We start from the raw sequence: 55,495 nt of genomic DNA, 5'->3' as shown, positions 1-55,495 counted from the left end.
TACGACCTTCCCGAGCTAAACACGCCAACCCTGTGACTAAGCCTGTCGTACCACCCTTAGTGATTTCAACCCAATCATCAGAAGTAGGCCTTGGCCGTGGCAAAGGCTTAAGGCAGTTAAAGTTGATTGGTTAAACTCACCCCTACACCAAAATAAAAAGGCCCTTTTCAGGGCCACCCACATTTCTCGAAAAGAAATACAATTTCAATTTGAAAATAACTAAAAAATAAACCACACCCATTTTACCCTTATAGTACGTGTCTGTGTATGAGTGCGTGAGTGTAGCTTCTTATTTTAAAATCAAAACTCAAAGACACTTACCTTATATCATTCATGTATTCTTTTATCCATTTTTTTACAATCCAATTCACAATTCACCACAGAACACTTTAATTAAAAGTTCATTGACTTCTTCTTTCTCCTTGTTTAGTCTCTCTGTTTTTTTAATTTCTTCACCTTTTTTTCCTCATTTTCTTCCCTTCTTCTTTTCTTCTCCTGTTTCTTTGCTTCTTTTAAATAGAATTGTCTTCTTTCTTCCTCTTCTTCCTCTGAAGAATCCCTCTCTTCTTCCGAAGAATCCCTCTCTTCTTCTGAAGAATCCTTCTTTTCTTCTGACTCCTCTTGTTTCTTTTTTGGGCAATCTGGAGACCAATGTCCTTTTTCTTTACAATAATAACAGGTATCTTGACTTTTGTCTCTTTTAGTCCCTGTTTTTGTTCTTTTTTGACCGTCTGGACACTCTGAAGACCAATGTCCTTTCTTCTGACAGATATAGCAAGTATCTTCACTTTTATCTCGAAAGGAAGGAGAGTAGTCCGTCGGCTGGTCTGAAGAGAATTTTCTAATGACCCCTCGCAAAGCTCTGACGAAACGTTCCATCTGGGTAGTCTCTTCCATCGTTGTGCTCGGCTTGAGAGTGAAATGAATAGTGAAAGGACAAGACACACACCCTTTTTATATACGCTGGTTTGCCAAGACTATAAATTAGTCTATGGTGTTTAAACTTGAGTCATTTGACGTTTTGCACTCAAGATGAAACGATCCCATTCATTCGAGAAGAAAGAAGAAGAAGAAGAAAGTAAGAGGCAGAAACGTGATCTATCGCCTCGTACCAGGGCTGAAATCTTGGCACAAATTCATGCCAGTGATTTTGAAGAGGACATGAGTGAACCAGAATTTGAAACCTCTAAACCAAGTTCGTCACCCTTAGTCAACCCTGAAAAATACTATTCCATTCGAGAGACGGAAAAGCGCTCCTCTAGAAAATTTAGAACCACGGCTTACACCTACACGGTGAAGTTTAAAGATTTCAAGGCCGACGTACCCTTGGAAAAAGCAGAAGGGTTCATCACCGAGATGTGGGATTCTTTGCTCACCGCACTCAAGCGACAATGTCAACCCAAAGAAGACGATCGCTTGACACTATCCATAGATCACGACGGTTTGAAATCCCCTGTTTGGATCGAGTTTAGCAGACCTGCAGAACTAACCCCTTCCAAAATCATGGACAAGATTCAACACGTACAACAATCTAATGACCAGTTTGACATCACCGATGGTAAAGCCACACTGAAAATGGCCCACGTCTCTCTTCCTCAAGGGACAGGACGCAAAAAGATGTTATTGGTGAACGAGCTTCGCAACATTAAGCGTAGTCTTGTCCAAATTCACAATCCTCATGACCAGATGTGTTTAGCCCGTGCCATTGTGGTGGGACGAACCTATGCCAACAAGAACGACACGACAGAATGGAAAAGAACCTGGAACACTATTCAACGATCCGATCGAGCCAAACAACGAAACGAAGCAGAACTCCTGTTGCAACAAGCTGGTCTGTCCAAAGACACACCCTGTGGCATTCCTGAGATGCAAAAATTGCAAGATGCCCTAGCTCCACGATACACCTTGAAAGTGCACCCTCAAGAAATGCGCGGGTCTCTGTTGTTTCGAGGCCAGGATTTTAAGGACGGAAAATACATTCACCTTTATTATCACGATGACCATTTCGATACCATTACCAGTATCACCGGATTCCTGGGATACAGTTATTATTGTGAGAAATGTGATTATGGTTATAACAATCGAGAGCAACACAAGCATTGTGGATGGAAATGCCCAGGATGTTTGGCCTCTCCACCCTGTCTGAGCGAAGAACCAGTGCCTTGTTCAACTTGTCTGCGCACGTTTGTCAGCCCTGCCTGTTACCAGCAACATTTGAAAACACAAGGTTCACAGAAGAAATGTGCTTGTCAACTCCTGAGATTGTGCCCTACGTGTGGACAAGGCATACTTACCAACAATGCCAAGGCACACGTATGTCGAGGAAAGAAAAAATGTCACATTTGTCACCACATCGTGGAGTTGGAACACGAATGTTACGTGCAAAAATACCAACCCCCACCAGAGAAAGAGGACGGTCACAAGAAGAAAGGCAATTTCATCTTTCTCGATTTCGAATGCATGCAAGAGACTGGCATTCACATTCCTAATTTCTGCGTGGCTCATCGAGCGTGCGAGAAGTGCATTCAAGAACCTATCTTCAGTCATTGCCCTCACTGCAGCAAGATTCCTGGAGGACGTGAAAAAATCTTTCGGGGACCAAACACGTTAGCCGATTTTGCCCAATGGGTCTTAGACCCCATCGACAAGACGTGGAGCCAAGAGGACATCGAACGTTACGGAGATTGTCATCGTCATGCCACGGTGATGGCTCACAATTTCTCCGGATACGATGGAGAGTTTCTTCTCAGATACTATACGGAACAAGGCACCGAACGTCCTAAAGTCACTTTGAACGGAGCCAAAATCATTTTCATGCAAGTGGGACAAGTACAGTTTAAAGATTCGATGAGTTACTTGGCCATGCCTTTGAGTCGAATGCCTAAAACGTTTGGAATGACAGAAATGGCTAAAGGGTACTTTCCACACTTTTTCAATACGGAAGCCAATCAACATGCCGTTCTACCCCATTTACCTGAGGCTCACTATTACGACCCCGTCAACATGCGTACCGAACAACGAGAAGCTTTCTACGCTTGGTACCAGGCTCATGCCTCTGACCCCTTCGACTTTCAGGAAGAAATGTTAAAGTATTGTCGTTCCGACGTGGACATTTTATGACGTTGCTGTGGAAAATTTCGAGAACTGTTCATGGAACACGGAGGGGTCGATCCTTTGAAAGAAGCTTGCACCATTGCCAAAGCGTGTTCCTTAGTGTACCGCCAACGATTCATGCCTGAAAACACCGTGGCTGTCATCAGTCCTCAAACGACCCACTATGTCAAGCGTCAATACTCGGTCAAAGCCCTACGTTGGTTACATTACTTGTGCGACAAGGAAGACAAATGGATTCAGCATGCCCGCAACGGAGGAGGCGAAAAGACCATCGGAACGTATTCGGTAGATGGCTGGGACTTAGAAAACCCCAAGATCGTGTACGAGTTTAACGGTTGCTTATTTCACGGATGTCCCGTCTGTTACCCTGACCGTGACACTAAAAATCAGTTTTTACAACGAACCATGGAAGACTTGTACCAGGACACTTGTCAGCGACGCCTAAAGTTAGAACAGCAAGGATACCAAGTGGTGGAAATGTGGGAACACGAGTACGATCACCGTATGAAAACCGATCCCGAGTTTAAACGCCTCGTGGAAAGTTACCAGTTCATGGACCCGCTGAACCCGAGGGATAGTTTGTACGGAGGAAGGACCAATGCCACCTGTTTGCTGTACCAAGCCGACGAAGAGAAAGGAGAAGAAATCAAATACTTGGACGTGTGTTCGCTGTATCCCTACGTGTGCAAATATCGTCGCTTTCCTGTAGGGCACCCGCAATTGTTGACGGAACACATCGACCTGAAAAACATTCGACAATACGAAGGCTTGATCAAGTGTAAAGTTTTGCCTCCCACGAACCTATACCATCCCGTCTTACCTCACCATTGTCAAGGCAAACTGATGTTTCCCTTGTGCCGTACTTGTGCCGAAACGTGCAACCAGGACCAACCTTGCCATCACAGCCAGGAAGAACGTGCCTTGACGGGAACCTGGGTCAGCGTGGAATTGTTCAAAGCTCTGGACATGGGATACCAACTGTTAGAAGTGTACGAAATTTGCCACTTTCCCAAGATGCAACAGTACCACAAGGGTGACCCTACTCAGAAAGGCATTTTCGCAGACTACGTGGATGCCTTTTTGAAACTGAAACAAGAAGCCAGCGGCTATCCTTCCTGGTGTCACACTCCCGAAGACCAAATACAATTCAAAGAGAAATACTACGCACAAGAAGGCATCTCTTTAGACCACATCGAAAAAAACGAAGGCAGGCGATCGTTTGCCAAAGTGATGTTAAATTGCTTGTGGGGTAAAATGGCACAATGACCGTGTTTACCCAAGACGGAATATTTGACAAAACCTTCCCGCTACTTCCAGATGATTCACGACAAAACCAAATACATGAAACACGTGGACGTCGTTCGAGAGGATTTGATCTTGGTCAATTACGAAGAAGATCTGGACTTTGTACAAGACGACCCTTTTGGAAATGTCATCATTGCGGCTTACGTGACAGCTCATGCTCGCTTAAAATTGTACGAAGCTTTAGAACTGTTAGGGGATCGCGTCCTGTACTTTGACACGGACAGTTGCATTTACATCCATCACCAGAGTCAACAGCACCCTGACATCGAAGGAGACCGTTTAGGAGCCTGGACAGACGAGCATCCAGACGACAAGATTCTAAGTTTCGTCAGTGGTGGTCCCAAAAATTACGGCTACGAATACCGGGACAAACAAGGAGAAGTGCACACGACGTGCAAAGTGAAAGGACTGACTCTGAATCATCGTACCAGTCGAGTGGTCAACTTTGGGGTATTGAAAGAAGCCTTGCAATCGGGAGAGGATGGAAACTTTAAAGTGACCACCTATCAACCGAACAAGATTGTATGTTTACCCACTCACCACATCGTCAGTCGACCCTTGGAAAAAGTCTATCAAATTGTATACCAGAAGCGAGTGCGACTTCCCAATCACTTCACCTTACCGTACGGTCACGTCGGTATTGGTCTGTATATAGAAAGGAACCCTAGGCAAGATCGATAGTTCATTGTTCATTGAAGTAACTTACCATGTCGTTGACGAAGAAGAAACCAGATTGGTTAGGAGTCAAATGTTGAACATCACCGAGACCAGGGTTTTGAGGCTTGGACACAAGAGGTGGCCCAGTATGCACGAGAGTTATTCAAGGAAAAAAGTTACTTTTCAACCTGTGTTAGTGACGGTGCCAGAAGAACCCGTCATCCAGGACAGGACTGTCGTGGACAGGCCTGAAAGACCCTTTCGGGAGGACACTTGTGTGACCTTACCCCTACTATAGAACTGGTTAGAACTTTACCCAAAACATGTTATACAGACACTTGTGTTTATTCCACGTTCATGGTTATCATGTGCCTTTTATTCTTGTACTTAAACCTTTGGCTTTTATGTATTTTTGTCTTTCGTATTCATGTTTGAAACATTCAATAAAAGTGTTCTGAAAAAGTATATAAACTCTTGTCTTGTTTGTTTTTCGTGTCACAAGTGACATTTCTCACACCATGGCTACCTCTGCTGTCTCTGCTCCCTCTTCCTCTACTGTCAAAGTCATCGACGAACACTTAGATCGTGCCAGTTGGGAGGCTTTGTATCTTCGCCATCCCTTTAACATGCTCATTGCTGGACCTAGCGGTTCAGGCAAAACCGAATTCGTCAAACGATTGATCGAACATAAACATCATTTGATCGATCGACCCCCTCAACGAATCGTGTGGTGTTACAAAGAGTGGCAATCGGCGTACAGCCTCTTGCGAGAAAGTCAAGGCGATTCCATCGTGTTTGTGGAAGGCATTCCTAAAGAAGACGATGGCATCGTCTCTGACTCCCGTCTAACCCATTTGGTCATTTTCGACGACATGTTAGGAGAAGACGAAGAAGAAATTAAACTGTGGTTCACGCGCAAAGGGCATCACCGTAATGCCAGTGTCGTTTACATCACCCAAAATTTGTTTCAACAAAGTAAAGCCCATCGCACCATCAGTCTCAATGCGCATTACGTGGTCTTGTTTAAAAGCCCTCGAGATAAATCGCAAGTGCAAGTCTTAGCCAAACAGTTAGGAACGCCTTGGCTGACTCAGGCGTACGACGATGCCACTCAAACTCCACACGCCTATTTACTCGTTGATTTGAAACCTACTACTCCCGAGGATTTGCGATTTCGTACCCACTTGTTTCACCACTGGTGCCAAGACGGAGGGCCTGTCCTGTACACGTCTCCGTCCTCGACTTCATTTCACTCCCCATAAAAAAAAATCTATAAAACCTCAGACCCTTTTTCGTCTGTCTCACTCTCAGTGCGAACATGACGTCCCTTCAGTCGCATCTTCCCGTCAAATTGATTCGTGCCTTGTATGGCATCAGTCGAGAAAAAGATCCACAAACACGAGCTCGTGTCTTAGAAGCTAGTCTCAAAGAAGTCTTACGATGGTTCACGGTGACGGCACGTCAATTACTCCAAGGAATCATTCAGATTCCTCATCAAACCAAACGTTTTTTCGATCGAAACAAAGTCGCTTTGGTCCAACTGGCCGATCCCCGCATCGACACTCAAACCAAAAAACAAATCATTTTGAAACCTGGAGGGAGCGGTACTCTAGGAGGGGTCATCATTCGCTCACTCTTAAGATGGGATCCTAATGCCCCCAAAGTTATACCCAAGACAAAAGTCCAACGAAGCCCCAAGAAGAAAAAGACCAGGTCCCCAAGGAGAACTTCTCCAGTGGCAGGACCCTCCTCTGACCAGACACCACCACCACCCCGGAAAAAGAAAAGAAGCCCCCAGAAAAAGAAAAGTCCACAGAAAACTAGTCGCAAGAGAGGCACTTCGGCCAGGACGCAACCTTACACTCGCAAACCACGACCTGCCACGGCGGTGACTGCGTCTCCGGCAGCTTCACGTTTGTCCACTTCTCCGTTAATGACACCCAGAACTGAAGAGTACTTGGAGACGTTGATCACACCAAGAACTTCTCCGATGATGACCCCCAAAAGAACTTCCCCAGTGGCAGGACCTTCCAATTTAGTGGCAGTGGCTGCTGCTCACAAAGTACCTTCTCCCAAAATCAAAGTTCAAGAAAGATCGGGCATGTTACAAAGTTTACTGGATTTGTCCAAGCAAGAACTAGCTCGATTTAGTCCGTTACGTACCCCTGCACGACGTGTCATGCCTGTCCTCAAACTAATACGACGTAAAGACAATCAGTGGCGACGCGTTCCAGTATAAAAAAGGCCTGTGACCAAGTCGGGTATCAGTGTTTTTTGGTGCTCCTGAAGACTCAAAGATGTCACCCTCCAGAAAACCCCAAGGAAAGAAAAGGAAAGGACTGCCACCACGTTTAGCCAAACATGGGGACATGTTATCTCTCCTGTCCAAAGCTTCTCCACCCCTACGAAAAAAACTCATTCAAACAGCCTCCAAAGAGGTCATCGATACCGTGTGCGAATGTTGTTTGAACGTTTTGAAAGGCACGATCCCTTTGTCCAAACACCAGAAACAATGCTTAGGCAAACATCGTCACGTTCTTCGCCAAATGGTTCAAAAGAAAATTCCCATTCGTCAAAAAAAGAAGATGTTAGTGCAACGTGGAGGTATTTTACCTCTCTTGTTAGGCCCCATACTGAAAGGAGTCTTGGGAACCATGTTGGGAGGACTGGTGGGAGCAAGATAAAAAGGCCTCGGAAGTTCCAAGATCTCAGAATCGACCCCTGACAACCCATGGAAGGACGAAAACTAGCTTTAGTGCCTTACAAACGATGGATGGAATACCATCGGTGGCAAGAACAACACACCCCGCATTTACCTCCCAATCCCCATTTGAGCGAAATGTCCCAGTTACAACACGAATTGCAGTCCTTGATGGATCGCCAAGATTTGTCCGAAACAGAAAAATCGCAAAAGTACGGTCAACTCCTGCAACGACTGCAACTCTTTCACCAGAAAGCTTTAGACGAAACAGCTCTACCCACTCTGAAAGATTTTAAGACCTTGATGAAAAGTCCAGCACCATCACCAGTACCAGTACCAGTACCAGTGACCAAGACAGAAAAAGGAAAAGAAGAAGAAGAAGAAGGGTTTCAAACTCCACCCGAAAAAGTACGCAAGTTAACAACACCACCTACCTCCAGAATTGGATGGATTAAAAAAATGATGACCATCCCTTCTACATCACAAGAGAAAAAGAAAGTGAAGACAGAAGTGAAGACAGAAGTGAAACAAGAACCGATATCCCCCGCTCAGACATCCTCCTCCTCTTCAACACCTATTGCCGGTCGCACACGCAAAGCATTGCAATCCAAGAAAATACCCCAAGAGAAAAAGAGTAGCATCCTCCAAGAGTGGGTGCCTTATTAACACACCAACCAACACAAAAAAATGGAAAAAGTCTTAGCCAGCATTTACTACGATCCCTCCCATCCTGCAGGTTACGCAGGAGTTCAAAAATTGTATCGTGCTGCCAGAACGCGACTGAAAAGTATCCGTTTACCTCAAGTGCAACGATGGTTACAAGAACAAGCTACCTACACTGTACACAAACCCATTCGACGCAAGTTTGCCAGAAGTTGCACCTGAGTGGAAGGCATCGATCATCAATGGCAAGCCGATTTAGCCGATGTCTCTCATTTGGCCAGCTACAATCGTGGCTACAAATATTTGTTTTGTGTCATCGACGTCTTTTCCAAATTTGCTTGGGTCGTACCCTTGACTTCCAAATCGAGCAGCGAGTTAGTGCGAGCCCTGCAACGAGTGCTGAAACAAAGCGGTCGTCACCCTCTTCGATGGCAACGGGACAAAGGCACCGAATTTCTGAACCAAGCTTTCCAAAAAGAATTAAAGAAACGTGACATTCATTTTTTTACCACCGAGAATCCCGAAACCAAAGCCGTCATCGTGGAACGTTTTCAACGCACTTTGAAAGAACGCATGTGGAAATATTTTACGCATCACCACACTCTGAAGTACATCGACATCTTACCGCACCTGGTGCAAGCGTACAACCAATCTTACCATCGAAGCATCGGACATGCCCCGCAAGACGTGACTCCCGACAACGAAGTGTTGGTGTTTGAGCGCCTGTTTGGTACGTCCCCGACGAGGGCTGTCCCCAAGAAAAATGGAGAGTTGGCCGTAGGAGATTGGGTGCGCATTGGAAAAACCAAACGCACTTTCGACAAAGGTTACTTACCTAACTGGACGACCGAATTGTTTCGCGTCACTGGACGAGTGCATGGCCGTCATCCTGCCGTCTATAAATTGGAAGACATGAACGGAGAAGTGCTCAAAGGAACGTTTTATTTGCCCGAGTTACAACGTGTCACCAAAAAAGAAGACGACGTGTACGACATCGAATGCATTCTCGAACGCAGAACCCGTAAAGTGGGCAAACGACGTGTCAAAGAAGTCAAAGTACGTTGGAAAGGATATCCACCCAGTTTTGATTCTTGGATCGACGCTTCGCAAGTCATCGACTATAAAAAGAAGTGACCATCATGCCTCTTCACACAGACGTAGCTACGTCGACCACTCCTCCTTCCCCTAGTTCTTCTGTGGAAGATTTACAAAAACAACCCTTGTGGGTGTGGTGTGGAGAACGTGTGCCTAAAACGCAAATCGTCTTTTTCTGCCAAATCTTCGTGGTGTATTGTGTCATCGGGGCAGCCATCGCCAATTTGAGTTTGCAACAAGGAGACAAACAATTGTGGACCATTTTATTGAGCAGTTGCATCGGTTACCTGCTTCCTAATCCCTCCCTGAAATTCACCTCGAACGGGAACCACGGGAACCTTGTGTCCAGTGCCAGTGCCAGTCACCACTCCAACCACAACCAGAACCCCATTTTGGGCGGAGACACGCCTCTGACGTCCACTAACCCCTCGGACAGCCACAGAACTCTGGAATTATGAGTCACCAAAACCAATTTTACTTAACCTTACCCAGTGACAGTTCCATGGAGGTGTTTCCCAAGAACACGTTGTGCTGTTACACGGCCAAATTACCTCAAGCCATCCCCTTAGATCACGAAGCCCATTGGGAAGTGGCTTTAGTAGAAATGATTCACCCGACCCAAGTCCTCAATGTCCTTCCCAATCAAAATTTTTTTGATGTGGAAGTTCATGACGAACAATTGCAACAGTGGATGGATAGCAATGTCAAATATGACAAGAAAACCCGTACACAACAGTACACCACCTATCACTTGTTCATTTCCCCAGGCTATTATTTTAGTGGTCAACATTTGGTCAGCACCATAGCCTCCAGGTTTAATGCCGTTTTTCTGAAAGCTTTGGAGCATGTTAACAAAAGTGTCACCATGGAGTACCACAAAACAGCTCGTCGCTTCTTGATGAAATTTGAACGGAGTAAAATCCTGTCCATTTTATTTTGTCCTGAATTGTATGACATGTTGGGCGAAGACATGAACCTGAGAATGAGCATGATGAAGAAAAGCGAATTACCCATCGTTTACGACAACGAGTCTTTCATCAAGTTATTTCGTGCCCCGGTAGAACTGAACCAAGGACTGAATTTGATGTTCGTGTACTCCGATGTGGTGGAGTATAACGTGGTGGGACACACCTCCGTACCGTTACTGCGTGTCATTCCTTTCAAAGTGGATTCTGCCACGAACACTGACGAGGAAGGTGGAAACACTTACCACGTCCACCGCGAATTTGTACATCCTCACTATTTGCCTGTCAGTAAGTCGTATTTGGACACGGTCAACATTACTATAAAAGGAGATTTGGGACAAAATATTCCATTCACCAAAGGAAAAGTCACGGTGAAACTCCATTTTCGAAAACGGTTTTCTCACGATTCGTAAGTCATGTATCTAGTGTACCGAGGGTTGCTCGACAGCGAGGACACGGCTTAGGAGATATGTTAAAATCGGCCTTTCGTTCGGTGGCCCCGGTGTTGAAACCGATGGTGACACGCGGATTGCACGCCTTGAAAGATGCGGCACTGACGCAAGGCAAAGAATTTCTCCAAAATGTCATCATCGACAAACAAAACCCTAAAGAAGCCTTCATGAGGGCAGGCAAAAATGTCTTGCTGCAAACGGGCAAAGACATTTTAGGCCAACGAGAAACACCTATAAATGCCCTGCACGCTACCGAGTCAGGCATTCAGCAAGGACAAGGCAGAAAGAGACGACGAAGAAAACACCCTTTCACCAGACTTCAAGCGAGAAAGGCCAAGAAAAGAAGAACCGTTCGAGACTTAGACGTTTTCGATTATTGAGAAAAGAGACAAAAAAATGATGCACCGAGAATCTTGCGCTTGTTCCAAGACGGAACTGGATCTGTTTGCCATGCCCCCCACGATGATGACGATGCAAGAATCCCAGTGGGTGGAATTTCACCCCGTCTCCTCACTGACCGATTCCGCTCCCATCGAGTTTGAAATCAAAGGACAGCCCGAAGATTACATCGATCTGAATAGCAGTTACTTGTACCTGAAAGTCAAAATTCTAGATAAGACTGGAGGTGCTATAGACGATGAAGCAGTAGCTCCCGTCAAAAATTTCATGCATTCCTTGTTCAGTGGAGTGGACTTGTACTTGAATAACAAACTGGTCAGTAGCAGCATGGATACTTACCCTTATCGTGCCTACCTGGAAAATCTCTTGACGTACGGAATAGATGCCAAGAACACTCATCTCAATGCCTGTGTGGTATGGGAAGCTGACGAACCTACCAAGTTTGAAATATTGGAAACTGATGAAAAGAAAGACAACAATGATGGATTTCTAGAACGAAGAAAGAGAATCACGGGAGCCGACACAAGTTTAGAACTGATGGATCGTTTGCATTTGGACATGTGGTTGCAAGAAAAGTATTTGCTGAACGGGGTGGATGTCCGCCTGAGACTGAATCGTAGGAGTGCCACTTTCCATTTGATGGCTGATAGTGACGGTTACAAAACCAAAATCCTAGAAGCCAGACTCTACGTACGCCGTGTGGAAGTGTTACCTAAAGTGGGAAACGACATCAGTCAGACGTTGAGCAGAACGACTGCCAAGTATCCCATACGACGCGTGGAAGTGAAAACCTTCACCATTCCCAAGGGACAGCGATCCATGATCGAAGATCATCTGTTCCAAGGACAGTTACCCAAACGTTTGATCGTTGGTATCGTCGAGAATACAGCCTTCAACGGAGCTGCCGAAAAATATCCTTTCTACTTTCAACACTTTGGCGTGTCCAAAATCGAAGTCAGTCGCGATGGCAAGACCTTGTGTACCCGACCTTTTGAACCTGACTTTACCAAGAAGAATTACTTGAGATCGTACTTGTCCCTGTACGAAGCCACCGGACAGTTAGGAACCAATACCAGTCACGGTATTACGTACGAGGATTATGCAGGAGGCTACGCTTTGTGGGCTTTCGATTTCACTCCAGACCAAGGCAGCGACGAGGGACATTTCCACCCTATAAAATCCGGCCAGATTCGTGTGGAAATTCAGTTTAAAGACCGAGACCCTGATGAAACGGTGAACGTCATCCTGTATGCAGAATTCGATAATACCATAGAAATCAACAGTTTGAGAGAAGTCATCCTAGATTACTAGAAACCATGGAAGACTGTTATCCCTCTTTACCTAGTGGAGAAACTTTAAAGATGGAATGTGAGGAGACTGTGGAAAAAATGTTGTGTTTTGAAAAAAAAATTGTTTGATGTTATGATGTTGGATTATTGTTAAAAATGTTAGAGTTGTTGTTTAGTGTTAAGTGATTTTTGAATAAAAAATGTTGTGTTTTGAAAAAAATTGTTTGATGTTATCATGTTGGATTATTGTTAAAAATGTTAGAGTTGTTGTTTAGTGTTAAGTGATTTTTGAATAAAAAATGTTGTTTTGAAAAAAAATGCCTTTGTGGTTTGTTTAGCTATAAGAATGTTGGATTGATGCTCTTTCATTTCTTACTATCCCTCGCATGACACTCACTGAACGTTGCGGCTCGAAAACCGTGTGGGGGATGTTTTCCTTCACGTCCGCGCTTTGACTTTAAGAACCGGGGTTGTTTCCAGTCTAACCATCCATTGTCGACTCATCCTCCTAAGAAGATGTGTTCCAAACTAGCTAAACTCAACGAAGCCTACGTGAATTTGCATAGGGTCAGACACAGTCTGATACCGAAGCCAGAAGAAATAGAGAATGTGAGAATGTTAAAAATCACTGAAGACCTGATAGAAGAGCTCTTCAGGGAAGAAATGAACAGGGAGAAAGAAGAATGGACGGAGAAGTACAGACTTCAGAGACAGCAGCAACAACAACAACAACAGCAGCAGCAACCTGAAGCTGACAGAGGCTTTGTCGCTTGTCGGATCGACACCAAAGAGTTCTTCTTCTCTTTTCGAAGAAGCAGACCTATCGCCAGAAAGTCTGTCCTCAGAGGACATCGCATTCTTAGAAACTAAAAAAAGAATGCCATAGCAAACAACAAAAAAAACCCAGCCCTTTTCAGGGCTACCCAATACTCTAGAAAAGAAATAACGATCGATTTGCCAATGTGTGTAGGTAGAGTAGTGTGAAAATAAACACTAACTCTTTTTTAAAAATGTGATGGTATGTGTTTGTGTGTTTGTGTTTGTAAGTGCTTAAGTAAGTTGGTATGGATAGTAGATTAACATGATGTCTTTTTTTTGGTGTTTGAGGTGTAAATTTGGGGTTAGATTGGATTGATTTGAGTATGTGGATAGTCTATTGAAGTGATTTATAAAAAATTTAAAAATAGTGATGGGTAGCATAAAAAAGTGAGTGAGTGTTTCTTTTAGGTCCGCATTGTTGTTTTTTGGTTATGATCTAGGTAAGATCAATTTTATGTTTTTAGGGGATGTTTTCCATCACGTCCTCGCTTTCACTATAAATTGAAACTCGCTGGGCAGTCTAGCTACCCTTGTTGATTGTTCAACACAAGAATGAATAGCAGAATAAGCAAACTTCTTGAACTCCAGATACATCTGGAATATGTCAGGCGCATGTTAAATGAACTGGCCGCGGAGGCTATAGTAGAAGAGGAAAAAATGAAGAACGAAGAGGAGGAGAGAAGACAGAGAGAAGAGGAGGAAAAGAAACTAGAAGAGAGGATGTCGTACAATATTCCCGAGACAGAGGATTGGGGTGTTGAAGCGAATCATCCTCCCTCTGCGCTCCCCAGAAGAAAGGTGAAAGGAGACTGGGGAAGAAGATGCGTGTGTGGCGCCAGGCCAGGAAGGTGCAACCATTAGATAGGTGCATCTGGAGTTCAAAAAAAAAACAGCCCTTTTAAGGGCTACCCAATACTCTAGAAAAGAAATGACTATCGATTTGCCAATGTGTGTGTGTGTGTGTGTGTGTGTGTGTGTGTGTAGGTAGAGTAGTGTGATTATAAACACTAACTCTTTTTTCATAGTGCAGGGTATGTGTTTGTGTGTTTGTGTTTGTAACTGCTCACGTACGATTGTGTGGATAGTAGATTATGGATTTTGTTTATTGTTTCTTAGCGTATGTGGAGAGTATAGTTTGGGTTTTGTAACCGCTCACGTAAGATTGTGTGGATAGTAGATTATGGATTTTGTTTATTGTTTCTAAGCGTATGTGGAGAGCATAGTTTGGGTTTTGTAACCGCTCACGTACGATTGTGTGGATAGTAGATTATGGATTTTGTTTATTGTTTCTTAGCGTATGTGGAGAGTATAGTTAGGGTTTTATTACATGAAATGAAAAAGTAGGGGGATGTTTTCCTTCACGTCCGCGCTTTTCGTATAAGAACCCACAGTATTCGTCGTTCAAACCATTCTGCAAAGAATAAAAAAAGAAGATGGCTTCTAACCAAATGGACAAAATGGAAAAATTGCAAAACGTCCTCGACAATTTAGGAATGATAGAGCAAATGTTGGTTAACCTAAACGAGGATCACTATTCTTATAGTCCCCATCGAGTGAAGATGGAGATAAACAATTTACGAAAAATGAAGGTAATCATCAGTGATCTGTTGAAAGAAATAAAGGAGGAGAAGGAGGATGAAGAGGAAAGGATAAGGATGAGAGCATGGAATGAAAAAATTGAAAAAGAAGAAGAAAATGAAAAGAGGAAGAAAGAAGAGGAGGAAGAGAAGAAGAAAGAAGAGCAGAAGAAAAAAAAGAAAGAAAAGAAGAGAAAGAGTGTTGGAGATAAAATAAGAACTTGGTGGAGAAAAAGAAGAAACTAGAAGCAGAAGAAGAAGAAGAAAACCCAAAGGCCCTTTTCAGGGCCAGCCATATTTCTCGAAAAGAGATAGCCTTTCCATTGCCTACCCCTTTTTTAAAAAAAAAAATTTTTTTAAAAAATATCCCATAGTCAATTCCCCTTTGTCCCTAAACAACCCCCAAACTCTATTCCCATGTTAAATTCCCCTTGTACGTATATCGGCCCACAATTTTTTCCCATGTTAATTCCCCTTGTACGTATATTAACCCACGATTTTTCGCCATGTTAAATTTCCATTGTACGTATATTCACCCAGGGGTCTCCGTAATGCTAATTTCCATTGTACGTATAGTGCCCCACCTTACTTCTATCAACGAAAGATTGACACATGAAGTGACCAGTAGATGTAAAGATGGACACATGAAGTGACCAGTCGATGTGAAGATGGACACATGAAGTGACCAGTCGATGTGAAGATGGACACATGAAGTGACCAGTCGATGTATAGAGCCTGGCCCTTTCCTAACAAAGAAGTCATGAAAACATTACTTTTCCTGGGAATAGATTATCACTGTGACGTCATTGGAAATGTCGCGTGAGGAGGTTTCTGGCTTGGAAGCAAAACAACTATACGCTAACACCACATTGGACGACTAACTTAGATACTGTCAAAATAATTATTCCTCTCCTTCTGTAACGGTCATTCAATATTGTGAAAATAAGTATACCTCTCTTTTTTAACTGTCATTTAATCTAACTCAGATTAGGTGCTTTGGTTTAAAATTGATCAAACTGGTTCTGAAACTGATGATGACTTTTTTCTTAATCTCCATCGGATTCAAGATTTTATAATAAAGATGAAATTGAAATGTTTGCGTTCTTAATTACTATCATGTGTACCTCACATAAATACGTGTTTTTAAATGGAAACTAATGCCAGCATTCATGACATCAATGATTATTCGGAAAAAGATATGTTCCGTCTCAAAATATTTTCGATAATTCCTGCATCCATGAACTTTACATTTTTTCACAGGTCGTCATTCTTTGCTAATTACTAGTTTTAGTTTTTTTAACACAGAATTAAGCAAATTTTATCTCTCGAAAATGCTACAGTATCATGCAAAAAACAGAAATGCTAAGAGAATAGACAGGATAATTTTATTATAAATATTGATACCGGTAAAGAGGACATAGTAAATAAGACTCGCATAACAGTAATATATATATATATATATATATATATATATATATATATATATATATATATATATATATATATATATATTATATATATATATATATAACAATGACATCAACTTACCAATATTTTATGACACTGCTTCAAAATATTTTGCAATAAATCATAGTTATCCAATTTGTAATAAATATAACAAATGACAGTTTTGAACTAAAGACAATAGCACCGTAGAAATTATCACCATGCGAGAAATATGCAGAACAGTAATCAACCACAAATAGGACAAATCTTATGACTCATGATTTGAGTTTACAAGGATCGGGCATTCCCTTACAATAGTTAATGCCATTAAAATTTTCTAAATAGCTAATACTTGCTTCATTAGGTAATATGTTTGCATATGCGAGAATTCGTCTCGTTCCTTACCTGCCAAATAGTTTCTGCCATTCAAGATCCCTGCATATGCTTAATTGTGACGTCATACGTGGATGATTCCTGTATGTGGACTATTATCCTGTGCCGTTAGAATCAGCATAGAAATCCCACACACAAAATGCATAAAGCAGGTGATTTACTTACCACTGCAGAATTGTTTCATAAAACCAGGGTCACTTTCCCTCGCAGATTATCCCTCCAACAATGAAAGGCGTTCATTACAACCTTCATTCTAAAATGTTTATAAGTGCCTTCGCCTCTGGGTATTATTGGCCACCTATACTGGTAATATAAGGCAACATGTGATCCCCCCTGAACAAACAGCTTCTGTATGAACCTCCATTTACGGCTTTGTATTCTCCAGAAAAATCCCTTCAGCAAGCAATTGCATATTTTGCCAATGCTGAACAAATTGATTTCTCTTGGCAAAGATGGACATATGTTCACCTAACCAACTGGAGAAAAGGCGCCACTGATAAGTGAGATTAGAATAAACAATACTGGCAAAAGAGTAATGTATGACTTTGGCAATGTCGGCTATCGATACCCACGCATGCTAATTGCATGCTTCATCAGCTTGAAGGCATGCCAAGCATTGATGACATATCCATCACATTTTACAAAAAATTTCAAGTCATATCAAAAAGACAGCAGTCGTTCTTGTACAACAGCGGAGTGACATTTTTACTGCTACAATGTTCTTATTGATGCTTGAAATGTCAAATCTGTATATTTCCAAGTAAGAATAATATATCAGTAACAGGCTTTCCAATACATAAGCCTTACAATTACTGGATTTCCTCTGAGACACAATTGACCAGTTTCACAGACTGCAGAAGACAGCAAAAGGAGGGTTGTCTTTCCTCACTGGTAATGTCCAACGCGGAATCGACTTTATAGTATAGTCATTGTAAATATCATCCAACTCCATTTTCTCTGCTTCACTGTCATATGCTGCTGCGTATACATAGACTGAGCTTGAGCTTTGTAAGTAAATACAGGGTGTGAAATCCATTAAAGGCTGCAACTGAACACATGTCTAAGTATATACAGGGAGTGAAATCCATTAACGGCTGCAACTAAACACATGTCTAAGTATATACAGGGAGTGAAATCCATTAACGGCTGCAACTAAACACATGTCTAAGTATATACAGGGAGTGAAATCCATTAACGGCTGCAACTGAACACATGTCTAAGTATATACAGGGAGTGAAATCCATTAACGGCTGCAACTGAACACATGTCTAAGTATATACAGGGTGTGAAATCCATTAATGGCTGCAACTGAACACATGTCTAAGTATATACAGGGTGTGAAATCCATTAAAGGCTGCTACTGAACACATGTCTAGTGTGTTGGAAAGTCACAGTAAGTTCAAATAACTGGATTATGGCTCGATTAAAGGGTTACCATGTGGGGAAAACAAAGAGGGTGCTGCCTTTACACACTAAGTAATTAGCATCAATCATGTACAGAAAGTTGTAAAACTCTGTTAAGCATTGAACAAATAAGTGTATTAAATTCACGACTCAATCAAAAGGATTGTCTACTTGAGAACGAAGTGGCTATGGCCTTTACATGCCAAGGGATTATCAGGCCACGTGCAATGGCCGAAAAAATGGCACTTGGGCAATAAATCTAGCATATGGAAAAGAAAAATACAAATTAAATCAAAACTTTTATTACATCAAACACAGTATTTATACAGCAAACCGTAAATATTAATACAAATGCAGGTTGTTAGGATTTGCATAAAAATGGAACAAATATACTTGCTAGTAAACAACCATAGTAAACAACATTGACGGACACTACATTTTGAGGTAGGTAGCATTTAATCTACTGGCAATATTTTCAGATTATTAAAATGCAATAACTGTAGATACAAATAGTGTGTAATGAATACTGTCATGAAACAGATAAACACATATCAGGGATGCCTAAATGAATTTATGCATGTAAGAACTGTGTGCAATACAAGACAAAATGAGGGGAAATAATGTAGGACAATTATTATACAACGTACATATCAGGGATGCCTAAAAGAATTTGTGCATGTAAGAACTGTGTGCAATACAGGACAAAATAAGGGGAAATAATATAGGTCAATTATTATTCAACGTACATATCAGGGATGCCTAAATGAATGAATGCATGTAAGAACTGTATGCAATACAAGACCAAATAAGGGGAAATAATGTAGAACAATTATTATACAACGTACATATCAGGGATGCCTAAATGAATGTATGCATGTAAGAACTGTATGCAATACAGGACAAAATAAGGGGAAATAATGTAGGACAATTATTATACAACGTACATATCAGGGATGCCTAATGAATGTATGCATGTAAGAACTGTGTGCAATACAGGACAAAATAAGGGGAAATAATGTAGGACAATTATTATACAACGTACATATCAGGGATGCCTAAATGAATGTATGCATGTAAGAACTGTATGCAATACAAGACAAAATGAGATGAAATAATATAGGTCAATTATTATTCAATGTACATATCAGGGATGCCTAATGAATGTATGCATGTAAGAACTGTATGCAATACAAGACCAAATAAGGGGAAATAATATAGGACAATTATTATACAATGTACATATCAGGGATGCCTAAATGAATGTATGCATGTAAGAACTGTATGCAATACAAGACCAAATAAGGGGAAATAATATAGGACAATTATTATACAACATACATATCAGGGATGCCTAAATGAATGTATGCATGTAAGAAATGTATGCAATAAAGGACTAAATAAGGGGAAATAATATAGGTCAATTATTATACTAAATGCACATGTCATGGATGATTAAATGAATGTATAAATGTAAGAACTGTATGCAATACAAGACAAAATATGGGGAACAAAAGGACAATATCAGCCTACATATTCATTTTGTGGATAGCTAAATAAAAATGGATGCATGTGAAAATTTAATAAGCAATAAATAATGCATAGCAAATGGAATCATTGCAAGGATAACATGAATTGTAAATTCTGGAAAGCTTTTGATTTAAGTTGCATTATTTAAATGATTCATCATGCCATTATCACCACTTCTAAGCCAATTAGTAGAAAAAGTAAATGGAAATGGACTCAATAAAATAAACCAAATCACTCAAATGAAGACACATGAGCATCATAAATTTTATACACTGCCACAATGGCATGCTATTCATGAAAGATCAATTTATGTGGTAGTTTTCTGTGAATAAAAACATAAACTAACTTTAACTTCAAGTAATGAAAATCTTCTGGAATTTGATTTTAAAAGAAATAATTTTTGCACTTTTAATCAGAACTGGGTGTGTGTGTGATTTGGATTTTTAACGTAGCTTTAACAATTTTTCAGTCATATCGCTACGATGTCTGCAGTGTGGCAGTTTTTAGTGATGTCTAGCACTGGGGCATCATGCCGCAGACATGTGCCGTGATGTCCCACCCAGTCACATTATCCTGACACCGGGCCTACCAGTCCTAACACTAACCTCTTAATGCTGAGCGCCAAGCGAGGTAGTTGTTAGTACAATTTTTGTAAGTCTTTGGTATGACTCGGCCGGGGATCGAACCCACAACCTTCCGCATCCGAGGCGGACACTCTAACCACTAGGCCACCGGAGCGGTTAATCGGAACTGGTAGGATGCCAGTACATACAAAAATTATATAACAAACCACCAATAAAAAGATTTTAAACTTGAAAAACTCTTGTACTTGAGCAGATATTATTCAAATATTTAAGTAAAGACACAAAAATACATTATGTCAAACCTGCCGGAACCCGAAGATCGTGAATGAATAAATTATTCAGTGCTATAAATACATGTAAAAATAACAGAACACAAAACTTTCTGAGCTTATTTTCTCAAGGCAAGGTAATATGGCTCCTGTATTATTTTCTCTGTCACATCTCTTTTACAAGATAAACAAAAAACATAATTTTCATTCAAAATAATCAAACAATTAATACAGCATCTGAGGTAGCAACAAGAGCCAAACACTCATCGATATCTTGATGGATGTTGGAGCCCAGCAATATATTGTGTCCCACCCACTTCTTGAACTTGTAATTTTAACTGGACTGATCAACACAACTTGTAATTTTAATTGGACTGATCAACACAACTTGTAATTTTAATTGGACTGATCAACAGTGTCCCAACTTGTAATTTTAATTGGACTAATCAACACAAATTGTAATTTTAATTGGACTGATCAACTTATAATTTTAACTGGACTGATCAACACAGTGTCCCAGTTTGTAATTTTAACTGGACTGATCAACACAACTTGTAATTTTAATTGGACTGATCAACAGTGTCCCAACCTGTAATTTTAATTGGACTAATCAACACAACTTGTAATTTTAATTGGACTGATCAACACAACTTGTAATTTTAATTGGACTGATCAACAGTGTCCCAACTTGTAATTTTAATTGGACTAGTCAACACAACTTGTAATTTTAATTGGACTGATCAACACAACTTGTAATTTTAACTGGACTGATCAACACAACTTGTAATTTTAATTGGACTGATCAACACAACTTGTAATTTTAACTGGACTGATCAACACAACTTCTAATTTTAATTGGACTGACTAACATAACTTGTAATTTTAATTTATCTGATCAACAGAACTTCTAATTTTAACTGGACTGATCAACACAACTTCTAATTTTAATTGGACTGACTAACACAACTTGTAATTTTAATTTATCTGATCAACAGAACTTGTAATTTTAATTGGACTGATCAACACAACTTCTAATTTTAATTGGACTGACTAACACAACTTGTAATTTTAATTTATCTGATCAACAGAACTTGTAATTTTAATTGGACTAATCAACACAACTTGTAATTTTAATTGGACTGATCAACAAAACTTCTAATTTTAACTGGACTGATCAACACAACTTGTAATTTTAATTGGACTGATCAACACAACTTCTAATTTTAATTGGACTGACTAACACAACTTGTAATTTTAATTTATCTGATCAACAGAACTTGTAATTTTAATTGGACTAATCAACACAACTTGTAATTTTAATTGGACTGATCAACAAAACTTCTAATTTTAATTGGACTGATCAACACAACTTGTAATTTTAACTGGACTGATCAACACAGTGTCCCAACTTGTAATTTTATCTGGACTGATCAACACAACTTGAAATTTTAATTGGACTGATCAACACAGTGTCCCAGCTTGTAATTTTAACTGGACTGATCAACACAACTTGTAATTTTAATTGGACTGATCAACAGTGTCCCAACTTGTAATTTTAATTGGACTAATCAACACAACTTGTAATTTTAATTGGACTGATCAACACAACTTGTAATTTTAACTGGACTGATCAACACAACTTGTAATTTTAATTGGACTGATCAACACAGTGTCCAAACTTGTAATTTTAACTTGACTGATCAACACAACTTGTAATTTTAATTGGACCGATCAACACAATTCTTATAATGATCTGTACACCATCCATATATGATTAAGTGCTAATAGCAGGTTATTATATGCTCACAGTGTTTCGTAGCTCTGTAAATAGATAATTAAAATTGTTGTAGTCAGCCCACTTTTTTCTTCAGTTAGTGGCTTTGACCTTTAACCTATTGACCCCCAAACTGATGGTCTTCTTCCTTACCCAAAGTGTAGGCCATCCAAAAAGATTGGTACATGTCTGTGATCTGTAAACTAATCTTATTGTAGGAAAAACATTTTCTTCTTTGTCAAAGTGAACTGTGCCTTTGATCTTTTAATGGCACAATTGACAGACTTCTTCCTTACCCCAAGTGCAAACCATCCACCAAGCAGGTATGTCCCAGAGGATCGACATTATTGTAGGCAACCATTTTTCTTCTTTCATTCACAGTAGCCTTGACATTTGACCCTTTGACCTCCAAAATAGAAAGGATTCTTCCTTACGTAAGTGCAAGCCATTCACAAAGTTTGTAAACAAGATGATGATGAACTCAAATCTTCAGTCACAGACCCTGACCTTTGATCTCAAATACATTAGGGTTTTTTCTGACTCCAAATGCAAGCCAATGACAAAGTTTAATAACTGTTGATTGCCAAGAACTCAATTTCTTCTACAGAAACCAGTTTTCTTTGTTTAATTACATTGAATTTGTCCTTCACCTTTTGACCCCAAAATCAATTGATTTCTTTATTACCCCAAGTGCAAGTCATTCATAAAGTCTGGTAAACATATATGGTTCAGAACTCAAGTTATTCTTGATCATTGACTCCCAAACTGATACAGTTCTTCCATACCAAAAATGCAAGTCAGTCACCAAGTTTGGAAACAAGATGGTGGAGAATTCAAATTCATGTCTGGAAACAAAATTAATAACTGACAGATGGATATATGGATAGACAACATATTAACATAATACTTTATGCTTTATTGTGGGCATACAAAACTGGTGCTATTGCTTATGTATGCATCCCAAAAGGTCCTTGCTCACTGCAGTTGCCTGCAGGCCCTTACACAGATGACCTTGAGTTGGGAGAAGATGAATATTCAAGGGCTATAACCCCCTCTAACTGATGAGACAGACTGATGGAAATCCATCTACTTTAGGATCTCATCTGTATAAAGACTGACAACAAATCAGACTAAAATTCAACTTTCTTTAGCAATGCTATACAGCATAAACCAAATTAGGAGGTGGAAAAATCATGGCCACAACTATTGTAAATAATATAATGTAATTTTGGAAATTAACTTCTCTAAAAGTCTAGTTAAAATATAAAACTGCATGCAAAATTGGTTAAAATCTAGTAATTCTTTAGAGAGTAATGCTGCGCAAAGCAAAGCCAGGATGCTAAATGATCAGGGGCCTTAAATCTTGTAAATATGGAAGCTAGATATCAAAATCAATGAAGGCTTACAAATGTGCATGTAAAATCTGGTTGAAATGCAACAACTCTGGGTAAATTTAATCTACAGACTAAGGAATCAAGGACCATAACCCCTCTGAATAAAGTTATGAAATACCTGAAATCTAACTTATTCATTATCTCATCTATAAAAAGAACATGTGTACCACATTTTGTTGAGCTCCAACAATCCTCACTTAAATACATTTGCATAAAACAAATCAGCAAGAATCAGGGGACATAACTCCTTAAAAACATACTGTGGGATGCTGGAAAATGAATTCATTCAAGGTCCCAACAATACCAAACACAATGCCACATTTGTCTGAAATTGAACAAATCTGAATATGTTATGGAGCAAAAACCAAAGACAAGAAAACAGGCAACAGGGTGGCATAACTCTTGTTAACAACAGTATGAAATACTGGAATGTTAATACAGTCATGGTCCTTTGAGGATAACGCTGCATACCAAAAATGGCTGCAGCCCAACAACCCTATGTTAAGTGCTGCAGAAACCAAAGTCTGGAGGATGGGTAGTCAGGGGACATAACTCCTGTTATTGACATTGTGGAATAGCAGAAATCAAACTCATTCTAGTTCTCATCTGTAATAATCCATAACAAATTTGGTTAAAATCCAACAATTCCAAAATTGTATCTTCCTGAAACAAAATTGTTTGAGGATAAATGTATAAAAATGCTATATTATTCCACCCTCCATAACCCCCTCCATTTTAATCTGGTTAAGCTGTCATGTAGCATGTAGCTTATACTGTTGATGAAAATATGCATTAAAAGAAACAGACAGTATCATTTGCTGATACATGCATGCAACCACACTGTAAAGATGAATGAGCAAAAGAAGCACCTAGTTCAAATCGACAATCAGCTATATGCAACTCACAGTCACATAAATGCAACTGTTCCTTTTGCAAAGATGGTATAGAAATCTATTTTAGTATCATACTTTTATCTTAAAATATATCTTTTGGATCTAATTTTCCATCATATCCTTTTCTCTTTCATATTCTTTCCTTGCAAGTTATTTCCTAATCTTCACATTTATAAAATGGGTCAAATGAGACTGCCAAAAGGTTACTGAAATTTAATCACATCTAGTATTTGTAAAATACTGGCCGATGCCCATTTGATCAATAAGATGGGATGGAATTTCATCTCTTCTTCAAACCTGAGCAGGACAGGATGGCATGTTTTACCTACTGTGGTTTATTGGAATCCAATTGGATCCAGTGTATTGGCCGCAGACTGAATAGTGTATGTAGATACATAGACCTGTTGTTTCAGCTGATCCCAGCTATTGGCATTGTTGTAGTGTATTTCATACATGGTATCCACAATTCCTGGAAAAGTATTGTCCTTGTAGCTATCAAACTTGCTTGGAGCAAACATCACATGCCTGAAAAAGGAAACAAAAAATATTTGGGCATATGTGAGTCCATGGCAAACTAGACCTTATCTACTGCCCAATTCCATAAAAGTACCTGGATATAAAAAAAAATTATCACGAATCCATAATCATTTCTTGAAACAGCTGGATTTGTGTGATAAATATAATTATAGAAGATATGATCATCAAGAAAATTTTCACATGTAATCTAAGGACTGCTTCTCATGAAACATCTCATTAAAAGACATTTATGTTGTGACAATAGCAATCAAATGTGCTCTTCTATGCATTAATTACTGGCCTTGAATAGTCACATATTCAGTGCATCTATGTTCAGAAGAAGCAAGAGGCCAATGTCTGAGATTGCTCATCTGACTAATATCTGCCTAATAGTCAAATACAAAAATACTTTGCAAAGAAAGATGCCCACTGTCAAAATTTTATCAAACCTCTCTTGATTGGTTAAGACAATTGTTTCAAGGCTTCACCATTCTTTGTATCAACCATACTTGACAACAGATCAGTATAATTTGTACAAAAAATTCTACTATATACAAACTGAAAATCCTGTATAATATTATGCCTTATGCAGTATTAAGTGAAATTCTGTTTAGTGGGTAGTACAGAAAGTCATTTCATTTTTTTAAATAAAAATTTCACTAACAGTAGGCAGATCAGAATCTATTATTCCAAATTAAACAGTCTTCAAGTCAGGTTATTTTCTGCCAAATTAAACAGCCTTCAAGTCAGGGTGCTTTCTGCCAAATTAAACAGTCTTCAAGTCAGGGTGCTTTCTACCAAATTAAACAGTCTTCAAGTCAGGGCACTTTCTGCCCAACCAAACAGTCTTCAAGTCAGGGTGCTTTCTGCCAAATTAAAGTCTTCAAGTCAGGGCACTTTCTGCCAAATTTGATCAAATTATGTTGAGCAGTAAGTAGGTATTTAAAGGCTGAAAAAGAATTAATCATGGCAGCCAAATTTGATGGCTGATTGGTATCAAAAGCATAGTTTGTAAAGGCTTCATTCCAGCATGCTTTCAATAAAATTGAGTTCAGAGCTTTAGAGAAAAAGTCTTTAAAAGGTTTTTATCTTTTTAGTGATGGGGACTTTTTAGTGATGGGGACCATATTGATGGCAGATCAGCATTAGTAATTTTGAAGGCCTTAATGCCAAAATGCCCTCTGCAAAGATTGGTTCAATTCTATTAAGTTGTTTTTCAGAAGAATCACTATTATTCACATAATTGTGCAAGCTCATCATGCTCCAAGGCTTTATGCTAAAGTCTCATGATCAAGTAGTTCTTTAAAAAAAAATAAAAACATCCAATTTAGAGAGACACATGATGACTACAGACAGTGGATATTGGGATATACCATATGCTCACTCAGCATTACAATCAGGGGAGCTATTCAAACAACAAGAGGCAGCCATCTCAATTTAGTAATGACTTTCTTCAAAGAGGTGATTATTTCAAGCAAGAAGGACTGTACTGATCTTTGCTGCATTAATTCACCAAACCTAAAAAGAATTCTCAAAGACAATGAGACTCAACTAATAATTCTCAGTCATTAAGGTGACATTTTAAGAGAAATAAGCTGTATTAGGATGCCATGCTGATTACCATATTACTGAAGGCCCCAAGATTACAAACAATTCTCACACACAAACTTGGCCTCAAAAACATTCTGACATCAGAAATGGTCGGTAATGTTAACCAAAAAGAAGTCAGAATTTTGTTGAATGTGACAATTACAATTGTTAATTTGGTAATGTTCCTCTCTACTGTGTAATTTTGTCATCTGGCTTAGGTCTCAGGACCAGTGACAGTCAGAATTATGTCTTCTTTACCCATTTAAGGCATTCATTTATTACTAGGCAATGACCTAGCTGGAGATAAGGTTGTGGTTAATCCACTTATAACTGACAAGCTTTGTTTGGATCAGAAAGTTGATCCTATTGAAAAAGAATTCCCTGATTTATACCCAGCTTGTGCAGTTACTAGAGCTGTGGCAAAGAAAGCTCTTGAGAATGATGTTGATCAGGAAAGTATTCATTTTAGCTGACACGTATTGGCCAGGCTTTTGATGAGGTCACTTTCACTCCTTGTTTGGATCAATCAGAAGGTATTGATCACATTGATTCTCTTTTAACGACTCATTCTCTTTATTCTAATCAGGGCGATAAACGACAATCACTTGACGAACAGGAAAAATATCCTGAGATCTCCTGTTGTTTCAAAGGGTCATTAGTGAAACTGAAGTCACAGAATTACTTGTTTGTTATTTCATTAAAAATGGGATTTCTTATGAGAAAATGGAGACCACCTGAGGTACCTGCTGGTGATGAGTAATCAGTGAACTATCAAACTCAAGTTCCAAAATCATACAGACAGGAAATTCTTAGCCTGACCCATGAATCTCCTTTGGGATGGTGATTTAGCGATTAATAAGACTTATCACAAGATCTTGAATCACTTCTAAAAATTAAAAGTAATGTTTGTAAATATTGCAGATCTTGTCAGACCTGTCAAATGGTAGGAAAACCCAATCAGAAGATACCTAAGGCTCATCTGCAACCTATTCCTGCAAAGGAAATATTGGCATGCATGACTCCAGATGTACTTTATCAATATAAAGTAATGCCGTTTGGGATAAAAGGTTCGCCTAGTACTTTTCAACCTTTAATGAACAGGATTACATCTGGTATATATACCTGTGATGCTCATATTAATGATGACATCTACAACGACACCTGGAAAGATCATTTAGCAAGAGCTCGCAAATTCTTTTACAGACTCACTCATGCAAATTTGACAATTAATTTATCCAAAATTGAGTTTTTCTGTGCTTGTGTAACATTTCTAGGACATATGGGACATGAACAGGTTAAACCTACAGATGTTAAGGTCAAGGTTATCTCTGAACTCCCTGTGCCTATCAGCAAAAAGCAACTTTTGGGTATGGCTAGATACTATCAAAAATTTTATTCCAATTTTTCTATAATTGCTAAACCCCTGACAAATTTATTGAGCAAGAAAAATGGTCTGCAAATGTCAGGAGGCTTTTGATAAGCTAAGGGCCATACTTAAGAGTGTTCCAGTTCTTACAGCTCCAAATTTAGGTCAATCATTTAAACTGTATGTTGATGCAAGTGATGTTGGGGTTTGAGCAGTATTGATTCAAGAAGACAAAAATGGTATTTATCATCCAGTGTGCTATTTTTCCAAGAAATTAAATAAGCACCAGAGAAATTATTCCACAATCAAGAAGGACTGTTTGGCTTTGATACTGGCATTACAACACTTTGAAGTCTACATTAGTTCAGCTCCTTTTCTGATTATTGTATTTAGAGATCACAACCCCTTATTTTCATCAGTAAGATGTAGAACAAAAATCAGAGATTATTAAGGTGAAGTCTGATGTTGCAGGAATAAAATATTGACATCAGGCACATCGAGAGAAAAGAGAATTTAATAGCAGATGCACTTTCACATGTATAGAAATATATTGTTTCATGTAAACTTTGTGTCATTCATAAGGTTTCATCTTATGTAATTATTTTAACCATATATATATATATATATATATATATATATATATATACACACATATTTGACTTTTAGTAAAAAGAAAGCTTTATTGTGTAAATCTTTCCTTTTCTTTATGAGGGGAAGTGTTATGTATATCTAATTTAATTGTTTGTTTGTTAGTTTTAATTTTTTTTATATTTCATTACATGCTATTGTAATGTAATATTGTATGCTGGTCATGCCCTTGTCCAAAACTGAGTTCATTTCTGCTTGACCTGATTGACTTTAAAACAAAATTTCATTTTATGTAAACAACTAAATACCTAGCTAAATTATTCTCTATGTGTATGGGCTTAATATCAGAATCTTTATTAATAGAAGAAGCAAATATGTTTATCTGGGTCAGGGTTTTGGACTTTTGTAAGTGAATTTTACAGGTTATGGTTTTGATTTTCTAAACATCAGGATCATTCTAGAAGTTTATTTTCCATTAGGTAATGGGCTTTTTTTAGAAAATGCTAATTGTGACCTCAGGTCAAGTATAGAACTATATAATCATGTAATTGTGAGGACTTGGTCATTTGTGTTTAACATCTAGCACTTTCAAGATGTATTATATGTTGTGACCAGCATTTTTTTAAATTTTGGGCTGGGATTTTTTTAAAATTCAAATTATTGAATTCAAGTAATTATTTTCACTGGAAATACAAAAGTGCTCTGATAAAATTCTTTGATAGAGACATTCATTTGAATGTAAACCAGGAATTATATTATTGTGATTCAACAAAGGACCGTGACACATCAGCACCCCATAAGCTATAACAGACACGTCATCGCCTTCAGTTTTTGGATTTCTTCAGGACTTTTACTGAATTTTATTCAGGACTTTAAATTACTAGGTCTTGTGTCTGATCTAATTCTTGGATTATTTTAGGAATTTAGTTCGCAATACCATAAGTTCTTTTTTCTCATTTTCACTTTGTAATAAGGGAAATAAATTATTTGTTAAATTTTACAAAGCCTGGTGTCTTTCACTCTTTTCTGTTACTTATCTGAAGAGCATTGACTGGTAACACTAGCAAAATGATTCTTCAATTATAATTATCTGATCATAATACCTTAGGAGAACTACTGCTGCCTCATTAATCCATGATTCCCAGGCTAAAACATTTTAGAATAAAAGCTATAGGTTATGTGCCCACCTAGGTGGCAGTTGGAGTGATCTCCCTTTGGAACAGGGATTTGGTTGCCTTGGTACAGGGATTTGTGCCAAGTCCCATGAATACTTCAGTCACCACTATAGTGGAAGGCATGCTCTCTATATGGATGCAGCTGCAGGGAGGCAGGCGGGTATATGTGCTTAATAGGATAAGTATTATTCAAGAAACATATTGTACTAAAAATAATTGGTCTCTTTTTCTTTACTCAATCATAATATCTTAGGAAAATATGTACAAGCATAGCTGCCAACCCCCCGAATACAAAAATACTGACTTCTTGTGAAAAAAATACTGATTTTCAAGAACAAATACTGATTTTCAAGAACAAATACTGATTTTTAAAATTTTAATGCATATGTAACTATTTACAACATATACAACCATCAGTAAAGTAGGACAGTGCTTTACATAATTATTTAATGTCAAAGATGCATGTGTTGTACCATGTTCCATTCAGGTGCCCATTCAGAAGGTGCATGAGTGCAACACACTCAGACACAGACTTTTTATAGTTGCCTTTTCCACACCTTATTTTTTTCCAATCATTCTCAGTTTGAATATATCAACTTTCACTGATGATCTCAATTCTGTGTGATTTTCTTATTTAACTGTTTTTGTTCTAGCATATGAGTAATCCTTTGCAATTTTACTGTCTGGAAAACATGTGTGAAATAAATTGCCAGCAACACTAGTAACTGAAAGACGAAGGTTAATTTCCAAAAGAAATTTACAGCAAGCTGATGTTTATTAGCTTTTTCATGCTCTTTATTTCATAGGTGCCCAATAGTGAAATCACGTTACACAATTTGCAAAACGTAGAGTTTTCTTCTTTACTAGATGGTTTCACAAATCTAAACAAGATGGCACAATTGTCCTTCTAGTTCAAGTCTTATCTAGGTCCAGGCCATTCCAACCCATGGAATGACTGCCAAAGTCTTCTTATCTAGGTCCAGGCCATTCCAATCTATGGAATGACTGCCTAAGTCTTCTTGTCTAGGTCCATGTCATTCTAACCCATGGAGTGGCTGCCCAAGTCTTCTTGTCTAGGTCCAGGCCATTCCAATCTATGGAATGGCTGCCCATGTCTTCTTATCTAGGTCCAGGCTTTTCCAGTCCATGGAATGGCTGCCCAAGTCATCTTATCTAGGTCCAGGCCATTCCAATCTATGGAATGACTGCCTAAATCTTCTTATCTAGGTCCAGACCATTCCAATCTATGGAATGACTGTCCAAGTCTTTTAATCTAGGTCAAGGCCATTACAATCTATGGAATGACTGCCCAAGTCTTCTTATCTAGGTCCAGGCCATTCCAATCTATGGAATGACTGCCTAAATCTTCTTATCTAGGTCCAGACCATTCCAATCTATGGAATGACTGCCCATGTCTTCTTATCAAGGTCCAGGCCATTCCAATCTATGGAATGGCTGCCCATGTCTTCTTATCTATTTCCAGGCCATTCCAATCCATGGAATGGCTGCCCAAGTCTTCTTATCTAGGTCCAGGCCATTCCAATCTATGGAATGACTGCCCAAGTCTTCTTATCTAGGTCCATGTCATTCCAATCTATGGAATGGCTGCCCATGTCTTCTTATCTAGGTCCAGGCCATTCCAATCTATGGAATGACTGCCCAAGTCTTCTTATCTAGGTCCATGTCATTCCAATCTATGGAATGGCTGCCCATGTCTTCTTATCTAGGTCCAGGCTTTTCCAATCCATGGAATGGCTGCCCATGTCTTCTTATCTATTTCCAGGCCATTCCAATCCATGGAATGACTGCCCAAATCTTCTTATCTAGGTCCAGGCCATTCCAATCTATGGAATGACTGCCCATGTCATCTTATCTAGGCCCAGGCCATTCCAACCCATGGAATGGCTGCCCATGTCTTCTTATCTAGGTCCAAGCCCCTCCAATCAATGGAATGACTGTTCAAGTCTTCTTATCTAGTTCCAGGCCATTCCAATCTATGGAATGACTGTCAATGTCTTCTTATCTAGGTCAAGGCTATTCCAATCTATGGAATGACTGCCCAAGTCTTATTATCATGGTCCATGTCATTCCAATCTTAGGAATGGCTGCCCATGTCAGTTTATCTATTTCCAGGCTATTCCAATCCATGGAATGGCTGCCCAAGTCTTCTTATCTAGGTCCAGGCCATTCCAATCAATGGAATGACTGTTCAAGTCTTCTTATCTAGTTCCAGGCCATTCCAATCTATGGAATGACTGTCAATGTCTTCTTATCTAGGTCAAGGCTATTCCAATCTATGGAATGACTGCCCAAGTCTTATTATCATGGTCCATGTCATTCCAATCTTAGGAATGGCTGCCCATGTCAGCTTATCTATTTCCAGGCTATTCCAATCCATGGAATGGCTGCCCAAGTCTTCTTATCTAGGTCCAGGCCATTCCAATCTATGGAATGACTGCCCAAGTCTTCTTATCTAGGTCCAGGCCATTCCAACCCATGGAAACTGCCCAAGTCTTCTTATATAGGTCCAGCCCATTCCAATCCATGGAAACTGCCCAAGTCTTCTTATCTAGGTCCAGGAAGACAAAAGGTTGAGAGTCTGGCATTACACCTTGTTGCAAATAGGTCCAACACTGGTTGATCCCATCAGGTGCAATTTTGAGGGAAAAACGAATATGTTTGTATTAGTTGGGTGGCCTGAAATATGATGAACTTGAATACGAGTTTGTCATTGAAGACACCACTTTGGAAAATCCCAAACAAGAATGCAAGGATCTGGAGCTGTGGATCTACTCACAGCTTAATATGAGTTGTCAAACAGTAAGAGAACTCCCTTCCCAAGTAGCTCCGCCTGGCACCAATGAAAAACTTTCTAAATGGCTTTCATATCAAGAATATTTACATGTAAATGACAATCCAGAGAGACCACACTCCTCTAGCTTCCTGGAATGATGGAATGAGGTGCCCTATTCCTCTTTGCTTGTATCTGTATAAACTGTGACTTCCAGAAGTTGTACTTGCACTGGTATATCTAACATGAGTCAAATGAGGTTGCCCATCTTCTGTGATGAAACCTCATATCTGTGATGGTTTGTCCATGGGGCAAAGTATCAGTCTCCATTTTGGACAGTGGAATCATTTGTAATGGGTGCATAAACGGGTGAACTATGATGATTAGATCCACTGCCACATTGAGCAAACCCAGCAGATGAAAGAATTCTTGGGCAGAGAGAGTGTCCTATACTTGATTATCAATGCTTGTTCCTGAGGAAGACAACCCAGCAGATGAGAAAATTCTTGGGCAGAGAGAGTGTCCTATACTTGATTATCGATGCTTGTTCCTGAGGAAGACAACCCAGCAGATGAAAGAATTCTTGGGCAGAGAGAGTGTCCTATACTTGATTATCAATGCTTGTTCCTGAGGAAGACAACCCAGCAGATGAAAGAATTCTTGGGCAGAGAGTGTCCTATACTTGATTATCAATGCTTGATCCTGAGGAAGACAACCCAGCAGATGAAAGAATTCTTGGGCAGAGAGAGTGTCCTATACTTGATTATCAATGCTTGTTCCTGAGGAAGACAAACTCTCTTTAGCCTAGTGTTGAACTCCATACCTGACAAAATGATGAGATGGAATGAGGTTGGATTTGTTGGCAAGGAAGTCATGGTTGTGAAGGGGAGTAAAAGTTATCATATCTTGCTCCAAGAAATAGCTCCCCTGATATTTTTGTAGTATGTCATCCAGGTAGTTTGATGTTGCCACTGCGAAGGCAGTCTGGACATGGGCAATTACATGTTTCATAAATTGTGTGAAAGCCCAGAAACTGAAATCGAGTCCCAGAAGAAGTGCCCTGAACTGGCAAACAGTGTCTTGGCAGATGAACTGCAGGAACTTCCTGGAAGCATGTAAATGGGGATGTGAGGATACACAGCTTGTAAATCTAAAATGATTGCACAGTCTCCCTCCTGGACAGCATTTAGAAAGCATCATGGTGTTTCCATTGTGAATGATGAGGTGCAAATTAAGTGTACTTTTGGTCAATCACTAGGCAAGGAGTGCCGTTTACCTTTGTAACTATGAACAGCCTTGAATAAAAGCCCTCAGAATTCACAGTGTAAATGATGTCTACTTCCCTTTTCTGAAGAATGTTGTTAATTTTTGCTGGAGATTGGTGGTTTTAAATGGGTCGGAGGGAAATTATATAGCTCAGGGAACCCTGGACAAAGGAGGAGGTGCACTGAAGGTGATACTGAGACCCTTTTAAACCACCTTTCGGGTCTTTAGGTCATCATGGCAAATCTTGCCAGATTGAGCACTGAAGCACTGGAGCCTTCTCCCAACCTGGTTTTGTAATAAGGATGGCATGAAGATAATGTAATTTTTTTTAGATAGGCTGTCGTGGAGATAAATGCTAGCAAAAATGATTACCCTCTCTTTGCCTCTTGTCTGCTCTTGTTGAGGAGAACTATGGCTTTGTTTGATTGGAGGACTGCTTTCAAGTGAATTTTGTCCAAGGGTGTCTTTTCTGATCCTTTTTGTGGTTTCCACACAAATCCCTCTGCTGTATGTATCTGACCAGAGGACAAATTATATTGTATCACACAGAATACCTATACATTATTAAATACAGCTATAGTAGTGTGACAGGACACACTAGTGACATGTGCAAGTACATACCAAGGTCACATAAATGTGTGAGGTTGGCAATGTGATTATACAACCAAAAATAAACAAACAACTTTGTCATCAAACAAAGAAGTAAAAAGTGGAAATTACAGATGTTATATACTTCCCCTTGAAGCAAAGACGTCCAACTTGCTTAAGATAGAAAATTTCCAGAATAATGGTATTGGATTGCAAGGTTCTCTGTCTGTAAAGAGCATTCTACTTGGCACAGGTGGAAGTAGCAACTTAAGTTTTTGCAGGGAAGATTACTCTAACTGCCACCTGCTGAAAGGTTTTAGGTTGAGAGAGAGGGATTTGCAAGGAAGTACTATTTCTCATAAGGTACTATGACTAGATAATGTATTTGAAGAAGAAATCAGTTATCCATCACGTCATATTTACATTGTTACAAAACTCTGCAGGAGCCCTGAGTGGCCAAGTGGTCTAAAGTGCTCTCCGTTACAGATCACTGCCATCTCACCTCTGTCTGCATGGGTTCGAGTCGCGGATTTGGCTAATGTGGGTATGTGAGAAAGCTTGCCAGTAGCTTCTCGTGGGTCGGTGGTTTTTTCTGGGGTTGTCTCGGGTTCTTCCTCCACCATTAATACTGGCCGCCATGTATAGCCTATCATGTGCTGAAAAATGGCATTAAACCCTAAAACAACAACAACAAAACTTTGCCAAGTTAACAATTAATAAATGGTACAGCATATCATGTGACGGGAAGCATGTACTTTCAAGAACTGACAAGACCACAAACTTTACTTTCAGGTAAAGATGTTAATAAAATAATAGTGGAAGATACCTCAATACTTTACTTGAATTTAATATTTTTTCATTGGGACTATTAAAAACTTAGGCACACTTCATCTAACTTCATCATACAATAAGCATGTCATGTAATTTTATCAACCTGTCCTTGGGTCTAAAGTGCTTCAACTCAGTATTCCACCATGTCTACAAATTCTGTCTAACAATGGTCTCCTATTACATATTGAAAGGTTATTCATGTAATTTCCACAGGCAGTTTTTGTTAATACTATCATCCACTTCAAAGAAGAGTTCAATGCAAATCTTGATTGATTTCACCCATGTGCCATTTTTTTTCTTCTCTATTTACAGGTGTCAATATGCTTGACATAATTAAGTGCATGCAGTAAAACTGGTTCCAGTTGGCAGAAGTAGATCGCTCAATTTCTACAAATTGTATGTTGTGCAGCTCAGGTCATGCATGCAATGTTCCAGATTCTGCGATTCAGGCCCTAATTTCAGTGTGTACTCACATCGGCACCAACTGCAGTGATATCCTATTTGTACGGTGACAGTAATGGTCAGTGAATGATATGCACAGTGAACACCTTTAGATAACCATATCCCAACATGGCCGGACTTACAGCCAGAAATATTAAGAGATTCCAGATGATGCAGACCAAAGCTGGATAATACTGTAGTACTGTGTTAGCCTTAATCTAATTAGCTTTAAATATCATTCAACTGACAGCAAAAGTATTCAGATATTCCATAATGGACTAGAACACACTAACAGCTAATTTATGTTATGCCTGTTCTATGAGAGAATTACTTTCATGGCATTCTTGTCTGTACTGATGTCTTGTACTTAATAAAGTATAGATTGCCTACTGGAATTATTCTTCAGTAGTAAATACCAATACAAATACCACAGACTCACATGGCCTTATGGCCAGGTTAGCTAAAAATACAACTTATAAACAAACTCACTTATAGAATGGTCTTCCTGGCAGCCCCTCTGGATCTATGAAGGCCCTCTCTAGCTGAGTCATTTTGTCATTTGCCATCCTCACAGCCAATGGACTGAAAAAAGAAATTTAGAAGAATCCATACCATATATTTTTTATGGTTCATTTACATGAATGACAAAATATTTTTCAAGCAGATCAGTTTATTGACAAACACTTCTTATTATATTACCTGCTTTGTGCAGCATGAAACTCCTTTACAGTATTGATACTAACTTCAGAAACTGTGTTAGCTGCTGTCTCAAATCCCACTGCTTACTTATTGCCTAATATGGCACTGTGACAGCTTGCCATCATCACTCCCAATGCTTACTTACTGCCTAATACATACATGCCAACCTCTGACAAGGAAAAAGTGTAATACAAGTGGACAAAAAGAGTAATCTGAGCAGAAAAAGAGTAATCCACATATAAAATGATAAAAATTCAATGAGCATATGTACAAAATGATTCATTTGTCCCTCTGGACTTTTAACATCAGTTACTGCTTCAAGTTTTCATATATAACGCTTTGAGCTTTAAAAAGCAAGAGACTCTCATACTGCATTTGAAAACACTTTGTACCAGCTGAGACTATGAATGTTTTGCACACCAGTAGTGCACTGAGTGCTGGGTTACAGAGCCTGGATCTCAATTCAGTTTTATTTTTGTTAACAATACTGAACAATCTTTCACAGTCAGCATTAGAATGGTAAAGAACCAATGTTCTTTTCAAAACCTGACAAAGAAGAAGAACTTTATATCTTTCAGTTATTGTTTTTTTTAAGCTGGGAAATAAGATGAAAAAGATCAACTCTGTCCGCATGAAGTACATTGTCAGGTGGAGTGCCAATTTGATACTTCAGGAGTTCTTCTAATTTATCAGCAGCCTTTCCTGCAGCATGGTGCATCATATAAAAGAGGCAAACTGATATCTACAATGATGGAGACATTTTTCAAAATATAGAATGCAACTCCTTTATGAATTCCTGTCATCACTGATGAAGTATCAGCTGAAAACCCCATACAGATGTGCAAACTTATGTTTATTCAAAGCATTATCAAGCAAATAAAAATAAAATGTTTTCTCCAGTGGAATCTACTGTTAATTCTGGTTATGAAAGAAGAGCACTCTGACTTCGCCCTTTTCGTTGTCAAAGTCTCTTACACAGACTGGGTACAACTTTTTGTCATAATCATTACTCATATCTGTTGCAATACTAAACAGCCCAATTTTCACAGCTTCTGCAATTTTAAGTGAAGTATCTTCTGCTAAACACCTAACAATGTTAGATGATTTTGTTCTTGCACATGCACATTTTCTGCAACTTTGGAAACGTGAAAAATCCATTTGAACAAAGGACCAATGTAGTCTTTTACCGCTAGGGATAGTCCATGTTCTATTACGAACTCAGTAGATAATGCTTCTGCATTTTTAAAATTCATGTCCACAATTTATTTCTGCTGTAAATACGAAATTACCTTAGTACTGGAGTTAGCAAAACGAGCTAATTCAAGGTTTCTTTGTTTTACCACCATGATCAATATTAAAATCCTTTCCACACAACCTTCAAGGGGTGGGAAGATGTCCTAGAATGGAATGCTATATTGTGTAATTTACGTATTCATCTCAGAATCGGTTTTTCATCTTTTCCTAATCTGTGAAATTATTTTTAAAATATTTTTGCTCTAACACATGCATCAACTAGAATACCTATAGCAAAGACTAAAAGTTAGAAAACCAGTCTGTTCTCTCCTAAGCCATACAGTTGTGATAAATATAAACTGGGGTAAAAAACTGAAAGTAGAAATCAGCATGTTTCTTGGAAATAGGGCAACTGCTATAAATAGAACATATTATTGTTAGGAAAGTGCATGCAAGTCTTCGGACAAGCGTACTCTTATGTCGTAGTTACATAGAAGCCGTCTGTTCTAGAATACGGTCTGATGGATTAATGGGATGTTAATAAAAATGAAAAAACAAATTATTAATTATTTTGGGAGCGGGATATACCGAAAATGCATAATCCGAATACAGTTATATCTAAGGCATAATTATATTGAAAAAAAGCGTAATGATTATGCCAAAAGCGTAATGGTTGGCATGTATGCTAATATGATGCTGTGTTAGCTTGCCATCACAAATCCCAGTGTTTACTTAATGCCTAATATGGCACAGTGTTAGCTTGCCATCACAAACCTCAGTGCTTACTTATTGCCTAATATGGCAGTGTTAGCTTGCCATCACAAATCCCAATGCTTACCTACTGCCTAATATGGCACAGTGTTAGCTTGCCATCACAAACCTCAGTGCTTACTTATTGCCTAATATAGCAGTGTTAGCTTGCCATCACGAATACCAATGGTTACTTATTGCCTAAAATGGCAGTGTTACCTTGCCATCACAAATCTCTATGCTTATTTATTACTTAATATGGCACAGTGTTAGCTTGTCATCACAATCTCTGTGCTTATTTATGACCTAATATGTATAAAATTATTTAACAACACCTCCTCATCACCCTTATGACCCAAGAGTCACAGCCTGAGATCTGTAAGATATATGCCTTCCTGTTTTGACTGTGTATCAAAAGTTAGTCAAAAATATGTCAAAGCTTTAACTGGAGCAATGAAGCATAAGCCCCATACATCACTACTCCCCCCATTACACACAGTGCTGACCTGCCAACCTTAACAGACCTCAGTACTACAGCTGATTTATTTTCAAATAGATTAGTTTTTAGTAAGGTGAAAGAAAATATCATTATTCAATTTGAAATGATGACAGCAATCATATCTCCTGCAATGAGACATACTTATGTCCAATAAATCAAATAAATTGCCCTTCCTGCATTTTTCGCCCCAATAATCTGAATATTCCTATTCAATCTTTTGTACTGACTATTACAACTTTTTAAGTGCCTTATTTACACTTTCTGTACTATTACAACATTTTAAGTGCCTTATTTTCACTTTCTGTACTATTACAACATTTTAAGTGCCTTATTTACACTTTCTGTATTGACTATTACAACTTTTTAAGTGCCTTATTTTCACTTTCTGTACTGACTATTACAACATTTTAAGTGCCTTATTTTCACTTTCTGTACTGACTATTACAACTTTTTAAGTGCCTTATTTACACTTTCTCTATTGACTATTACAACTTTTTAAGTGCCTTATTTTCACTTTCTGTACTGACTAGTACAACATTTTAAGTGCCTTATTTTCACTTTCTGTACTGACTATTACAACTTTTTAAGTGCCTTATTTTCACTTTCTGTACTGACTATTACAACTTTTTAAGTGCCTTATTTTCACTTTCTGTACTGACTATTACAACATTTTAAGTGCCTCCTTTTCACTTTCTATACTGACTATTACAACATTTTAAGTGCCTTATTTCCACTTTCTGTATTGACTATTACAACATTTTAAGTGCCTTATTTTCACTTTCTGTACTGACTAGTACAACTTTTTAAGTGCCTTATTTTCACTTTCTGTACTGACTATTACAACATTTTAAGTGCCTCCTTTTCACTTTCTGTATTGACTATTACAACATTTTAAGTGCCTTATTTTCACTTTCTGTACTGACTATTACAACTTTTTAAGTGCCTTATTTTCACTTTCTATACTGACTATTACTACATTTTAAGTGCCTCCTTTTCACTTTCTGTACTGACTATTACAACTTTTTAAGTGCCTTATTTCTACTTTCTATACTGACTATTACAACATTTTAAGTGCCTTATTTTCATTTTCTGTACTGACTATTACAACTTTTTAAGTGCCTCATTTTCACTTTCTGTACTATTACTACATTTTAAGTGCCTTATTTTCACTTTCTGTACTGACTATTACAACACTGTAAGTGCCTTATTTTCACTTTCTGTACTGACTAGTACAACATTTTAAGTGCCTTATTTTCACTTTCTGTACTGACTATTACAACTTTTTAAGTGCCTTATTTTCACTTTCATCTTGAACATGCATCATTTGTTGGATGCCATTTTTTAAAAATCTTGATCATACAGATATTTTGCTTGAACAAAGAATGTGTGCAGTTTAAGTATCCGAGGTAAAGTTAGTCTGGTTCTCTGACCAACTCTACTACATCTAATGTGAAACCTGGATACAACTCAAACACAGACAAGTCAGCATAAGGATTTTACCACAACAATCATATTTCCATAATTTTTGCATTTACTCCAAAAGTCCATATTTTAAGGGTCATTTTTTTATGACTTAAGGTCAAAATATATGGGTTGGCAGGTCTGTAAAAGTGTGTCTAACCCATAGGTATCATTTGATTAAAGTTACAAAACCAATTTGCATAGCTACAGACTATTTCCAAATTGCATCCCAAAATGTGACAATCACAGTGTAGGAGGAACTACACCAGGTTACTTACGCATGTGCAAATGCATGAGCATGCAGTATTCTACAATCAGGCCTCCCAACCAAACGTTTCAATTTCATATAGATTTTTTTAGGCTTTTGTCCTCCAATATAAAGGAAAAAATATTGGGGTTTACAGGCAAATCATAAAAATTTAAAGGAATAGAGGCATGCTAATATTATGAATTGGATACCATTTTTAAGTACTAGAATACAGAAATTGGCCATTTTGTATTAACACAATGCAGTGAAATAATAGTTTAAGCATAAACATTCTATTTCTGCTTATTGTTTTCTTTACTGCATAGAGTACATGCATTAGAATGAATCATTCTTTACCTTAATATTTTTGTCTCTGTAGTTGTAAGGGAAAAAATGAATTTAAAAAAAATGAATTTTAAAAGGATCCATATAAACTGTAAGGATTCTTTAAAATGCATGGAAATAAAATTTATGTGTGTGTATGTGTGTGTGTGTATATATATATATATATATATATATATATATATATATATATATATATATATATATATATATATATATATATTTATGTATATATATAGTGAATAAGTATTAAAAGGACTGCATAATGTGGGAAGGAAACTTGTGTATATATGTACTATTACTTAGTAACAACCAGTCATTAACACTTTTTGGAGTGCAGATTTGATACACCATGTTAGTTGTTACAGGAGCTTAGAACTTCAAAATTGATTGAAAAATTTACTTGCCCACAGGCAAATTAATTTGGTAAATGACAAACATAACATTCCCATTTAATATTACAATACAATGAATCCCATTTAATATTACAATACAATGAATCCCATTTAATATTACAATACAATGAATCCCATTTAATATTACAATACAATGATTCCCATTTAATATTACAATACAATGAAAGTATATATCTATAGAAATGAAAACCAGTTACATAAAAGCACTACATTTTTCAAATAAATCTTAATAAACAATGCTACAGATTGGATGTATGTAAAGTGTGACAATGCTACAGATTGGATGTATGTAAAGTGTGACAATGCTACAGATTGGATGTATGTAAAGTGTGACAATGCTACAGATTGGATGTATGTAAAGTGTGACAATGAACCTAACAGATTGGATGTATGTAAAGTGTGACAATGAACCTAACAGATTGGATGTATGTAAAGTGTGACAATGAACCTAACAGATTGGATGTATGTAAAGTGTGACAATGCTACAGATTGGATGTATGTAAAGTGTGACAATGAACCTAACAGATTGGATGTATGTAAAGTGTGACAATGAGCCTAACAGATTGGATGTATGTAAAGTGTGACAATGAACCTAACAGATTGGATGTATGTAAAGTGTGACAATGAACCTAACAGATTGGATGTATGTAAAGTGTGACAATGAACCTAACAGATTGGATGTATGTAAAGTGTGACAATGAACCTAACAGATTGGATGTATGTAAAGTGTGACAATGAACCTAACAGATTGGATGTATGTAAAGTGTCACAATGAACCTAACAGATTGGATGTATGTAAAGTGTGACAATGAACCTAACAGATTGGATGTATGTAAAGTGTCACAATGAACCTAACTGCAAATGGAAAATAGGTAGTGTAGGGCTGTTAGACTTTAAATTGTCTAAGTTACAAGTGCATACTTGTTGTCTTAAAGTTTAAAGAGAATTTAGTTATGTTTTTTCTTCGTTTTTTTTTCTTTCATCTTACAATGACAAAAAATAATGAAACAATATATACACTTTTGCCTTATGGTTGAAATATTGTCCATATAAAAATGAATTGCATGTATCTATCATTTAACTTTATGTCAATAAAACCTAACTATTTTGTTATGACAAAAAAATATACAGGGAAGTTAAGAAGATTCATCATAGAAATAACATTTGTGGATATTTTAAGTGCAGGCTATAGGATATAACAGATCTTATATTATCAACTCAATGTGAAATTCTGAACCCCAAAAATTGTAACCAAGGATGGCCATTTGCAATTACTTACTAAGACCAAATCTATAAAGTTACTTCCAATGATCTGTTTAAATATTTCCGGTGAAATATTTAGGGTGTCAGTTAATAATATTCATTAATAATATTTAAACATCTTTGGTGTAATGTTTCAGGTGTCAGTTAATAATAATATTTAAAAGTAGAATGGTTCATAAAAATATGACATCAGCTTATATTAGACATACAAAAATGGTGTTTCCTACTGTACCGGTTTTAAAATTAGGGTAGGTAGGTAGGTTTTTAAAAAAGCACATTTTATAATAATAATATAATATATATATATATATATATATATATATATATATATATATAATATACTAGGCAGTCAAGTACTGGGCAAAACTGGCTCATTTAGATGCATAAATCAATTTTTGGCATTTCTTTCTTTATGAATTTTTTTAACAAACTTCTGTTTTAATTCCTGGGGAAAAAAGTACTGGGGTTAGCAATGCAAAATAGTTGGTCAGCCAATCAGAAACACATTTTTTGGTCCTTATGATGCTGCACTCCATGAATCCATGTCTCAATCAAAATGAACAATAAAAAGCAATGCATTTTAAGAAAGAAACAAAAATTGAAACAGAATCATAAGATAAATCTTATGGCAAACTTTGCCGAGTAGTCTAAAGTGCTCACCCTTACGGATCACTGCCATCTCACCTCTATCTGTGTTGGTTCGAGGCTCGGATTCGGTTAATGTGGTTATGTGAGAAAGCTTGCCAGTAGCTTCTCGTGGGTCGGTGGTTCTTTCCAGGTTCTTCCTCCCCCATTAATACTGGACGCCATGTATAGCCTATCTTGTGCTGAAAAATGGCGTTAAACCCTACAACAACAACAATATGGCAAACTTTAGTGATGAATTTCAACACTATTAATGCCCAATTTTCATCTATACTTAAGAAATGAAACAAAAGCTGTTGTAGATTTTTATGTTCCAGTTTATATTTTATATACATGCACACTTACTTTTCTCTATCAATAGTCTGCACATGCTCATGGAATTTCTGTGCAGCTGTTGTAAGATTCATACTTGCTGACTCCAAGGCAGCTGCAAAATATTATAAATTTTATATTTATGTCAATCAAAGTTAAGAACAAAACCAGTAACAACTGTAATAAATTTAAAATTCCTTTTCTTTGTAGTCTACTGATTCATTAAAATGTCATGGATAAATATATCATAACCCAACAAAATAAATACACCAGACACCCAAGAAACATTCAAAATTTTAGTATACAATAAAAAATAATTTCTTACACACCATGAAAAGTAACTTATTTGTCTGTGTAAGTACACAAAAACAACTTAAGTCAGTATAATGTAAAATGTACACTACAGAGATTCTTTTGTGGCATGGGTGTGGTACTAATAGAACCACACACATATCATCTAGTTCAGAGTGGTCTAATCACAGGCCCACTGGCCAAATGTTGTCCATGGGTCATTTTTTAGCAGCCTACACTCGTACAAAAAGTCAATTCTATAATTATAATATCATTACTATAATATACATAATGCGCATCCCATAAACAAAAAGAGAGAAAGGAAAGAGACACACACACACACGTCTAAATGTCTGCAGCATGATGCCCCAGTGCTAGGCATCACTATAAACTGCAACACTGCAGACCTCGTAGCGATATGACTGAAAAATATTTGAAATTATGTTAAAAATTCAATTCACAGACACACAAACACATTTTTCATCCATATGGCAAACTGTGTTGAAAATGATGGACCACCCTGATCAAGTCAGATGATTCTAGCTTGAACAAAACTTGAAAAATAAACTGAAGGCACAACATTTTACATAGTCAGAAAAAAATAAATTATAGGTTACTGTGATTTGTATTACAGACACGTGTGTAGTACTCAACATCTTTCATGAAAGAAAAGAAGAAAAAATATATATATATATATTTTTATATATATATATATATATGTATAGAGAGAGAGAGAGAGAGGGAGAGAAAGGAAAGAGAGATGCACACAAACACACGTGTTAATTTTGGTGAAGAGATCGTGTATGAATTCTAAAATAAGTTCTAATATAAGATGATCCTGGCAGAGCCCCTGAAATTTCAAATAGATTTATATCTTCTTTTTTCTTCTTAAAAGTACAAAAAAATAATGTGTAATCAGTTTATTTAGAAACCACATAGGACTTCGCCAATGTCACTAATTGCACATTTTTGTGTGCTTATTGCTGTCAAAATATAATGTCTGGCAATTTCTTCTTGCGACATTGTTGGCTGTTTAAACTTGTATATACAATCTTGGATTTGGAGTGAAGCAATTCAGAGGCACCAAGAAAGAAGCCGCAAACCTGCTATAAAATGCACTGGAAGCTATCTATATTTAGATGAACAAATTCTTTGTTCATATTGACAAAAATCTGAACAGTGCATTGTTATATCATAATCCCCTTATGCTGACATCTGGCCTGAGTAATATATGCTGTGAGAATACTGCTTTTAATTGACATTTCTGTTAATTGACTTTTCTGTTAATTGACATGGCACAATCTCATAATGGAGCTTTTGGATGAAATAGTGTCAGCCTATCAGCTGCTTGCTATTAATATATTTATTTAGACTGACCTTCAAATGCAGATGGTAAGTAAAATCCCTCTTTGTTTCACTTATATAATTAAATCCTTCCGAACTCACATTTTCTGTAGTAATCCCAGTCAGAACAAAACTCCTGTGTATCGATCATCTGTTGACCTTTTCTTAAATTTCTCATTCATGAGTGGAAGACAGCATCTCTCCATAGTCCTACATGTAAGACCTGATGCTGATATTTATGTTGTGGGTGTCAAGGTCATACAGCCTAACTAACAATGCTGTGTAGCGTGTTTGATGTTGACTAACATCATTACGAAAGTCAAATTTTCAGGAATATTTCAAACATCCGACAACTAAAATAATAACGCTTTTCTACAAAGTAAAGTCATAATGTTTTAGTCAGAGTTTACTTACTCTGATGTCTTTTCTCTAATAAATTCAAATTCTCACAAAAGAAATGGACCTATTTTCAAGTTTCGTTGGCCTACATTTCAGTTGGCAGAAAAGCGATGAAAGCAGGGAATGCCGAAATCGGGGTAAGTTGAAATAATATTCTTTAATAAAACGAATAAAAATATATTATGCCTATTGGAACTGTAAGCAATGGTTCATTTCATTCAAGAAACTTATCCCCAACATGTACCTACTTGGACTTACTTCAGCATACCTCGACTACTGTCGTGTTGCAACAAATTCAAATGTATGTCAACGGAACGTGAAAATATGTCCATTTGCTAGTATCATATTTTCATTCTGCCAGGATAAAGACAGCACAGTAAGTATATTAATTACACTTACATTAGTGGAAGATTGTTGATATAATCTGCCAAGTGTGCTTGATGTTCCTGAAACTTCGATTACTCATTCTGATGTCAATGACATAGGAACATGATATACAAGGCTTTTATTTGGATAGTAAGACATAGCACCTAAACAAAATCAATATGTGCTATGTCTTACATGTAGGACTACATCCCTCCACTACCAGAAATGTCAACAACAAAAAATTAAAAAGTGGAGATCTACTTGTTGGTCTGTCTAATAATCATTACTACCAGAACAAGCTACAACTAACGAACCTCTGAAGGCAGGAACAGTAGCTTTTTTTAAATGTACTTTGAAAATATAGTTTTTTCTGACACTTCAAAGAAAACTGATTACCTTTGAAACATTTTCTATAAATACTGAGCAAATGAATAATATTCAGTCTCAATCAATGTTCTGCAATTATTTGACGTTGCCACCACAGTAAGAAATGGGCACTTGTTTTGTCCTCCAAAGGTGTCCTTTAGTGGTGAATTCAATAACACATGCACCCTTCATCAAAGAATGTGGACTACAATCTTCAATAAAAAACGAAGAACCTTTCCTCAAAGGTAAATTAAATAATTACAATAGAATCTGATGGATTGTTGCATTTTAAAAAGTGACTGTAAAACAAATTTATTGTGCTGTGAAAGTTTTCTTTTAGCAGGAACAAAGTTTATGCTTACAATCACTACCAATGGCAGCATAAAACACTAATTAAATTTCCACTCTTTTGAAACCATAGATACCTGGCCATCAAGGTAATTGAAGATGGGGTATGTCACAAATATGTTTGTTAAACTATTTAATTTGTTCAAATATTTTCATTTTCCTATGAATAGCCTCATCCCTGGGTAGCCTCAGCAAGATGATAGTTGTCTCCAGCTGATCAAAATCTAGGCCATTTTAAGTACATGCAGCATGTAAACAACTACATCCACATGCTACTGGTGACCATATCATAGTGAACTGTTTAGTGATGATCGTATATAGATGAAACAATGACTATCATCTTGTATATATGTGTTATTTGTGCTTTCTAATGGAATGTGACTGATACATGGATTTTATAATATTTATAGCTGAATTTATGTATTTTGTAACATACATGTACAGTACTTAACGGATTATGAATTGTACTACACAAATGTAAGTTGTCCATATACAAGTCTATTTCAGACTAGTTATTCTTCATTTAATCAAAAGCACATATTTTTGTGCCCGCTTGTATTAAGACCCACCAACACCACCACCATTTTAAGGTACATGCATCATTTTTTTCAACTAACTGACTTGGTTATAACACAGTTCAGTCTATAACAATGGTCAGGTTCTATGGACCCCAACATTGTTATAGTGGGATCACAATCTGTGTGTGTATATATATATATATATATATATATATATATATATATATATATATATATATATATATATATATATATATATATATGTATATATATAGACACACACACACACAGAGACAGACCTGTCAATAGGGTTGCACATGGGAAGAGAAAATCTGGCCATTGCATAAAGGTGACCACTGTACAATGGTTTCATTGTTTAAAGATGGGTTATGAATCCTCTAAAGATGCCTCTTTGCCTGCCAAAAGTTATGGGGAAGTGTTTGCTGTGAAGTAAGCAATTAAGGTAGATGCTTGATACACAGTGGACGATATTTCTATTATCATGGTCATTAATATATCTATTATCAAAGGAATTAATATTTCTGTTATCACATGCATTAATATTTCTATTATCACAGGCATTAATATTTCTATTATCATTAGCATTACTATTTCTATTATCATGGGCATTAATATTTCAATAATCACAGACCATTAATATTTCTATAATCACAGACCATTAATATTTCTATAATCACAGACCATTAATATTTCTATTATCATGGGCATTAATATTTCTATTATCAAGGCATTAATATTTCTATTATCACAGGAATAAATATTTCTATTATTGCAGGCATTCATTCATCAGCAGTTTGTAATATAATGAAGAATCAATTGAAAATCAGAAATGTTTGTTCAAGATGGGAACCACATTTTTGGACAGCTGATCAAATGGCAACTCACCATATAGAAAAAGAGACATTTGAATGAGACTTACATCTGATGAAACATGGGTTTATTTTCATGAACCCAATTCATGACAAAATAATAAAGATTTGACCAGATAAAATGAACAGAAACCATACAATAGCCAGATATAGTCAGACTGTCAAGAGAGTTTTCTGCACATTTTTTTTCAATGAAAAACCACTGGTCATTTTGGTACCTGTTCCTGGCTCTGCTATTGTCACTTGACAATTTTATGCCTTCAAAGTCTTGCCAAAAGCAGAGGAACACTACCAAATGACCCATCCACACACTGGCACCTGTGTAATTCATCGATTCCATGGCAATACCAGAGTGCTTACATCTGCCATTTTGACAAACTTCCTGAATAAGCACAGCATCCAAACACTGCCACCTCCTCCAGTAGCCCTGATTTAGATTTGCCACATCCTTCAGATAGCCCTGATTTAAATTTCCACATTCTCCAGATAGCCCTGATTTATATTTGCCACCTCCTCCAGATAGCCCTGATTTATATTTGCCACATCTGCAGATAGCCCTGATTTATATTTGCCACCTCCTCCAGATAGCCCTGATTTAGATTTGCCACATCCTCCAGATAGCCCTGATTTAGATTTGCCACATCCTCCAGATAGCCCTGATTTAGATTTGCCACCTCCTCCAGATAGCACTGATTTATATCTAAGTCACCTTTGGTTACAGGTAAATCCCATTTTCAAAGATTTGCTGGGGGCAGACAATTTGTATGGGAAAGCATTCAGAGGTACATGGGAGTACTTTGAGTGGATCATCATGCATTTTACTTAAATTGAGCATTGTTGTAAAGCATACCAATTTTCAGAAATTTTTAAATACACCTTGTGCATCTATTTATGATATTTTCAATGAAATATATCAAGAAGTTTCAGCTTCTCATTTACTTCTTTAGACTTCAATTGGAGCTGAATGTCTAAAAGTGCTTACCTATATTAATATTGTGCTTTTTCCATTCTGTACCATACTTGGTCTTTAATAATTCTAAGAAGTCCGATATAGCTTTAGCATATCTACGCACATCAAAAGAAAACACAGTTTCATCTGCAATTTTCCTGAAAAATATAAATAACCATAAAAAATTTCACAGTGTAACAGTTTCTTAATAGCTAAATTCAAATAAAACTGTTTAAAGTTGATAAGAAAATATGCATTTAAATGTGGGAACACTTAAGTAATCACTCAATTTGGTTGTCTCTCCATTTGTTTGAAAACTAGCAAATTTCTGTCCCATCAAATTGGGTAGCCATCTTTGATATTACCAATTAAGTAGCTGACCCCTAAAATATCAAAACATTAATGAGTCCATGTGCTCAACAGAGTTCAACAATAATTGGTCATATTTTCATTATTTTCTTTGTAAGCTGCTTACTTTTTTAACTGTACTTCACTCACCATTTATTGTTTTACATAATTTGAGCTCTCATACCATATCATCACTGTTCAGTAGGGACCTAAATAGAAAAGTAAGGTGTCTCAAATCTTACAATTATTCGGATTTCTTAAGTACTTGTTACACTTGGAATAACATAATGAAACTTACTCTCCTTAAAGTCGGATCATAACATTAGGCATTTAAAATACATTTACAAACAAAAACTGTATTATATTATGTCAGTCAACTGTATTACATTATCTCAGTCAACTGTATTATATTGTCTCAGTCAACTGTATTACATTAACTCAGTCAACTGTATTATATTATCTCAGTCAACTGTATTACATTATCACAGTCAACTGTATTACATTATCTCAGTCAACTGTATTACATTATCTCAGTCAAACTACTTAAGCTTCAAAAAATTGGGCAATTTCTTACTCTGAATCCAAGGGATTAATGGCTGTCTCCAATTCTAAATGCATTTTGTTACATCACTGTAAAAACTTGCTTTAAGAGACACCTAATTAAAATATCTAATATGTGTACATCAACACCATCCATCAATCTTTAATGTCTCTGATATGTGTATATCAACACCATTAACTAATCATTAATGTCTCTGATATGTGTATATCAACACCATCAACTAATCATTAATGTCTCTGATATGTGTATATCAACATCAGATATTCACTGAAGACTCCAATATGTTTACATCAGCATCATCAAGTAATCATTCAAGTCTCTGATATTTGTATATCAGCACCATCAACTACTAGTTAATGTCGGCTAATTATTCATGTCTCTGATATGTGTATATAAGCACCATGGGTTAATCATTCAAGTCTCTGACACATGTATATAAACACCATCATTTATGCAGCTAGTGACCAAATACTAAACATTAAGTGGTGTTAATAAAAGTTAAACATTCACACTGGTACATCATACCATCTGTACAGTGAATATATGTACATATATATGTAGTGCTTTACAGTCCCTCAGCCCAATAGTGGCTAGGTAGTGCCAACAAAAGGTTATGTCCCAAAAAATGTAAAAGTGAACTTCTCAAAAATGAGGATGATAAAGCCACCTAAATCAATGTATGATACAATATTAAAAATGTAACAACTCATTAAAATACATAAATAACAGATAAAGGTAATATATTTAAAATCCCTACAATATGATGAAAATTTCTTATATAAACTGCATTCCCTTTAAAATTTCAAGATTTTCTTGGGTGATACATCCATGTACAGCTTCTTCATGCAGTTCATACCAAAATACTTCTGTCTCACAGAGTGGAAATCAACACACTTGAGAAAAATGTGCTCCACTGTCATTGGATACAGGCAGGATACACTCTGGTTCAGGTTTAGCCTTCAGGAGGCATGCATGAATCAAGTATGTGCATCCTATATCCAACCACAACAACACCACCACACCTCTCTGATTTGTTCAATACAAAGGCCATTGACCTATAGTGAGTCGGATGTTCTTAAGTTTGTGCAGATTTCATTCTACATATTTTCTAGTAAAATATGTTTCTTCAATAATACTTACCTGATCATAATATATTAGAACAATTATTGCCTCCCAAATCCAGCCCACCCAGATAGCTAAACCTTTTTAGCTAAAAAGCTAAAAACTATCTGCCCACCTAGGTGGCAGATAGAGTGATCTCCCTTTGATGCATGCCAAATCCCATGAATACTTCAGTCACTGCTCTCTGTATGGATCTAACTGTGGGGAGACTGCGAGAGTGTATATGTATTATGATTGGGTAAATATTACTGTATATGTATTAAGATTGGGTAAATATTATTGTATATGTATTATGATTGGGTAAATATTATTGTATATGTATTATGATTGGGTAAGTATTATTGTATATGTATCATGATTAGGTAAGCATTATTGAGTACATATGAATTATGATTGGGTAAGTATTACTGTATATGCATTATGATTGGGTAAGTATTACTGTATATGTATTACGATTGGGCAAGTATTATTATGTACTATGATTGGGTAAGCATTATTGAATATATATGTATTATGATTGGGTAATATTAATGTATATGTATTATGATTGGGTAAGTATTACTGTATATGTATTATGATTGGGTAAGTATTACTGTATATGTATTATGACTGGGTAAATATTATTGTATATGTATTATGATTGGGTAAATATTATTGTATATGTATTATGACTGGGTAAGTATTACTGTATATGTATTATGATTGGGTAAGTATTACTGTATATGTATTATGACTGGGTAAGTATTACTGAGTGCATATTATGATTTGGTAAGTATTACTGTATATGTATTATGATTGGGTAAATATTATTGTATATGTATTATGAATGGGTAAATATTATTGTATATGTATTATGATTGGGAAAGCATTATTGAGTGCATATGTATTATGATTGTGTATTACTGAGTGTATATGTATTATGATTGCATAAGTATTACTGTATATGTATCATGATTGGGTAAGTATTACCGAGTGCATATTATGATTTGGTAAGTATTACTGTATATGTATTATGACTGGGTATATATTATTGTATACGTATTATGATTGGGAAAGCATTATTGAGTGCATATGTATTATGATTGTGTATTACTGAGTGTATATGTATTATGATTGCATAAGTATTACTGTATATGTATTATGATTGGGTAAGTATTACTGTATATGTATTACGATTGGGTAAATATTATTGTATATGTATTATGGTTGCGTAAGTATTACTGTATATGTATTATGATTGGGTAAGTATTACTGAGTGCATATGTATTATGATTGGGTAAGTATTACTGTATATGTATTATGACTGGGTAAGTATTACTGTATATGTATTATCATTGGATAAGTATTACTGTATATGTATTATGATTGGGTAAATATTATTGTATATGTATTATGATTGGGTAAGTATTACTGAGTGCATATGTATTATGATTGCATATTACTGAGTGTATATGTATTATGATGGGGTAAGTATTACTGAGTGTATATGTATTATGATTGGGTAAGTATTACTGTATATGTATTATGATTGGGTAAATATTACTGTATATGTATTATGATTGGGTAAGTATTACTGAGTGCATATGTATTATGATTGCGTATGACTGAGTGTATATGTATTATGATTGCGTAAGTTATACTGTATATGTATTATGATTGCGTATTACTGAGTGTATATGTATTATGATTGCGTATTACTGAGCATATATGTATTATGATTGCGTATTACTGAGTGTATATGTATTATGATTGCGTAAGTATTACTGGGTGTATATGTATTATGATTGCATATTACTGAGTGTATATGTATTATGATTGCATAAGTATTACTGTATATGTATTATGATTGTGTATTACTGAGTGTATATGTATTATGATTGCGTATTACTGAGCATATATGTATTATGATTGCATATTACTGAGTGTATATGTATTATGATTGCGTAAGTATTACTGAGTGTATATGTATTATGATTGCATATTACTGAGTGTATATGTATTATGATTGCGTATTACTGAGTGTATATGTATTATGATTGCGTAAGTATTACTGAGTGTATATGTATTATGATTGCGTAAGTATTACTGAGTGTATATGTATTATGATTGCATAAGTATTACTGTATATGTATTATGATTGCGTATTACTGAGTGTATATGTATTATGATTGCATATTACTGAGTGTATATGTATTATGATTGCGTATTACTGAGTGTATATGTATCATGATTGCGTAAGTATTACTGTATATGTATTATGATTGCGTATTACTGAGTGTATATGTATTATGATTGCGTATTACTGAGCATATATGTATTATGATTGCGTAAGTATTACTGTATATGTATTATGATTGCGTAAGTATTACTGTATATGTATTATGATGAGGTAAGTATTACTGAGTGTATATGTATTATGATTGTGTAAGTTATACTGTATATATATTATGATGGGGTAAGTATTACTGAGTGTATATGTATTATGATGGGGTAAGTATTATTGAAGAAACAAGTTTTACTAGAAAATACTGGTTTCTTCTTCAAAGATGTTACCCAGTCAAAATATTTTATGATTGTGCTTTTTGTCATCAAAAGGCCAAAGTAGGGAGTTAGCTATAGCAGTATTGATGCATTCAGCTACACAATGCTCAGACCACTGTACAAAAATTCTCCATTTCCACTGTAACTGTAAAGAGTACGGCCAATATAGCTTGAGTAATCCTCTCCATCACTTGATGAGAGAACTGTTGAGGATCTGTTTAATAAGATCAAATGTGCATGTTCAACAACTCTGGATTGGGATGTAATGCCTGCCATTGTGGTTGCCTCAGCAGATGAGAAAATATCTCTATTTTCTGGCAATTTCTGCCTCTAGATTGATCAGATTTTTGATCCATGATTTTTTTCCAACAACCGTGAAGCAACAAGAATGAGGTAGAACTCCAATTCTCTTGCTTTCTGTATCACATCTTGAACAGGTGTGCTGAAGAGTAAATGTACACATACAATCTGTTCCAATCAATGGAAAAAGCACTGACTGCACAGGCCTTTGCACAGGCCTTCAGATCTGTGGCTGGTGAGGCAAATGTTGGGAGTTTTGCTTTCCCTTTATTGCTAATAAAAATCCACCAGCGGTTGATGTGCAAGTGAACTCTGAGGGATGCAGTTACCATTTTGCTTGTATTAGGATTTGTCAATGAAGACACCAGCTTAGAAATTCCCAAAGAAAAATTCAAAGGTCTGGGGCCTTTGTTCCCCCTTGCCTTTGGAGATAATTCACCATTGTGGAGTTGTTGAACAGAATGATAATACCCTATCCATACAGTTTCTCCTGCCATCATTGGAATGCTTTTCTCATGTCTTTGATCTCTCAATGAAACTGATATGCAACAGATGATCCTGGGCAAGCCACTGCCCACTTGCCTTCTGCAATTATGGAAGGATATGTGCACCCCAGCCCTTGTGCTCATGGTCATACAAACTGTCAACTAGAAGGCTGTACCTGCCAGGGACCATCTGATGTAAGCTGGTAAAGTGAGGGTCTCCCATTTCCTAAGATTGAACCTCATATAAGCTGTTTGTCCCAAGAAGCAAAGTATTGACTGCCATTGGGACAACTATCAATGTAATGGCCTTATCAAAAGGCAACGTAGAACAATGATGTCTGCTACCACATTGAGTAAACCCTGAAAATGAAGGATTCTTGGATTAAGAGAAAGATCTTAGTAAGCAATGAAGCTTCCATTGAAATGATGCCAGTGAGTATTTCTACAGGAGACATACTCTGTTCAAGAGGAACTGTAGGGGTGAAATACAATTCTTGCAAGAATCAAAGCTAGGTTTGAAACGATCAGCATTCTGATCATGTGGCCATATGGTTCCCTGGCCATATTGGACCAGTACTGTGTAGAGATCATGTGATTGCAATGTGGTAATATACAGTATGTCCCCAGTTGGGTCTATGTACAGACTAGGGGTTGGAATATTAGATCATCATAAGCAGTCTCCTAAAGCATATTTAACAGCTAGACTGGGTTCAGTATTGGCCATGAGTGATCTGTGATGGCATGGAGAGGAACTGGGGTGGAATGATCCCCTTCTCTTGATTTTATCCACTTTGATTTTCTAGACCCATGGCTCTGAACTTATTCGATCTGCAGGATTGTTTCCCATGAGAAGAGGCCATATTAACTAGATTGTGTTGTGCAAATGGCCATGAAGCAAGCTGAGTGCATTTTGGTACTACAGGTCGA

The 55,495-nt window shown here is 37.2% G+C and overlaps 1 protein-coding gene across 1 annotated transcript; it reads right to left on the bottom strand.

The window, feature by feature from the left end:
• Positions 1-18,565: 18,565 nt before the first annotated feature.
• LOC149770746 (putative N-acetylated-alpha-linked acidic dipeptidase) lies at positions 18,566-54,415 on the bottom strand. The gene is made up of 5 exons (XM_089949168.1): positions 54,249-54,415; positions 49,244-49,368; positions 43,773-43,854; positions 36,362-36,454; positions 18,566-25,245 (listed from the first exon to the last, which is right to left on the bottom strand). Exons 1-5 carry the CDS (start codon positions 54,413-54,415, stop codon positions 25,056-25,058), a joined length of 657 nt encoding a protein of 218 aa, XP_089805294.1. The 3' UTR covers positions 18,566-25,055.
• Between the last annotated feature and the right edge of the window lie 1,080 nt (positions 54,416-55,495).

The sequence above is a fragment of the Sinohyriopsis cumingii genome, unplaced genomic scaffold (genome assembly GCF_028554795.1).
Source record: "Sinohyriopsis cumingii isolate HCF-2022 unplaced genomic scaffold, ASM2855479v2 utg002430l, whole genome shotgun sequence".
Classification (NCBI taxonomy): Eukaryota; Metazoa; Mollusca; class Bivalvia; order Unionida; family Unionidae; genus Sinohyriopsis; species Sinohyriopsis cumingii.
The sequence above is the reverse complement of the archived record's forward strand: the minus strand, read 5'-3'. Positions and strand labels throughout refer to the sequence as shown.

What these genes read in the sequence shown, in the direction of transcription:
- LOC149770746 (XM_089949168.1), bottom strand. Translation starts at nt 54,415, where the DNA reads ATGGTAACTGCATCCCTCAGAGTTCACTTGCACATCAACCGCTGGTGG. An exon ending in AAAGCACAATATTAATATAG is followed by an intron (nt 43,855 to 49,243) that starts GTAAGCACTTTT and finishes AATATTTTGCAG; the next exon opens with CTGCCTTGGAGTCAGCAAGT. An exon ending in CAGACTATTGATAGAGAAAA is followed by an intron (nt 36,455 to 43,772) that starts GTAAGTGTGCAT and finishes TTCTTTTTTCAG; the next exon opens with TCCATTGGCTGTGAGGATGG.